Here is a 72089-nt window from a genome sequence, read left to right on the forward strand (position 1 = left end):
CAGGGAACGATCAAAGCGTAGACGGTTTGAGACATTACTCCCATGGGGGAAAATGCGCATGGTGGCTGTTGTATTCAATCCCTATGCAATTTTGGTGTCATCAACAGTCTGATAGTCCGCAGATTACAGAATACCTCCAGATGTGAATCGGAAACTACTACTGGTCTTCCAGGGAACAATCAAAGCGTAACCTGTTTGAGACATTACTCCCAGGGGGGTAAGTGCGCATGGTGACAGCTGTATTCAATCCCGATGCGATTTCTGTGTTTCATCAAAACTCTGATAGTCCACAGATTACAGAATGCCTCCATATGTGCATAGGAAACTACTACTGGTCTTCCAGGGAACGATCAAAGCGTAAACTGTGTGAGACATTACTCTCATGGAGGTAAGTGCGCATGGTGACTGTTGTATTCAATCCCGATGCAATTTCTGTGTTTCATCAACACTATGATAGTCCACAGATTACAGAATGCCTCCAGATGTGCATCGGATACTACTACTGGTCTTCCAGGAAACGATCAAAGCGTAAACTGTTTGAGACATTACTCCCATGGAGGTAAGAGCACATGGTGACTGTTGTATTCAATCCCGATGCCATTTCTGTGTTTCATCAACACTCTGATAGTCCACAGATTACAGATTGCCTCTAGATGTGCATCGGAAACTACTACTGGTCTTCCAGGGAACGATCAAAGCGTAGACGGTTTGAGAAATTACTCCCATGGAGTAAAGTGAGCATGGTGACTGTTGTATTCAATCCCGATGCAATTTTGGTTTCATCAACAGTCTGATAATCCGCAGATTACAGAATGCCTCCAGATGTGCATCGGAAACTACTACTGGTCTTCCAGGAAACGATCAAAGCGTAGACTGTTTGAGACATTACTCCTATGGAGGTAAGTGCGCATCGTGACTGTTTTATTATATCCCGATGCAATTTCTGTGTTTCATCAACACTCTGATAGTCCACAGATTACAGAATGCTTCCAGATGTGCATCGGAAACTTATACTGGTCTTCCAGGGAACGATCAAAGCGTAGGCGGTTTGAGACATTACTCCCATGGAGGAAAGTGCTCATGGTGGCTGTTGTATTCAATCCCGATGCAATTTTGGTTTTATCAACAGTCTGATAGTCCGCAGATTACAGAGTACCTCCAGATGTGAATCGGAAACTACTACTGGTCTTCCAGGGAACGATCAAAGCGTAGACTGTTTGAGTTATTACTCCCATGGAGTTAAGTGCGCATGGTGACTGTTGTATTCAATCCCGATGCAATTTCTGTGTTTCATCAACACTCTGATAGTCCACAGATTACAGAATGCCTCCAGATGTGCATCGGATACTACTACTGGTCTTCCAGGAAACGATCAAAGCGTAAACTGTTTGAGACATTACTCCCATGGATGAAAGTGCGCATGGTGACTGTTGTATTCAATCCCGATGCAATTTCTGTGTTTCATCAACACTCTGATAGTCTACAGATTACAGAATGCCTCCAGATGTGCAACGGAAACTCCTACTGGTCTAGCAGGAAACGATCAAAGCGTAGACAGTTTGAGACATAACTCCCATGGAGGAAAGTGCGCATGGTGACTGTTGTATTCAATCCCGATGCAATTTCTGTGTTTCATCAACACTCTGGTAGTCCACAGATTACAGAATGCCTCTAGATGTGCATCGGAAACTACTACTGGTTTCCAGGTAATGATCAAAGCGTAGACTGTTTGAGACATTACTCCTATGGAGGAAAGTGCGCATGGTGACTGTTGTATTCAATCCCGATGCAATTTCTGTGTTTCTTCGACACTATGATAGTCCACAGATTACAGAATGCCTCCAGATGTGCATCGGAAACTACTACTGGTCTTCCAGGGAACGATCAAAGCGTAAACTGTTTGAGACATTACTCCCATGGAGGTAAGTGCACATGGTGACTGTTGTATTCAATCCCGATGCAATTTCTGTGTTTCATCTAAACTCTGATAGTCCACAGATTACAGAATGCCTCCATATGTGCATAGGAAACTACTACTGGTCTTCCATGGTACGATCAAAGCGTAAACTGTGTGAGACATTACTCTCATGGAGGTAAGTGCGTATGGTGACTGTTGTATTAAATCCCGATGCAATTTCTGCGTTTCATCAACACTCTGATAGTCCACAGATTACAGAATGCCTCCATATGTGCATCGGATACTACTACTGGTCTTACAGGAAACGATCAAAGCGTATACTGTTTGAGACATTACTCCCATGGAGGTAAGTGCACATGGTGACTGTTGTATTCAATCCCGATGCCATTTCTGTGTTTCATCAACAATCTGATAGTCCACAGATTACAGAATGCCTCTAGATGTGCATCGGAAACTACTACTGGTCTTCCAGGGAACGATCAAAGCGTAAACTGTTTGAGACATTACTCCCATGGGGTATAGTGCGCATGGTGACTGTTATATTCAATCCCGATACACTTTTTGGTTCCATCAACACTCTGATAGTCCACAGATAACAGAATGCTTCCAGTTGTGCATCGGAAACTACTACTGGTCTTCCAGGGAACGATCAAAGCGTAAACTGTTTGAGACATTACTCCCATGGAGGTAAGTGCACATGGTGACTGTTGTATTCAATCCCGATGCCATTTCTGTGTTTCATCAACACTCCGATAGTCCACAGATTACAGAATGCCTCCATATGTGCATAGGAAACTACTACTGGCCTTCCAGGGAACGATCAAAGCGTAAACTGTTTGTGACATTACTCCCATGGAGGTAAGTGCCCATGGTGACTGTTGTATCCAATCCCGAGGCAATTTCTGTGTTTCGGAACACTCTGATAGTCAAAAGATTACAGAATGGCTCCAGATGTGCATCGGAAACTACTACTGGTCTTCCTGGGAACAATCAAAGCGTACACTGTTGAGACGTTACTCCCATGGAGGAAAGTGCGCATGGTGACTGTTGTATTCAATCCCGATACTATTTTGGTTCCATCAACACTCTGATAGTCCACAGATTACAGAATGCTTCCAGATGTGCATCGGAAACTACTACTGGTCTTCCAGGGAACGATCAAAGCGTAAAAAGTTTGAGGCGTTACACCCATGGTGGAAAGTGCACATGCTGACAGTTGTATTCAATCCCCATGCAATTTCTTTGTTTCATCAACACTTTGAAGGTCCACAGATTACAGAATGCCTCCAGATGTGCATCGGAAACTACTACTGATCTTCCAGGGAACGATCAAAGCGTAGACTGTTTGAGACATTACTCCCATGGAGGAAAGAGCTCTTGGTGACTGCTGTATTCAATCCCGATGCAATTTCTGTGTTTTATCAACACTCTGATAGTCCACAGATTACAGAATGCCTCAAGATGTGCATCGGAAACTACTACTGATCTTCCAGGGAACGATCAAAGCGTAGACTGTTTGAGACATTACTCCCATGGAGGAAAGTGCGCATGGTGACTGTTGTATTCAATCCCGATGCAATTTCTGTGTTTCATCAACACTCTAATAGTCCACAGATTACAGAATGCCTCCAGACGTGCATCGGAAACTACTACTGGTCTTCCAGGAAACGATCAAAGCGTAGACTGTTTGAGACATTACTCCCATGGAGGAAAGTGCGCATGGTGACTGTTGTATCCAATCCCGAAGCAATTTCTGTGTTTCATCAACACTCTGATAGTCCACAGATTACAGAATGGCTCCAGATGTGCATCGGATACTACTACTGGTCTTCCAGGGAACGATCAAAGCGTAGACGGTTTGAGACATTACTCCCATGGAGGAAAGTGCGCATGGTGACTGTTGTATTCAATCCCGATGCAATTTCTGTGTTTCATCAACACTATGATAGTCCACAGATTACAGAATGCTTCCAGATGTGCATCGGAAACTTATACTGGTCTTCCAGGGAACGATCAAAGCGTAGGCGGTTTGAGACATTACTCCCATGGAGGAAAGTGCGGATGGTGGCTGTTGTATTCAATCCCGATGCAATTTTGGTTTTATCAACAGTCTGATAGTCCGCAGATTACAGAGTACCTCCAGATGTGAATCGGAAACTACTACTGGTCTTCCAGGGAACGATCAAAGCGTAGACTGTTTGAGACATTACTCCCATGGAGGTAAGTGCGCATGGTGACTGTTGTATTCAATCCCGATGAAATTTCTGTGTTTTATCAACACTCTGATAGTCCACAGATTACAGAATGCCTCCAGATGTGCATCGGATACTACTACTGGTCTTTCAGGAAACGATCAAAACGTAGACTGTTTGAGACATTACTCCCATGGGGGAAAGAGCTCTTGGTGACTGTTGTATTCAATCCCGATGCAATTTCTGTGTTTCATCAACACTCTTGTAGTCCACAGATTACAGAATGTATCTAGATGTGCATCGGAAACTACTACTGGTCTTCCAGGGAATGATTAAAATCGTAGACTGTTTGAGACATTACTCCCATGGAGGAAAGTGCCCATGGTGACTGTTCTATTAATCCCGATGCAATTTCTGTGTTTCATCAACACTATGATAGTCCACAGATTACAGAATGCTTCCAGATGTGCATCGGAAACTTATACTGGTCTTCCAGGGAACGATCAAAGCGTAGGTGGTTTGAGACATTACTCCCATGGAGGAAAGTGCGCATGGTGGCTGTTGTATTCAATCGCAATGCAATTTTGGTTTTATCAACAGTCTGATAGTCCGCAGATTACAGATTACCTCCAGATGTGAATCGGAAACTACTACTGGTCTTCCAGGGAACGATCAAAGCGTAGACTGTTTGAGACATTACTCCCATGGAGGTAAGAGCGCATGGTGACTGTTGTATTCAATCCTGATGCAATTTCTGTGTTTCATCAACACTCTGATAGTCCACAGATTACAGAATGCCTCCAGATGTGCATCGGATACTACTACTGGTCTTCCAGGAAACGATCAAAGCGTAAACTGTTTGAGACATTACTCCAATGGAGGAAATTGCGCATGGTGACTGTTGTATTCAATCCCGATGCAATTTCTGTGTTTCATCAACACTCTGATAGTCCACAGATTACAGAATGCCTCCTGATGTGCAACGGAAACTCCTACTGGTCTAGCAGGAAACGATGAAAGCGTAGACTGTTTGAGACATAACTCCCATGGAGGAAAGTGCCCATGGTGACTGTTGTATTCAATCCCGATGCAATTTCTGTATTTCATCAACACTCTGGTAGTCCACAGATTACAGAATGCCTCTAGATGTGCATCGGAAACTACTACTGGTCTTCCAGGTAATGATCAAAGCGTAGACTGTTTGTGACATTACTCCCATGGAGGAAAGTGGGCATGGTGACTGTTGTATTCAATCCCGATGCAATTTCTGTGTTTCTTCAACACTATGATAGTCCACAGATTACAGAATGCCTCCTGATGTGCATCGGAAACTACTACTGGTCTTCCAGGAAACGATCAAAGCGTAGACTGTTTGAGATATTACTCCTATGGAGGTAAGTGCGCATCGTGACTGTTGTATTATATCCCGATGCAATTTCTGTGTTTCATCAACACTCTGATAGTACACAGATTACAGAATGCCTCCAGATGTGCATCGGAAACTACTACTGGCCTTCCAGGGAACGATCAAAGCGTAAACTGTTTGTGACATTACTCCCATGGAGGAAAGTGCCCATGGTTACTGTTGTATCCAATCCCGAGGCAATTTCTGTGTTTCGCAACACTCTGATAGTCAAAAGATTACAGAATGGCTCCAGATGTGCATCGGAAACTACTACTGGTCTTCCTGGGAACAATCAAAGCGTACACTGTTTGAAACATTACTCCCATGGAGGAAAGTGCGCATGGTGACTGTTGTATTCAATCCCGATGCAATTACTGTGTTTCATCAACACCCAGATAGTCAACAGGTTAAACAATGGCTCCAGATGTGGATCGGAAACTACTACTGGTCTACCAGGGATCGATCAAAGCGTAGACTGTTTGAGACATTACTCCCATGGAGGAAAGTGCGCATGGTGACTGTTGTATTCAATCCAGATGCAATTTTGGTTTCATCAACACTCTGATAGTACACAGATTATAGAATGCCTCCAGATGTGCATCGGAAACTACTACTGGACTTCTAGGGAACGATCAAAACGTAGACTGTTTGAGACATTACTCCCATGGAGGAAAGAGCTCTTGGTGACTGTTGTATTCAATCCCGATGCAATTTCTGTGTTTTATCAACACTCTGATAGTCCACAGATTACAGAATGCCTCAAGATGTGCATCGGAAACTACTACTGATCTTCCAGGGAACGATCAAAGCGTAGACTGTTTGAGACATAACTCCCATGGAGGAAATTGCCCATGGTGACTGTTGTATTCAATCCCGATGCAATTTCTGTATTTCATCAACACTCTGGTAGTCCACAGATTACAGAATGCCTCTAGATGTGCATCGGAAACTACTACTGGTCTTCCAGGTAATGATCAAAGCGTAGACTGTTTGTGACATTACTCCCATGGAGGAAAGTGCGCATGGTGACTGTTGTATTCAATCCCGATGCAATTTCTGTGTTTCTTCAACACTATGATAGTCCACAGATTACAGAACGCCTCCTGATGTGCATCGGAAACTACTACTGGTCTTCCAGGAAACGATCAAAGTGTAGACTGTTTGAGACATTACTCCTATGGAGGTAAGTGCGCATCGTGACTGTTGTATTATATCCCGATGCAATTTCTGTGTTTCATCAACACTCTGATAGTCCACAGATTACAGAATGCCTCAAGATGTGCATCGGAAACTACTACTGATCTTCCAGGGAACGATCAAAGCGTAGACTGTTTGAGACATAACTCCCATGGAGGAAAGTGCCCATGGTGACTGTTGTATTCAATCCCGATGCAATTTCTGTATTTCATCAACACTCTGGTAGTCCACAGATTACAGAATGCCTCTAGATGTGCATCGGAAACTACTACTGGTCTTCCAGGTAATGATCAAAGCGTAGACTGTTTGAGACATTACTCCCATGGAGGAAAGTGCGCATGGTGACTGTTGTATTCAATCCCGATGCAATTTCTGTGTTTCTTCAACACTATGATAGTCCACAGATTACAGAATGCCTCCTGATGTGCATCGGAAACTACTACTGGTCTTCCAGGAAACGATCAAAGCGTAGACTGTTTGAGACATTACTCCTATGGAGGTAAGTGCGCATCGTGACTGTTGTATTATATCCCGATGCAATTTCTGTGTTTCATCAACACTCTGATAGTCCACAGATTACAGAATGCCTCCAGATGTGCATCGGAAACTACTACTGGCCTTCCAGGGAACGATCAAAGCGTAAACTGTTTGTGACATTACTCCCATGGAGGAAAGTGCCCATGGTTACTGTTGTATCCAATCCCGAGGCAATTTCTGTGTTCCGCAACACTCTGATAGTCAAAAGATTACAGAATGGCTCCAGATGTGCATCGGAAACTACTACTGGTCTTCCTGGGAACAATCAAAGCGTACACTGTTTGAGACATTACTCCCATGGAGGAAAGTGCGCATGGTGACTGTTGTATTCAATCCCGATGCAATTACTGTGTTTCATCAACACCCAGATAGTCAACAGGTTAAACAATGGCTCCAGATGTGCATCGGAAACTACTACTGGTCTACCAGGGATCAATCAAAGCGTAGACTGTTTGAGACATTACTCCCATGGAGGAAAGTGCGCATGGTGACTGTTGTATTCAATCCAGATGCAATTTTGGTTTCATCAACACTCTGATAGTACACAGATTATAGAATGCCTCCAGATGTGCATCGGAAACTACTACTGGACTTCTAGGGAACGATCAAAACGTAGACTGTTTGAGACATTACTCCCATGGAGGAAAGAGCTCTTGGTGACTGTTGTATTCAATCCCGATGCAATTTCTGTGTTTTATCAACACTCTGATAGTCCACAGATTACAGAATGCCTCAAGATGTGCATCGGAAACTACTACTGATCTTCCAGGGAACGATCAAAGCGTAAACTGTGTGAGACATTACTCCCATGGAGGAAAGTGCGCATGGTGACTGTTGTATTCAATCCCGATGCAATTTCTGTGTTTCATCAACACTCTGATAGTCCACAGATTACAGAATGCCTCCAGACGTGCATCGGAAACTACTACTGGTCTTCCAGGAAACGATCAAAGCGTAGACTGTTTGAGACATTACTCCCATGGAGGAAAGTGAGCATGGTGACTGTTGTATCCAATCCCGAAGCAATTTCTGTGTTTCATCAACACTCTGATAGTCCACAGATTACAGAATGGCTCCAGATGTGCATCGGAAACTACTACTGGTCTTCCAGGAAACGATCAAAGAGTAGACTGTATGAGACATTACTGCCAAGGACGAATGTGCGCATGGTGCTGTTGTATTCAATCCCGATGCAATTTCTGTGTTTCATCAACACTGTGATAGTCCACAGATTACAGAATGCCTCCAGATGTGCATCGGATACTACTACTGGTCTTCCAGGTGTGGCGTCGCAACTAGTGCGAGCGCACAGTTTTCTATCAAATATTTACTGTGAAATGTAGACAGACTGTAAAGTAGCCATCAGATTAGCATATGTGCTGTAGCGGGCAGATTACCGGTGTCCGTTCGTCTGACGTCACGACCATATGGCATGTCTGTACCGTGAGAATGTAAGACCTGTGCGCTAACTAGCCGCGTGTATAACGTGGAACTAACTGAGGAACCTGAGGAAATTAAAAGTTAATATACTAGTTTCTGTTATGAATAAAAATAAGTCATCCAAATTTGAGCTTTGAAACCTGCATATTTTGGAAATTAGAAAAATCTTACAGAAAACGCAAATTTCTACAATTTTCGAGTCTAAATAAATACCATTATGTATAGATCACCTTCAGTGACCATCCAACTATGAAACAAAATCACCTTCCGTGCTTTTGTATTTATTTTGAGAATTTTACTTTTAGAAATTCACCTATAACTTTGTTAAAACCATAAATGTTTTGAATTTTTGTGAACAGTTATTTTATATGAGTAGGTGAGAGTGAATGAGTGTGCCTGAGTGAATGAAAGAGGGACATTCGCCATTTTTTGCAAGTGTATAAAATCTAGGTTGGAACTCGCAAGTGTTCAGACGATGTAACCGTGGGAACAGAGTCGCCAGTGGTTCCCCATCTTAGTGAATGTCGGATGTCCAAGAGTGTATGGTATTGTACAAGCAGCCAGAACGTTCGCGAGTATTTAAATAATTTCTGGAAATAAAGTAAAGTCTAGTTTTCCTTTCGGTTTGTTAAATTATACAGTAAATTTTGTGTAACAAGAAATCATGACGTAAATGATTCAGAAGTCATGACTGGTGCGTGCTAGATTTTGGCGCGAGGCGCACCCAAAGAGTTAATTCTGATTGGCTGTGTGATGTGTGAGCCAATGAGATGCGAGGACGGTTAGCAGACTAGGAGAGTGAGTCGCGAGTGGATGAGGAGTCGCGAAGGAACTGTGATCGAGAAGAGACATGCTTGATGTGTCCTCGCGAATAATGTGTAAAATGAAGTCATAAAACGGCTTCATCGGTTCGGTACTGTGCGATTTGAGACTGGAAGAGTCCAGTAACGCGTAGTGTGAGTTTGAGCGAGATGTGACTTTTCGTTCCGCGAAAGACGCGAGTAACTTTAATAATTAAAAGCGTGGCGGTACTTCGTAAACTTTTACTAAGTGCTTATGGCGAGCATTAACGTTAAAAAACGAACTATTATTGAACATCGACTGCAAACGTGTATGTTAGAAAATCGTCTGTGTTGCAGTTAAGTAAATTCCGTAACTTTGAAAGCTAATTCTGGCGGGGTTTGAGTGTGGATAGAATTGTGAACTGAACTTTCTTCAAACGTAGATTAGCGGGCTGATGATCAGGCTTAAAGACAATAAAGAGCTTAAATAGAATTACCAACTTCGCGTTCTCGTTTGAGTAAACAATTACTACCATTCCAATAACTCAATTTATTTAGGAAGATTGCTCATAGATTGTATTTCAGCAAACATGTATCGCGGCCTCCGGTGAGCGGCTATTAAATTGCAGTTTCTTCAACACTGCTTTTCTGCAATTTTTCCAGTAGCTGCTATCAGGAGAGGCGAGTGCAGCAACTACCTAAGAAACGAGGTAGGTGGATTTTCTTTCAGGGAAAGGAAACTGCGCGATAAGAGCTTGACCCGTCGCAAGTGGTGCATCGGCCGGGAAATAAAAATAGTAAATTCCAGTGAATTTCAAAAAAAGCAGTAGTGACAATTACCGGACAATACAGAAGTGCTCGCTATGTGTAGGAACTGTGTAGCGTACAAATTGATATCGCCACGTGAATAGGAAGGACAGTGAAAGTGTCCGTGAACTGTAATGTGTTGTACGGAACGGAAGAATTTTTCGGTGACTACGCGCCGATTGGAATAGCAGTCTACGACGGCGTCTGGCAGACGACGAGCTACGGAGACTACGCAGAGGCGACGACAGCAGTGGCAGTTGGCAGCGCTGATTCGAGCGGGGGCCCGGAAACTGGTACAGCATTGCAGTGTATGGTGAACGGACCCGCAGTTTCATCTAGCAGCAACGCAGCACGCCGAAGCACAAAGTTAAGTACAGTGCTTTTGAAAACTTTGTGTGTTTGTGGAGTCAAACTGAGAAAAATGGCTGAGTTTCAACCAAGTGACAAAAAGGCGGAACTAAGTTGTGATAGTGGGATGGAGACAGGGGAAAATGACCCCATGAATTTTAGTTTAGACGTGTCTCAACCCAATTTCAGTAGTAGTTTGACTGATTCATCCTATGTTAATTATAGTTTGGAGTCAGATCCAAATATGTCAGTGCCCAGTGAGTTACAGTTACCCATGCCGGTAGTTAATGTTAATAGGGACATTGTATCAGCAAATGAGGGGGCGAAGGATAATGTCGCCAGTATGCTGATGAATCTATTAACTAAGATGAACGTGTTGGATTCCAATATGTCAAGTAAGATGGATTCCAGTATGTCAAAAATGGATTCCAGTATATCAAAATTGGAAACTAATATGTCACAAATGGATTCAAAAATGTCTAAATTAGGATCTGATTTAAGTAATGAGATGACTAAAATGGGCGCTGATTTAGATTCCAAAATATCCGATCTCAGAGACTGTTGGAAGCAAGATTTAGCAGTGCTCAGTAGTAAAGTAAATGTTGAAATACAGCAGGTTAAACTAGAATGTACAGAAAATATTGTTCAAGTGCAAAGTGAATTGACGACACGAATCGAACAGGTTACTGAGGATCAACAGCAATTTAAATCCCATGTTGATGCAGAATTAGATAAAGTATGTGAGCACATAAAAGTGGTAGAGAATTCCAATGAAATTAATCATGCCGCCTTAGAATGTAAAGTAAATGATACCAAAATTCGGTGTGAGAAACTTGGAGAGCAAGTTGTAAATAAGGTCAATAATTTAGAGACTCACATAAGCCATTTCAGTGAAAGTGTGAATGAGCAACTTTGTGGGCATGAATGCAGACTAACCAAAGTAGAACAGTGTGTTTCTAACCATAGTGATAGTATAATTTCCAGTGGAATAATTGAATCTACCGAGGTTGCGTATGTTACCCACAGACAGTTTTTAAAATTTGACCCAAGTAAGAACATGCACCCCAGAGAATTTTGGAACGATTTTGAAGACGTTTTGCCGAAAGTATGGAGCGATAAACAAAAGATAGGCTTTATCACTTCAAATTTGATGGGAGAGGCCAGAGTATGGGGGAATTTAGCCTCTGAAAAATACGCGAAATTGTCAGAATTTAAATTAGCGTTCTTTGAGGAATACTGGGGAAAGAGAAAGCAGATGGATGTTCTTAATCGGTTCTGGTCGGGAGAGAAGTATGACCCCAAGAGAGAGGGCATCAAACGATTTGTTCAAAGGTGGGTAACAACTCTGTCCTACCTTAGTAATAAGTTAGAAACAGAACAGATCATATTAGGGGTAGAAAATAAGCTACCGTGGAACTGGAAAACTAAGATCATATCTGCGCCCCGAGATAACATTGACAAGTTCGTACAGTATTTAGAAAGGGTTGAATCCGTCCAAAAAGAAGAAGAAAACATGAGGAGGGAGCATCGCCCGCCTGCTAGGCAGAATGACAACCGCGCGGATGTAAACATTAATAGGATGGGTGTTCAGAGAGGCGGCGGATACCGTGGCAGTTCACGTGGTAGAGGAAGAACATATGTTAACAGGTTCAATGAACGCGAGCAGTATGACAGCGGCCGACAGATGTCAGGAGGTGAGGCGGTCAGCTGGAGGCATAGTGATGACGCACCGCGCTCGGAAAACCATTAATTGTCTACGAGTGTGCTGGCGATCGTAGGCAACAGCGTTTAAAGTTAAATCCGCTGGCAAAACCATTCATAAGAAAGCAGCCTGAACGACCACCTAACATAAATGTTGTTGCTACAAAATTTAGGGAGGATAACGTAAAACAGACAGAGATAGTAGCTTTAAGTCAAGTGGAGGTTAATGAACCAATTAACTGTAAGAATAATCATAAGAAGCCACTTATTGAAGAACTAAGTACTAGTTATAAGGGTAATAATCAGAAAGACATTATGCACAGTAAAACTAATGAAGAGCTGTCGGATAGGGGTGAGAACAGTAATAATGGCAGGGTTGTGACTGTGCTTGATAAGATAATTGATGTTGTAGATAGTTACGAAGAAGAGGATAGATTAGAGGAGGAGGTAGAGGTTAATGACGACGCCTTGGATAGGGTCGTAGAAAAGGAGGTTAATGAGAAAGAGGGGGAAACATTGGAAAAATGTTTTGACTTAGCAATAGTGGATAGGCTAATAGGAGCTGCCACTAGAATTGAGGGTGATAATAAGCATGAAATAAACCCTGTAAGTGTGAATGTGATTGCCACCCAAAAGACAGGCTTCGAAAGGAGAGAAATTGTGCAAGATTTATTGGAGGAAGCAGAACCCAAAATAAATAAAGAGTACTTAGGGCAACCGATAGTAGAGCTAAGAGTATTAAATGAACCAGTTAAATGTTTGATAGATACTGGATCGGAAGTCTGTGCAGTATCCCAGAACTTGGTAAATGAACTCCCTAACAGTAAACAGATTGTTAAGATGCCAGTAAGTGGCTTGAACATTGTAGTAGCAACCGGTAAGACTAAGAAGACAGTAAAACAGGAAGTGTTTCTACCCATAGCATTTAAGGAAGTAGAAATAAGACAGAACTTCTTAGTTATAAATGGACTGAGTGTAGACATATTGGTGGGGGCTGACTTTTTGAATAAATATGAAGGATGGGTGAATTTTTCTACCAATGATGTTATGGTAAAAATTAAGGGTAAACTAATTACTATACCTTTCATCGGTAAGCAGCTATGTGAGGATCCTGAGCAGAATGATTTTCCTATATGTATTTGTAAAACAGAGAAATTCTTGGAGGGCTATAATGAGTACGGTGGCAAAAAAGTAGAGGATCCGTCTGAGCTTGTGAGTGTCAGAAATAGGATCGAGGAGAAATTACTAGAATTAATTGATATTGATGAAACAAAGAAGTTTACCGATGAGTACGTGGGCCCATTTAGAATCGTAGAGAAGCCTCACCCAAATGCTTATAGACTGGAGTTTGTGAAATCACATAAGGTGTTAGGGCTTAGGAACATTGTGGATTTGAAAAGATATGTTCAAAAGAGAGACGTGGCCAGGAGTGAGTAGATACCTCAGAGAGCTTTGCACTCTTTGCAGAGCTAAGTGCGTGACGAGCACTAGGTCTCGAGTCGTTTGACAATATTTCTTCCACTTTCTTTTCCGTATTGTCAACCTACCTCTTCTTTCATTCAGAACTAAAATTCTATCGTCTTTCCTTCTTCTCTATCGTAGTTTTTAAGTGATAAAGTGTTTAAGTAATGAGTAGGAAAGAACCTCAGTGCAGTATAGGTTAAGCGTAAGGAATGAGTGTAAGAGAAAATCAAAAAGGATTAAGATACCTCAGATAAGTAATAAGTCTCAGTAAAGTAAATGTTTGGCCTAAGGTGTGAGTAATGCCCTTAGAAAGGTAAAATAACTAAGAAATGTAAGAGCCTTAGAAAATATGGTGACGAACATTGAAGCTGTTTGTTAAGTAACAGAACGATATGTTAAGACGTAGCATTAAGCTAATGTTTAGGAAAGGAAATGGAGCAGTACAGCAAAACTGTCTGTTCAATGAAGTCAGAGCCTCAGGAGGTGATTTAGTGGTAAAATGAGTAAAGGTACAGTGCAACAAGGTTGACTGTCAAAGGGGTAAAGGAAGTTAAGTTAAAGGGACAGTGCAGCAGGACTGACTGTCAAATGAAGAGAAATATGTGAGAAAAGGAGAAAGAATGAGCATAGTGTTTGGCTAGCTCGATATTAGGAAAAAGTGAGGCTACGAAGGTGAGTAAATAAAAAGCTTAATGTTGGTAACCAGAGGTGGCGTTTGTTGGTAAACAGAGGAGATGTTTGTAAACAAAAGGAAGTGAGGCTACGAATATAAACAGAGCTGAGGCGACGTTGGTAACTCAGGAGGTGGATGTATGTTAGAAAGTATGGGTAACGAGGTTTCGCAGATTAGTAGGAAACGCTTTAACAAATACTAACCTGAGTGTGTGAAGTATGAGTATGAGAGTTGTAAATTAAACCCGAATGTGACTAGAGAAAACCTGATGTTGACAAGAAATTGAAGTAACTCCAGATATGTGAGATGAGGAAAGTACCCATGACATCGATTCCATTTTTGACCAGAGACACACAAAGCTCCCCAAGTTTGTCGTAGAGATTAGTATAAGGATTGTAGTGTTGATAAATGAATAAGTAAATATGTATTTTTCAGTGTTTAATTTATGATACAGAACTACAGGAGATTGCCTGGAGACAGAATTGTAATATTGATAATTTTGTGTATATTTTATATTGTTGTGTATTGTACAGGAACTGGAGAGTCACCAGTGCTGGCGGAGATTTATTATGTATTTGTGAACTATTTGTAGGAATTGTTTTTCTTAGTATTTCTTATGTAACCATAACTTGTTTGATTATGAGATGAAGAAGTAATTAAAGAGTAAATGTGCCACTTCGGTACTGCATTAGGAAAGTCAATTCACTTTTCACTTAAAAAAAAAAAAAAAAAAAAAAAAATTTGAAAATTGTACATACTGTAAAGTAAATTTTATCAAAAATATGAGACTTTAGAGTCAAGCAGATAGCGCCATTTATCGCTGCTGTAGGTTAAGACGTAGCAGTTAGAAAGGGAACTGAGGCCAGCTGATGTTTCAGGTGCGCCGAAGTAAACAGAGGTGGTAGCACGAGACTTGAAATGGACCTCCCAAGCAGGACCCGGTCGAACTACGAGTGCTATCAAAATCTTAAGTGTAAGTGGTAAAAAAAGTGACGCTCACCATAGCGATAGTAGTGTTAGTGTGCGTGTGACGTACATCAAGATAGTATTTAGGTTTGTTTTCTCTTTCAGGAATTTGTAAATAGAATTTTGTAATCTGAAAAATTTTTTTTTGAATCATGATAAAAGTGCATGTTTAGATATAAGATGTTTTGTAGGTCGTCAGCCCTAGGTATAAGTGGATGATTGATGTACAGGAACTATAAATGTTAAATAGCTGTTTGAGTAAATCTTTAATAGAAATTTTTTTAGAAAACTAAAAGTTTGTCATGAATGAAAAAATTTAGTTTCCTCAGGAGGTGTGTGGCGTCGCAACTAGTGCGAGCGCACAGTTTTCTATCAAATATTTACTGTGAAATGTAGACAGACTGTAAAGTAGCCATCAGATTAGCATATGTGCTGTAGCGGGCAGATTACCGGTGTCCGTTCGTCTGACGTCACGACCATATGGCATGTCTGTACCGTGAGAATGTAAGACCTGTGCGCTAACTAGCCGCGTGTATAACGTGGAACTAACTGAGGAACCTGAGGAAATTAAAAGTTAATATACTAGTTTCTGTTATGAATAAAAATAAGTCATCCAAATTTGAGCTTTGAAACCTGCATATTTTGGAAATTAGAAAAATCTTACAGAAAACGCAAATTTCTACAATTTTCGAGTCTAAATAAATACCATTATGTATAGATCACCTTCAGTGACCATCCAACTATGAAACAAAATCACCTTCCGTGCTTTTGTATTTATTTTGAGAATTTTACTTTTAGAAATTCACCTATAACTTTGTTAAAACCATAAATGTTTTGAATTTTTGTGAACAGTTATTTTATATGAGTAGGTGAGAGTGAATGAGTGTGCCTGAGTGAATGAAAGAGGGACATTCGCCATTTTTTGCAAGTGTATAAAATCTAGGTTGGAACTCGCAAGTGTTCAGACGATGTAACCGTGGGAACAGAGTCGCCAGTGGTTCCCCATCTTAGTGAATGTCGGATGTCCAAGAGTGTATGGTATTGTACAAGCAGCCAGAACGTTCGCGAGTATTTAAATAATTTCTGGAAATAAAGTAAAGTCTAGTTTTCCTTTCGGTTTGTTAAATTATACAGTAAATTTTGTGTAACAAGAAATCATGACGTAAATGATTCAGAAGTCATGACTGGTGCGTGCTAGATTTTGGCGCGAGGCGCACCCAAAGAGTTAATTCTGATTGGCTGTGTGATGTGTGAGCCAATGAGATGCGAGGACGGTTAGCAGACTAGGAGAGTGAGTCGCGAGTGGATGAGGAGTCGCGAAGGAACTGTGATCGAGAAGAGACATGCTTGATGTGTCCTCGCGAATAATGTGTAAAATGAAGTCATAAAACGGCTTCATCGGTTCGGTACTGTGCGATTTGAGACTGGAAGAGTCCAGTAACGCGTAGTGTGAGTTTGAGCGAGATGTGACTTTTCGTTCCGCGAAAGACGCGAGTAACTTTAATAATTAAAAGCGTGGCGGTACTTCGTAAACTTTTACTAAGTGCTTATGGCGAGCATTAACGTTAAAAAACGAACTATTATTGAACATCGACTGCAAACGTGTATGTTAGAAAATCGTCTGTGTTGCAGTTAAGTAAATTCCGTAACTTTGAAAGCTAATTCTGGCGGGGTTTGAGTGTGGATAGAATTGTGAACTGAACTTTCTTCAAACGTAGATTAGCGGGCTGATGATCAGGCTTAAAGACAATAAAGAGCTTAAATAGAATTACCAACTTCGCGTTCTCGTTTGAGTAAACAATTACTACCATTCCAATAACTCAATTTATTTAGGAAGATTGCTCATAGATTGTATTTCAGCAAACATGTATCGCGGCCTCCGGTGAGCGGCTATTAAATTGCAGTTTCTTCAACACTGCTTTTCTGCAATTTTTCCAGTAGCTGCTATCAGGAGAGGCGAGTGCAGCAACTACCTAAGAAACGAGGTAGGTGGATTTTCTTTCAGGGAAAGGAAACTGCGCGATAAGAGCTTGACCCGTCGCACAGGGAACGATCAAAGCGTAGACTGTTTGAGACATTACTCTCATGGAGGAAAGTGCGCATGGTGACTTTTGTATTCAATCCCGATGCAATTTCTGTGTTTCATCAACACTCTGATAGTCCACAGATTACCATATGCGTCCAGATGTGCATCGGTAACTACTACTGGTCTTCCAATGAAAGATCAAAGCGTAAACTGTTTGAGACATTACACCCATGGAGGTAAGTGCGCATGGTGACTGTTGTATTCAATCAAGATGCAATCTCTGTGCTTCATCAACACTCTGATAGTCCACAGTTTGCAGAATGCCTCCAGATGTGCATCGGAAACTACTACTGGATATCCTGGGAACGATCAAATCGTAGGCTGTTTGAGACACTACTCCCATGGAGGAAAGTGCGCATGGTGACTGTTGTATCAATCCCGATGCAATTTCTGTGTTTCATCAACAATCTGATAGTCCACAGTTTACAGAATGCCTCCAGATGAGCATCGGAAACTACTACTGGTCTTCCAGGGAACGATCCAAGCGTAGACTATTTAAGACATTACTAACATGGAGGTAAGTGCGCATGGTGACTGTTGTATTCACTCCCGATGCAATTTCTGTGTTTCATCAACACTTTGAAGGTCTACAGATTACAGAATGCCTCCAGATGTGCATCGGAAGCTACTAGTGGTCTTCCAGGGAACGATCAAAGCGTAGACTGTTTGAGACATTACTCCCATGGAGGAAAGTGCGCATGGTGACTGTTGTATCCAATCCCGAAGCAATTTCTGTGTTTCATCAACACTCTGACAGTCCACAGATTTCAGAATGGCTCCAGATGTGCATCGGAAACTACTACTGGTCTTCCAGGGAACGATCAAAGCGTAGACTGTTTGAGACATTACTCCCATGGAGGAGAAAACGCATGGTGACTGTTGTATTCAATCCAGATGCAATTTTGGTTTCGTCAACACGCTGATAGTCCACAGATTACAGAATGCCTCCATATGTGCATCGGAAACTACTACTGGTCTTCTAGGGAACGATCAAAGCGTAGATTGTTTGAGACATTGCTCCCATGGAGGAAAGAGCGCATGGTGACTGTTGAATTCAATCTCGATACAATTTCTGTGGTTTATCAACACTCTGATAGTCCACAGATTACAGAATGCCTCAAGATGTGCATCGGAAACTACTACTGGTCTTCCAGGGAACGATCAAAACGTAGACTATTTGAGACATTACTTACATGGAGGTAAGTGCGCATGGTGACTGTTGTATTCAATCACGATGCAATTTCTGTGTTTCATCAACACTCTGATAGTCCACAGATTACCATATGCGTCCAGATGTGCTTCGGAAACTACTACTGGTCTTCCAGGGAACGATCAAAGCGTAACCTATTTGAGACTTTACACCCATGGAGGTAAGTGCGCATGGTGACGGTTGTATTCAATCCCGATGTAATTACTGTGTTTCATCAACACTCTGATAGTCCGCAGATTACAGAATGCCTTGAGATGTGCATCGGAAACTACTACTGGTCTTCGAGGGAACGATCAAAGCGTAGACTGTTTGAGACATTACTCCCATGGAGGAAAGTGCGCATGGTGACTGTTGTATTCAATCCCAATGCAATTTCTGTGTTTCATAAACACCCTGATTGACCACAGATTACAGAATGCCTCCAGATGTGCATCGGAAAGTACTACTGGTCTTCCAGGGAATGACCAAAGCGTAGACTTTTTGAGACATTACTCCCAATTTAGGAAAGTGCTCATGGTGACTGTTATATTCTATCTCGTTGCAATTTCTTTGTTTTATCAACACTCTGATAGTCCTCAGATTACAGAATGCCTCAAGATGTGCATCGGAAACTACTACTGGTCTTCCAGAGAACGATCAAAGCGTAGACTGTTTGAGACATTACTTCCATGGATGTAAGTGCGCATGGTGACTGTTGTATTCAATCCCGATGCAATTTCTGTGTTTCATAAACACTCTGATAGTCCACAGATTACCATATGCGTCCAGAAGTGCATCGGAAACTACTACTGGTCTTCCACGGAACGATCAAAGCGTAAACTGTGTGAGACATTACTCTCATGGAGGTAAGTGCGCATGGTGACTGTTGTATCCAATCCCGATGCAATTTCTGTGTTTCATCAACACTCTGATAGTCCACAGATTACAGAATGGCTCCAGATGCGTATCGGAAACTACTACTGGTCTTCCAGGAAACGATCAAAGCGTAGACTGTTTGAGACATTACTCCCATGGAGGAAAGTGCGCATGGGGACTGTTGTATTCAATCCCGATGCAATTTCTGTGTTTCATCAACACTCTGATAGTCCACAGATTACAGAATGCCTCCAGATGTGCATCGGAAACTACTACTGGTCATCCAGGAAACGATCAAAGCGTAGACTGTTTGAGACATTACTCCCATGGAGGAATGTGCGCATGGTGACTGTTGTATTCAATCCCGATGCAATTTCTGTGTTTCATCAACACTCAGATGGTCCACAGATTACAGAATTGCTCGAGATGTGCATCGGAAAGTACTACTGGTCTTCGAGGGAACGATCAAAGCGTAGACTGTTTGAGACATTACTCCCATGGAGAAAAGTGCGCATGGTGACTGTTGTATTCAATCCCGATGCAATTTCTGTGTTTCTTCAACACTCAGATAGTCCACAGATTACAGAATGCCTCCAGATGTACATCGGAAACTACTACTGGTCATCCAGGGAACGATCAAAGCGTAGACTGTTTGAGACAATACTCCCATGGCGGAAAGTGCGTATGGTGACTGTTGTATTCAATCCCGATGCAATTTCTGTGTTTCGTCAACACTCTGATAGTCCACAGATTACCATAAGCGTCCAGATGTGCATTGGTAACTACTACTGGTCTTCCAGGGAACGATCAAAGCGTAAACTGTTAGAGACATGACACCCATGGAGGTAAGTGCGCATGGTGACTGTTGTATTCAATCCCGATGCAATTTCTGTGTTTCATCAACACTGTGATAGTCCACAGATTACCATAAGCCTCCAGATGTGTATCGGTAACTACTACTGGTCTTCCGGGGAACGATCAAAGCGTAAACTGTTTCAGACATTACACCCATGGAGGTGAGTGCGCATGGTGACTGTTGTATTCAATCCCGATGCAATTTGTGTGTTTCATCAACACACTGACAGTCCACAGATTACAGAATGACTTCAGATGAGCATCGGAAACTACTACTGGTCTTCCAGGGAACGATCAAAGCGTAGACTGTTTGAGACATTACACCCATGGAGGTAAGTGCGCATGGTGACTGTTGTATTCAATCCAGATGCAATTTCTGTGTTTCATCAACATTATGACAGTCTACAGATTACAGAATGCCTCCAGATGTGCATCGGAAACTACTACTGGTCTTCCAGGAAACGATCAAAGCGTAGAATGTTTGAGACATTACTAACACGGAGGAAAGTGCGCATGGTGACTGTTATATTCACTCCCGATGCAATATCTGTGTTTCATCAACACTTTGGAGGTCTACAGATTACAGAATGCCTGCAGATCTGCATCGGAAACTACTACTGGTCTTCCAGGGAACGATCAAAGCGTAGAGTGTTGAGACACTACTCCCATGGAGGAAAGTGCGCATGGTGACTGTTGTATTCAATCCCGATGCAATTTCTGTGTTTCATCAACACTCTGATAGTCCACAGATTACAGAATGCCTCCAGACGTGCATCGGAAACTACTACTGGTCTTCCAGGAAACGATCAAAGCGTAGACTGTTTGAGACATTACTCCCATGGAGGAAAGTGAGCATGGTGACTGTTGTATCCAATCCCGAAGCAATTTCTGTGTTTCATCAACACTCTGATAGTCCACAGATTACAGAATGGCTCCAGATGTGCATCGGAAACTACTACTGGTCTTCCAGGAAACGATCAAAGAGTAGACTGTATGAGACATTACTGCCAAGGACCAATGTGCGCATGGTGCTGTTGTATTCAATCCCGATGCAATTTCTGTGTTTCATCAACACTGTGATAGTCCACAGATTACAGAATGCCTCCAGATGTGCATCGGATACTACTACTGGTCTTCCAGGGAACGATCAAAGCGTAGACTGTTTGAGACATTACTCTCATGGAGGAAAGTGCGCATGGTGACTTTTGTATTCAATCCCGATGCAATTTCTGTGTTTCATCAACACTCTGATAGTCCACAGATTACCATATGCGTCCAGATGTGCATCGGTAACTACTACTGGTCTTCCAATGAAAGATCAAAGCGTAAACTGTTTGAGACATTACACCCATGGAGGTAAGTGCGCATGGTGACTGTTGTATTCAATCAAGATGCAATCTCTGTGTTTCATCAACACTCTGATAGTCCACAGTTTGCAGAATGCCTCCAGATGTGCATCGGAAACTACTACTGGATATCCTGGGAACGATCAAAGCGTAGGCTGTTTGAGACACTACTCCCATGGAGGAAAGTGCGCATGGTGACTGTTGTATCAATCCCGATGCAATTTCTGTGTTTCATCAACAATCTGATAGTCCACAGTTTACAGAATGCCTCCAGATGAGCATCGGAAACTACTACTGGTCTTCCAGGGAACGATCCAAGCGTAGACTATTTAAGACATTACTAACATGGAGGAAAGTGCGCATGGTGACTGTTGTATTCACTCCCGATGCAATTTCTGTGTTTCATCAACACTTTGAAGGTCTACAGATTACAGAATGCCTCCAGATGTGCATCGGAAGCTACTAGTGGTCTTCCAGGGAACGATCAAAGCGTAGACTGTTTGAGACATTACTCCCATGGAGGAAAGTGCGCATGGTGACTGTTGTATCCAATCCCGAAGCAATTTCTGTGTTTCATCAACACTCTGACAGTCCACAGATTTCAGAATGGCTCCAGATGTGCATCGGAAACTACTACTGGTCTTCCAGGGAACGATCAAAGCGTAGACTGTTTGAGACATTACTCCCATGGAGGAGAAAACGCATGGTGACTGTTGTATTCAATCCAGATGCAATTTTGGTTTCGTCAACACGCTGATAGTCCACAGATTACAGAATGCCTCCATATGTGCATCGGAAACTACTACTGGTCTTCTAGGGAACGATCAAAGCGTAGATTGTTTGAGACATTGCTCCCATGGAGGAAAGAGCGCATGGTGACTGTTGAATTCAATCTCGATACAATTTCTGTGGTTTATCAACACTCTGATAGTCCACAGATTACAGAATGCCTCAAGATGTGCATCGGAAACTACTACTGGTCTTCCAGGGAACGATCAAAACGTAGACTATTTGAGACATTACTTACATGGAGGTAAGTGCGCATGGTGACTGTTGTATTCAATCCCGATGCAATTTCTGTGTTTCATCAACACTCTGATAGTCCACAGATTACCATATGCGTCCAGATGTGCTTCGGAAACTACTACTGGTCTTCCAGGGAACGATCAAAGCGTAACCTATTTGAGACTTTACACCCATGGAGGTAAGTGCGCATGGTGACGGTTGTATTCAATCCCGATGTAATTACTGTGTTTCATCAACACTCTGATAGTCCGCAGATTACAGAATGCCTCCAGATGTGCATCGGAAACTACTACTGGTCTTCGAGGGAACGATCAAAGCGTAGACTGTTTGAGACATTACTCCCATGGAGGAAAGTGCGCATGGTGACTGTTGTATTCAATCCCAATGCAATTTCTGTGTTTCATAAACACCCTGATTGACCACAGATTACAGAATGCCTCCAGATGTGCATCGGAAAGTACTACTGGTCTTCCAGGGAATGACCAAAGCGTAGACTTTTTGAGACATTACTCCCAATTTAGGAAAGTGCTCATGGTGACTGTTATATTCAATCTCGTTGCAATTTCTTTGTTTTATCAACACTCTGATAGTCCTCAGATTACAGAATGCCTCAAGATGTGCATCGGAAACTACTACTGGTCTTCCAGAGAACGATCAAAGCGTAGACTGTTTGAGACATTACTTCCATGGATGTAAGTGCGCATGGTGACTGTTGTATTCAATCCCGATGCAATTTCTGTGTTTCATAAACACTCTGATAGTCCACAGATTACCATATGCGTCCAGATGTGCATCGGAAACTACTACTGGTCTTCCACGGAACGATCAAAGCGTAAACTGTGTGAGACATTACTCTCATGGAGGTAAGTGCGCATGGTGACTGTTGTATCCAATCCCGATGCAATTTCTGTGTTTCATCAACACTCTGATAGTCCACAGATTACAGAATGGCTCCAGATGCGTATCGGAAACTACTACTGGTCTTCCAGGAAACGATCAAAGCGTAGACTGTTTGAGACATTACTCCCATGGAGGAAAGTGCGCATGGGGACTGTTGTATTCAATCCCGATGCAATTTCTGTGTTTCATCAACACTCTGATAGTCCACAGATTACAGAATGCCTCCAGATGTGCATCGGAAACTACTACTGGTCATCCAGGAAACGATCAAAGCGTAGACTGTTTGAGACATTACTCCCATGGAGGAATGTGCGCATGGTGACTGTTGTATTCAATCCCGATGCAATTTCTGTGTTTCATCAACACTCAGATGGTCCACAGATTACAGAATTGCTCGAGATGTGCATCGGAAAGTACTACTGGTCTTCGAGGGAACGATCAAAGCGTAGACTGTTTGAGACATTACTCCCATGGAGAAAAGTGCGCATGGTGACTGTTGTATTCAATCCCGATGCAATTTCTGTGTTTCATCAACACTCAGATAGTCCACAGATTACAGAATGCCTCCAGATGTACATCGGAAACTACTACTGGTCATCCAGGGAACGATCAAAGCGTAGACTGTTTGAGACAATACTCCCATGGCGGAAAGTGCGTATGGTGACTGTTGTATTCAATCCCGATGCAATTTCTGTGTTTCGTCAACACTCTGATAGTCCACAGATTACCATAAGCGTCCAGATGTTCATTGGTAACTACTACTGGTCTTCCAGGGAACGATCAAAGCGTAAACTGTTTGAGACATGACACCCATGGAGGTAAGTGCGCATGGTGACTGTTGTATTCAATCCCGATGCAATTTCTGTGTTTCATCAACACTGTGATAGTCCACAGATTACCATAAGCCTCCAGATGTGTATCGGTAACTACTACTGGTCTTCCGGGGAACGATCAAAGCGTAAACTGTTTCAGACATTACACCCATGGAGGTGAGTGCGCATGGTGACTGTTGTATTCAATCCCGATGCAATTTGTGTGTTTCATCAACACACTGACAGTCCACAGATTACAGAATGACTTCAGATGAGCATCGGAAACTACTACTGGTCTTCCAGGGAACGATCAAAGCGTAGACTGTTTGAGACATTACACCCATGGAGGTAAGTGCGCATGGTGACTGTTGTATTCAATCCAGATGCAATTTCTGTGTTTCATCAACATTATGACAGTCTACAGATTACAGAATGCCTCCAGATGTGCATCGGAAACTACTACTGGTCTTCCAGGAAACGATCAAAGCGTAGAATGTTTGAGACATTACTAACACGGAGGAAAGTGCGCATGGTGACTGTTGTATTCACTCCCGATGCAATATCTGTGTTTCATCAACACTTTGGAGGTCTACAGATTACAGAATGCCTGCAGATCTGCATCGGAAACTACTACTGGTCTTCCAGGGAACGATCAAAGCGTAGAGTGTTGAGACACTACTCCCATGGAGGAAAGTGCGCATGGTGACTGTTGTATTCAATCAAGATGCAATTTCTGTGTTTCATCAACACTCTGATAGTCCACAGTTTCCAGAATGCCTCCAGATGTGCATCGGAAACTACTACTGGATATCCTGGGAACGATCAAAGCGTAGGCTGTTTGAGACACTACTCCCATGGAGGAAAGTGCGCATGGTGACTGCTGTATTTAATCCCGATGCAATTTCTGTGTTTCATCAACACTCTGATAGTCCACAGATTACCATATGCGTCCAGATGTGCTTCGGAAACTACTACTGGTCTTCCAGGGAACGATCAAAGCGTAAACTGTGTGAGACATTACTCTCATGGAGGTAAGTGCGCATGGTGACTGTTGTATTCAACCCCGATGGAATTTCTGTGTTTCATCAACACTCTGATAGTCCACAGATTACAGAATGCCTCCAGATGTGCATCGGAAACTACTACTGGTCTTCCAGGAAACGATCAAAGCGTAGACTGTTTGAGACATTACTCCCATGGAGGAAAGTGCGCATGTTGAATGTTGTATTCAATCCCGATGCAATTTCTGTGTTTCATCAACACTCTGATAGTCAACAGATTACCGAATGCGTCCAGATGTGCATCGGTAACTACTACTGGTCTTCCAGGGAACGATCAGAGCGTAAACTATTTGAGACTTTACACCCATGGAGGTAAGTGCGCATGGTGACGGTTGTATTCAATCCCGATGCAATTACTGTGTTTCATCAACACTCTGATAGTCCGCAGATTACAGAATGCCTCCAGATGTGCATCGGAAACTACTACTGGTCTTCGAGGGAACGATCAAAGCGTAGACTGTTTGAGACATTACTCCCATGGAGGAAAGTGCGCATGGTGACTGTTGTATTCAATCCCAATGCAATTTCTGTGTTTCATAAACACCCTGATTGACCACAGATTACAGAATGCCTCCAGATGTGCATCGGAAAGTACTACTGGTCTTCCAGGGAATGACCAAAGCGTAGACTTTTTGAGACATTATTCCCAATTTAGGAAAGTGCTCATGGTGACTGTTATATTCAATCTCGTTGCAATTTCTTTGTTTTATCAACACTCTGATAGTCCTCAGATTACAGAATGCCTCAAGATGTGCATCGGAAACTACTACTGGTCTTCCAGAGAACGATCAAAGCGTAGACTGTTTGAGACATTACTTCCATGGATGTAAGTGCGCATGGTGACTGTTGTATTCAATCCCGATGCAATTTCTGTGTTTCATAAACACTCTGATAGTCCACAGATTACCATATGCGTCCAGATGTGCATCGGAAACTACTACTGGTCTTCCACGGAACGATCAAAGCGTAAACTGTGTGAGACATTACTCTCATGGAGGTAAGTGCGCATGGTGACTGTTGTATCCAATCCCGATGCAATTTCTGTGTTTCATCAACACTCTGATAGTCCACAGATTACAGAATGGCTCCAGATGCGTATCGGAAACTACTACTGGTCTTCCAGGAAACGATCAAAGCGTAGACTGTTTGAGACATTACTCCCATGGAGGAAAGTGCGCATGGGGACTGTTGTATTCAATCCCGATGCAATTTCTGTGTTTCATCAACACTCTGATAGTCCACAGATTACAGAATGCCTCCAGATGTGCATCGGAAACTACTACTGGTCATCCAGGAAACGATCAAAGCGTAGACTGTTTGAGACATTACTCCCATGGAGGAATGTGCGCATGGTGACTGTTGTATTCAATCCCGATGCAATTTCTGTGTTTCATCAACACTCAGATGGTCCACAGATTACAGAATTGCTCGAGATGTGCATCGGAAAGTACTACTGGTCTTCGAGGGAACGATCAAAGCGTAGACTGTTTGAGACATTACTCCCATGGAGAAAAGTGCGCATGGTGACTGTTGTATTCAATCCCGATGCAATTTCTGTGTTTCATCAACACTCAGATAGTCCACAGATTACAGAATGCCTCCAGATGTACATCGGAAACTACTACTGGTCATCCAGGGAACGATCAAAGCGTAGACTGTTTGAGACAATACTCCCATGGCGGAAAGTGCGTATGGTGACTGTTGTATTCAATCCCGATGCAATTTCTGTGTTTCGTCAACACTCTGATAGTCCACAGATTACCATAAGCGTCCAGATGTGCATTGGTAACTACTACTGGTCTTCCAGGGAACGATCAAAGCGTAAACTGTTTGAGACATGACACCCATGGAGGTAAGTGCGCATGGTGACTGTTGTATTCAATCCCGATGCAATTTCTGTGTTTCATCAACACTGTGATAGTCCACAGATTACCATAAGCCTCCAGATGTGTATCGGTAACTACTACTGGTCTTCCGGGGAACGATCAAAGCGTAAACTGTTTCAGACATTACACCCATGGAGGTGAGTGCGCATGGTGACTGTTGTATTCAATCCCGATGCAATTTGTGTGTTTCATCAACACACTGACAGTCCACAGATTACAGAATGACTTCAGATGAGCATCGGAAACTACTACTGGTCTTCCAGGGAACGATCAAAGCGTAGACTGTTTGAGACATTACACCCATGGAGGTAAGTGCGCATGGTGACTGTTGTATTCAATCCAGATGCAATTTCTGTGTTTCATCAACATTATGACAGTCTACAGATTACAGAATGCCTCCAGATGTGCATCGGAAACTACTACTGGTCTTCCAGGAAACGATCAAAGCGTAGAATGTTTGAGACATTACTAACACGGAGGAAAGTGCGCATGGTGACTGTTGTATTCACTCCCGATGCAATATCTGTGTTTCATCAACACTTTGGAGGTCTACAGATTACAGAATGCCTGCAGATCTGCATCGGAAACTACTACTGGTCTTCCAGGGAACGATCAAAGCGTAGAGTGTTGAGACACTACTCCCATGGAGGAAAGTGCGCATGGTGACTGTTGTATTCAATCAAGATGCAATTTCTGTGTTTCATCAACACTCTGATAGTCCACAGTTTCCAGAATGTCTCCAGATGTGCATCGGAAACTACTACTGGATATCCTGGGAACGATCAAAGCGTAGGCTGTTTGAGACACTACTCCCATGGAGGAAAGTGCGCATGGTGACTGCTGTATTTAATCCCGATGCAATTTCTGTGTTTCATCAACACTCTGATAGTCCACAGATTACCATATGCGTCCAGATGTGCTTCGGAAACTACTACTGGTCTTCCAGGGAACGATCAAAGCGTAAACTGTGTGAGACATTACTCTCATGGAGGCAAGTGCGCATGGTGACTGTTGTATTCAACCCCGATGCAATTTCTGTGTTTCATCAACACTCTGATAGTCCACAGATTACAGAATGCCTCCAGATGTGCATCGGAAACTACTACTGGTCTTCCAGGAAACGATCAAAGCGTAGACTGTTTGAGACATTACTCCCATGGAGGAAAGTGCGCATGTTGAATGTTGTATTCAATCCCGATGCAATTTCTGTGTTTCATCAACACTCTGATAGTCCACAGATTACCGAATGCGTCCAGATGTGCATCGGTAACTACTACTGGTCTTCCAGGGAACGATCAGAGCGTAAACTATTTGAGACTTTACACCCATGGAGGTAAGTGCGCATGGTGACGGTTGTATTCAATCCCGATGCAATTACTGTGTTTCATCAACACTCTGATAGTCCGCAGATTACAGAATGCATTGAGATGTGCATAGGAAACTACTACTGGTCTTCGAGGGAACGATCAAAGCGTAGACTGTTTGAGACATTACTCCCATGGAGGAGAGTGCGCATGGTGACTGTTGTATTCAATCCCGATGCAATTTCTGTGTTTCATAAACACTCTGATAGTCCACAGATTACCATATGCGTCCAGATGTGCATCGGAAACTACTACTGGTCTTCCACGGAACGATCAAAGCGTAAACTGTGTGAGACATTACTCTCATGGAGGTAAGTGCGCATGGTGACTGTTGTATCCAATCCCGATGCAATTTCTGTGTTTCATCAACACTCTGATAGTCCACAGATTACAGAATGGCTCCAGATGCGTATCGGAAACTACTACTGGTCATCCAGGAAACGATCAAAGCGTAGACTGTTTGAGACATTACTCCCATGGAGGTAAGTGCGCATGGTGACTGTTGTATCCAATCCCGATGCATTTTCTGTGTTTCATCAACACTCTGATAGTCACAGATTACAGAATTGCTCGAGATGTGCATCGGAAACTACTACTGGTCTTCGAGGGAACGATCAAAGCGTAGACTGTTTGAGACATTACTCCCATGGAGGAAAGTGCGCATGGTGACTGTTGTATTCAATCCCGATGCAATTTCTGTGTTTCATCAACACTCTGATAGTCCACAGATTACCATAAGCGTCCAGATGTGCATCGGTAACTACTAATGGTCTTCTAGGGAACGATCAAAGCGTAAACTGTTTGAGACATTACACCCATGGAGGTAAGTGCGCATGGTGACTGTTGTATTCAATCCTGATGCAATTTCTGTGTTTAATCAACACTCTGACAGTCCACAGTTTACAGAATGACTCCAGATGAGCATCGGAAACTACTACTGGTCTTCCAGGGAACGATCCAAGCGTAGACTGTTTGAGACATTACTAACATGGAGGTAACTGCGCATGGTGACTGTTGTATTCAACACTGATGCAATTTCTGTGTTTCATCAACACTGTGATAGTCCACAGATTACCATAAGCCTCCAGATGTGCATCGGTAACTACTACTGGTCTTCCAGGGAACGATCAAAGCGTAAACTCTTTGAGACATTACACCCATGGAGCTAAGTGCTCTTGGTGACTGTTGTATTAAATCCCGATGCAATTTCTGTGTTTCATCAACACTCTGATAGTCCACAGATTACAGAATGCCTCCACATGTGCATCGGAAACTACTACTGGTCTTCCAGGAAACGATCAAAGCGTAGAATGTTTGAGACATTACTAACATGGAGGAAAGTGCGCATGGTGACTGATGTATTCACTCCCGATGCAATTTCTGGGTTTCATCAACACTTTGGAGGTCTACAGATTATAGAATGCCTGCAGATGTGCATCGGAAACTACTACTGGTCTTCCAGGGAACGATCAAAGCGTAGACTGTTTGAGACATTACTCCCATGGAGGAAAGTGCGCATGGTGACTGTTGTATTCAATCAAGATGCAATTTCTGTGTTTCATCAACACTCTGATAGTCCAGAGTTTGCAGAATGCCTCCAGATGTGGATCGGAAACTATTACTGGATATCCTGGGAACGATCAAAGCGTAGGCTGTTTGAGACACTACTCCCATGGAGGAAAGTGCGCATGGTGACTGTTGTATTTAATCCCGATGCAATTTCTGTGTTTCATCAACACTCTGATAGTCCACAGATTACCATATGCGTCCAGATGTGCATCGATAACTACTACTGGTCTTCCAATGAAAGATCAAGGCGTAAACTGTTTGAGACATTACACCCATGGAGGTAAGTGCGCATGGTGACTGTTGTATTCAATCAAGATGCAATTTCTGTGTTTCATCAACACTCTGATAGTCCACAGTTTGCAGAATGCCTCCAGATGTGCATCGGAAACTAATACTGGATATCCTGGGAACGATCAAAGCGTAGGCTGTTTGAGACACTACTCCCATGGAGGAAAGTGCGCATGGTGACTGTTGTATTCAATCCCGTTAGAATTTCTGTGTTTCATCAACAATCTGATATTCCACAGTTTACAGAATGCCTCCAGATGTGCATCGGAAACTACTACTGGTCTTCCAGGGAACGATCAAAGAGTAGACTGTTTGAGACATTACTCCCATGGAGGAATGTTCGCATGGTGACTGTTGTATTCACTCCCGATGCAATTTATGTGTTTCATCAACACTTTGAAGGTCTACAGATTACAGAATGCCTCCAGATGTGCATCGGAAGCTACTAGTGGTCTTCCAGGGAACGATCAAAGCGTAGACTGTTTGAGACATTACTCCCATGGAGGAAAGTGCGCATGGTGACTGTTGTATCCAATTACGAAGCAATTTCTGTGTTTCATCAACACTCTGATAGTCCACAGATTACAGAATTGCTCCAGATGTGCATCGGAAACTACTACTGGTCTTCCGGGGAACGATCAAAGCGTAAACTGTTTGAGACATTACACCCATGGAGGTGAGTGCGCATGGTGACTGTTGTATTCTATCCCGATGCAATTTGTGTGTTTCATCAACACACTGACAGTCCACAGATTACAGAATGACTCCAGATGAGCATCGGAAACTACTACTGGTCTTCCAGGGAACGATCAAAGCGTAGACTGTTTGAGACATTACACCCATGGAGGTAAGTGCGCATGGTGACTGTTGTATTCAATCCAGGTGCAATTTCTGTGTTTCATCAACACTCTGATAGTCCACAGTTTGCAGAATGCCTCCAGATGTGCATCGGAAACTACTACTGGATAGCCTGGGAACGATCAAAGCGTAGGCTGTTTGAGACACTACTCCCATGGAGGAAAGTGCGCATGGTGACTGTTGTATTCAATCCCGATGCAATTTCTGTGTTTCAACAACACTCTGATAGTCCACAGATTACAGAATGGCTCCAGATGTGCATCGGAAACTACTACTGGTCTTCCTGGGAACGATCAAAGCGTAGACTGTTTGAGACATTACTCCCATGGAGGAAAAAGCGCATGGTGACTGTTGTATTCAATCCAGATGCAATTTTGGTTTCGTCAACACTCTGATAGTCCACAGATTACAGAATGCCTCCAGATGTGCATCGGATAATACTACTGGTCTTCTAGGGAACGATCAAACCGTAGATTGTTTGAGACATTGCTCCCATGGAGGAAAGAGCGCATGGTGACTGTTGTATTCAATCTCCGTACAATTTCTGTGGTTTATCACTACTCTGATAGTCCACAGATTACAGAATGCCTCAAGATGTGCATCGGAAATTACCACTGGTCTTCCAGGGAACGATCAAAGCGTAGACTATTTGAGACATTACTTACATGGAGGTAAGTGCGCATGGTGACTGTTGTATTCAATCCAGAATCAATTTCTGTGTTTCATCAACACTCTGATAGTCCACAGATTACCATATGCGTCCAGATGTGCATCGGAAACTACTACTGGTCTTCCAGGGAACGATCAAAGCGTAAACTGTGTGAGACATATCTCTCATGGAGGTAAGTGCGCATGGTGACTGTTGTATTCAACCCCGATGCAATTTCTGTGTTTCATCAACACTCTGATAGTCCACAGATTACAGAATGCCTCCAGATGTGCATCGGAAACTACTACTGGTCTTCCAGGAAACGATCAAAGCGTAGACTGTTTGAGACATTACTCCCATGGAGGAAAGTGCGCATGTTGAATGTTGTATTCAATCCCGATGCAATTTCTGTGTTTCATCAACACTCTGATAGTCCACAGATTACCGAATGCGTCCAGATGTGCATCGGTAACTACTACTGGTCTTCCAGGGAACGATCAGAGAGTAAACTATTTGAGACTTTACACCCATGGAGGTAAGTGCGCATGGTGACGGTTGTATTCAATCCCGATGCAATTACTGTGTTTCATCAACACTCTGATAGTCCGCAGATTACAGAATGCATTGAGATGTGCATCGGAAACTACTACTGGTCTTCGAGGGAACGATCAAAGCGTAGACTGTTTGAGACATTACCCCCATGGAGGAAAGTGCGGATGGTGACTGTTGTATTCAATCCTGATGCAATTTCTGTGTTTCATAAACACTCTGATTGTCCACAGATTACAGAATGCCTCCAGATGTGCATCGGAAACTACTACTGGTCTTCCAGAGAACGGTCAAAGCGTAGACTATTTACGACATTACTTCCATGGAGGTAAGTGCGCATGGTGACTGTTGTATTCAATCCCGATGCAATTTCTGTGTTTCATAAACACTCTGATAGTCCACAGATTACCATATGCGTCCAGATGTGCATCGGAAACTACTACTGGTCTTCCACGGAACGATCAAAACGTAAACTGTGTGAGACATTACTCTCATGGAGGTAAGTGCGCATGGTGACTGTTGTATCCAATCCCGATGCAATTTCTGTGTTTCATCAACACTCTGATAGTCCACAGATTACAGAATGGCTCCAGATGCGTATCGGAAACTACTACTGGTCATCCAGGAAACGATCAAAGCGTAGACTGTTTGAGACATTACTCCCATGGAGGAAAGTGCGCATGGTGACTGTTGTATTCAATCCCGATGCAATTTCTGTGTTTCATCAACACTCTGATAGTCCACAGATTACAGAATGCCTCCAGATGTGCATCGGAAACTACTACTGGTCATCCAGGAAACGATCAAAGCGTAGACTGTTTGAGACATTACTCCCATGGAGGAATGTGCGCATGGTGACTGTTGTATTCAATCCCGATGCAATTTCTGTGTTTCATCAACACTCAGATAGTCCACAGATTACAGAATTGCTCGAGATGTGCATCGGAAACTACTACTGGTCTTCGAGGGAACGATCAAAGCGTAGACTGTTTGAGACATTACTCCCATGGAGGAAAGTGCGCATGGTGACTGTTGTATTCAATCCCGATGCAATTTCTGTGTTTCATCAACACTCTGATAGTCCACAGATTACCATAAGCGTCCAGATGTGCATCGGTAACTACTAATGGTCTTCCAGGGAACGATCAAAGCGTAGACTGTTTGAGACATTACACCCATGGAGGTAAGTGCGCATGGTGACTGTTGTATTCAATCCAGATGCAATTTCTGTGTTTCATCAACATTCTGACAGTCTACAGATTACAGAATGCCTCCAGATGTGCATCGGAAACTACTACTGGTCTTCCAGGAAACGATCAAAGCGTAGAATGTTTGAGACATTACTAACATGGAGGAAAGTGCGCATGGTGACTGTTGTATTCACTCCCGATGCAATATCTGTGTTTCATCAACACTTTGGAGGCCTACAGATTACAGAATGCCTGCAGATCTGCATCGGAAACTAATACTGGTCTTCCAGGGAACGATCAAAGCGTAGACTGTTTGAGACACTACTCCCATGGAGGAAAGTGCGCATGGTGACTGTTGTATTCAATCAAGATGCAATTTCTGTGTTTCATCAACACCCTGATAGTCCACAGTTTCCAGAATGCCTCCAGATGTGCATCGGAAACTACTACTGGATATCCTGGGAACGATCAAAGCGTAGGCTGTTTGAGACACTACTCCCATGGAGGAAAGTGCGCATGGTGACTGTTGTATTTAATCCCGATGCAATTTCTGTGTTTCATCAACACTCTGATAGTCCACAGATTACCATATGCGTCCAGAAGTGCATCGATAACTACTACTGGTCTTCCAATGAAAGATCAAAGCGTAAACTGTTTGAGACATTACACCCATGGAGGTAAGTGCGCATGGTGACTGTTGTATTCAATCAAGATGCAATTTCTGTGTTTCATCAACACTCTGATAGTCCACAGTTTGCAGAATGCCTCCAGATGTGCATCGGAAACTACTACTGGATAGCCTGGGAACGATCAAAGCGTAGGCTGTTTGAGACACTACTCCCATGGAGGAAATTGCGCATGGTGACGGTTGTATTCAATCCCGATGCAATTTCTGTGTTTCAACAACACTCTGATAGTCCACAGATTACAGAATGGCTCCAGATGTGCATCGGAAACTACTACTGGTCTTCCTGGGAACGATCAAAGCGTAGACTGTTTGAGACATTACTCCCATGGAGGAAAAAGCGCATGGTGACTGTTGTATTCAATCCAGATGCAATTTTGGTTTCGTCAACACTCTGATAGTCCACAGATTACAGAATGCCTCCAGATGTGCATCGGATAATACTACTGGTCTTCTAGGGAACGATCAAACCGTAGATTGTTTGAGACATTGCTCCCATGGAGGAAAGAGCGCATGGTGACTGTTGTATTCAATCTCCGTACAATTTCTGTGGTTTATCACTACTCTGATAGTCCACAGATTACAGAATGCCTCAAGATGTGCATGGGAAACTACCACTGGTCTTCCAGGGAACGATCAAAGCGTAGACTATTTGAGACATTACTTACACGGAGGTAAGTGCGCATGGTGACTGTTGTATTCAATCCCGATGCAATTTCTGTGTTTCATCAACACTCTGATAGTCCACAGATTACCATATGCGTCCAGATGTGCTTCGGAAACTACTACTGGTCTTCCAGGGAACGATCAAAGCGTAAACTGTGTGAGACATTACTCTCATGGAGGTAAGTGCGCATGGTGACTGTTGTATTCAACCCCGATGCAATTTCTGTGTTTCATCAACACTCTGATAGTCCACAGATTACAGAATGCCTCCAGATGTGCATCGGAAACTACTACTGGTCTTCCAGGAAACGATCAAAGCGTAGACTGTTTGAGACATTACTCCCATGGAGGAAAGTGCGCATGTTGAATGTTGTATTCAATCCCGATGCAATTTCTGTGTTTCATCAACACTCTGATAGTCCACAGATTACCGAATGCGTCCAGATGTGCATCGGTAACTACTACTGGTCTTCCAGGGAACGATCAGAGCGTAAACTATTTGAGACTTTACACCCATGGAGGTAAGTGCGCATGGTGAAGGTTGTATTCAATCCCGATGCAATTACTGTGTTTCATCAACACTCCGATAGTCCGCAGATTACAGAATGCATTGAGATGTGCATCGCAAACTACTACTGGTCTTCGAGGGAACGATCAAAGCGTAGACTCTTTGAGACATTACTCCCATGGAGGAAAGTGCGGATGGTGACTGTTGTATTCAATCCTGATGCAATTTCTGTGTTTCATAAACACTCTGATTGTCCACAGATTACAGAATGCCTCCAGATGTGCATCGGAAACTACTACTGGTCTTCCAGAGAACGATCAAAGCGTAGACGACTTGAGACATTACTTCCATGGAGGTAAGTGCGCATGGTGACTGTTGTATTCAATCCCGATGCAATTTCTGTGTTTCATAAACACTCTGATAGTCCACAGATTACCATATGCGTCCAGATGTGCATCGGAAACTACTACTGGTCTTCCACGGAACGATCAAAGCGTAAACTGTGTGAGACATTACTCTCATGGAGGTAAGTGCGCATGGTGACTGTTGTATCCAATCCCGATGCAATTTCTGTGTTTCATCAACACTCTGATAGTCCACAGATTACAGAATGGCTCCAGATGCGTATCGGAAACTACTACTGGTCATCCAGGAAACGATCAAAGCGTAGACTGTTTGAGACATTACTCCCATGGAGGAAAGTGCGCATGGTGACTGTTGTATTCAATCCCGATGCAATTTCTGTGTCTCATCAACACTCTGATAGTCCACAGATTACAGAATGCCTCCAGATGTGCATCGGAAACTACTACTGGTCATCCAGGAAACGATCAAAGCGTAGACTGTTTGAGACATTACTCCCATGGAGGAATGTGCGCATGGTGACTGTTGTATTCAATCCCGATGCGATTTCTGTGTTTCATCAACACTCAGATAGTCCACAGATTACAGAATTGCTCGAGATGTGCATCGGAAACTACTACTGGTCTTCGAGGGAACGATCAAAGCGTAGACTGTTTGAGACATTACTCCCATGGAGGAAAGTGCGCATGGTGACTGTTGTATTCAATCCCGATGCAATTTCTGTGTTTCATCAACACTCTGATAGTCCACAGATTACCATAAGCATCCAGATGTGCATCGGTAACTACTAATGGTCTTCCAGGGAACGATCAAAGCGTAAACTGTTTTAGACATTACACCCATGGAGGTAAGTGCGCATGGTGACTGTTGTATTCAATCCCGATGCAATTTCTGTGTTTCATCAACACTCTGACAGTCCACAGTTTACAGAATGACTCCAGATGAGCATGGGAAACTACTACTGGTCTTCCAGGGAACGATCCAAGCGTAGACTGTTTGAGACATTACTAACATGGAGGTAACTGCGCATGGTGACTGTTGTATTCAATCCTGATGCAATTTCTGTGTTTCATCAACACTGTGATAGTCCACAGATTACCATAAGCCTCCAGATGTGCATCGGTAACTACTACTGGTCTTCCAGGGAACGATCAAAGCGTAAACTGTTTGAGACATTACACCCATATAGCTAAGTGCGCATGGTGACTGTTGTATTCAATCCCGATGCAATTTCTATGTTTCATCAACACACTGACAGTCCACAGATTACAGAATGACTCCAGATGAGCATCGGAAACTACTACTGGTCTTCCAGGGAACGATCAAAGCGTAGACTGTTTGAGACATTACACCCATGGTGGTAAGTGCGCATGGTGACTGTTGTATTCAATCCCGATGCAATTTCTGTGTTTCATCAACATTCTGACAGTCTACAGATTACAGAATGACTCCAGATGAGCATCGGAAACTACTACTGGTCTTCCAGGGAACGATCAAAGCGTAGACTGTTTGAGACATTACTAACATGGAGGTAACTGCGCATGGTGACTGTTGTATTCAATCCCGATGCAATTTCTGTGTTTCATCAACACTCTGATAGTCCACAGATTACAGAATGCCTCCAGATGTGCATCGGAAACTACTACTGGTCTTCCAGGAAACGATCAAAGCGTAGAATGTTTGAGACATTACTAACATGGCGGAAAGTGCGCATGGTGACTGTTGTATTCACTCCCGATGCAATTTCTGTGTTTCATCAACACTTTGGAGGTCTACAGATTACAGAATGCCTGCAGATGTGCATCGGAAACTACTACTGGTCTTCCAGGGAACGATCAAAGCGTAGACTGTTTGAGACATTACTCCCATGGAGGAAAGTGCGCATGGTGACTGTTGTATTCAATCAAGATGCAATTTCTGTGTTTCATCAACACTCTGATAGTCCAGAGTTTGCAGAATGCCTCCAGATGTGGATCGGAAACTACTACTGGATATCATGGGAACGATCAAAGCGTAGGCTGTCTGAGACACTACTCCCATGGAGGAAAGTGCGCATGGTGACTGTTGTATTTAATCCCGATGCAATTTCTGTGTTTCATCAACACTCTGATAGTCCACAGATTACCATATGCGTCCAGATGTGCATCGATAACTACTACTGGTCTTCCAATGAAAGATCAAAGCGTAAACTGTTTGAGACATTACACCCATGGAGGTAAGTGCGCATGGTGACTGTTGTATTCAATCAAGATGCAATTTCTGTGTTTCATCAAGACTCTGATAGTCCACAGTTTGCAGAATGCCTCCAGATGTGCATCGGAAACTAATACTGGATATCCTGGCAACGATCAAAGCGTAGGCTGTTTGAGACACTACTCCCATGGAGAAAAGTGCGCATGGTGACTGTTGTATTCAATCCCAATAGAATTTCTGTGTTTCATCAACAATCTGATAGTCCACAGTTTACAGAATGCCTCCAGATGTGCATCGGAAACTACTACTGGTCTTCCAGGGAACGATCAAAGAGTAGACTGTTTGAGACATTACTCCCATGGAGGAATGTGCGCATGCTGACTGTTGTATTCACTCCCGATGCAATTTCTGAGTTTCATCAACACCTTGAAGGTCTACAGATTACAGAATGCCTCCAGATGTGCATCGGAAGCTACTAGTGGTCTTCCAGGGAACGATCAAAGCGTAGACTGTTTGAGACATTACTCCCATGGAGGAAAGTGCGCATGGTGTCTGTTGTATCCAATCCCGAAGCAATTTCTGTGTTTCATCAACATTCTGATAGTCCACAGATTACAGAATGGCTCCAGATGTGCATCGGAATCTACTACTGGTCTTCCTGGGAACGATCAAAGCGTAGACTGTTTGAGACATTACTCCCATTGAGAAAAAAGCGCATGGTGACTGTTGTATTCAATCCAGATGCAATTTTTGTTTCGTCAACACTCTGATAGTCCACAGATTACAGAATGCCTCCAGATGTGCATCGGAAACTACTACTGGTCTTCTAGGGAACGATCAAAGCGTAGATTGTTTGAGACATTACTCCCATGGAGGAAAGAGCGCATGGTGACTGTTGTATTCAATCTCGATACAATTTCTGTGGTTTATCAACACTCTGATAGTCCACAGATTACAGAATGCCTCAAGATGTGCATCGGAAACTACTACTGGTCTTCCTGGGAACGATCAAAGCGTAGACTATTTGAGACATTACTTACATGGAGGTAAGTGCGCATGGTGACTGTTGTATTCAATCCCGATGCAATTTCTGTGTTTCATCAACACTCTGATAGTCCACAGATTACCATATGCGTCCAGATGTGCTTCGGAAACTACTACTGGTCTTCCAGGGAACGATCAAAGCGTAAACTGTGTGAGACATTACTCTCATGGAGGTAAGTGCGCATGGTGACTGTTGTATTCAACCCCGATGCAATTTCTGTGTTTCATCAACACTCTGATAGTCCACAGATTACAGAATGCCTCCAGATGTGCATCGGAAACTACTACTGGTCTTCCAGGAAACGATCAAAGCGTAGACTGTTTGAGACATTACTCCCATGGAGGAAAGTGCGCATGTTGAATGTTGTATTCAATCCCGATGCAATTTCTGTGTTTCATCAACACTCTGATAGTCCACAGATTACCGAATGCGTCCAGATGTGCATCGGTAACTACTACTGGTCTTCCAGGGAACGATCAGAGCGTAAACTATTTGAGACTTTACACCCATGGAGGTAAGTGCGCATGGTGACGGTTGTATTCAATCCCGATGCAATTACTGTGTTTCATCAACACTCCGATAGTCCGCAGATTACAGAATGCATTGAGATGTGCATCGGAAACTACTACTGGTCTTCGAGGGAACGATCAAAGCGTAGACTCTTTGAGACATTACTCCCATGGAGGAAAGTGCGGATGGTGACTGTTGTATTCAATCCTGATGCAATTTCTGTGTTTCATAAACACTCTGATTGTCCACAGATTACAGAATGCCTCCAGATGTGCATCGGAAACTACTACTGGTCTTCCAGAGAACGATCAAAGCGTAGACTACTTGAGACATTACTTCCATGGAGGTAAGTGCGCATGGTGACTGTTGTATTCAATCCCGATGCAATTTCTGTGTTTCATAAACACTCTGATAGTCCACAGATTACCATATGCGTCCAGATGTGCATCGGAAACTACTACTGGTCTTCCACGGAACGATCAAAGCGTAAACTGTGTGAGACATTACTCTCATGGAGGTAAGTGCGCATGGTGACTGTTGTATCCAATCCCGATGCAATTTCTGTGTTTCATCAACACTCTGATAGTCCACAGATTACAGAATGGCTCCAGATGCGTATCGGAAACTACTACTGGTCATCCAGGAAACGATCAAAGCGTAGACTGTTTGAGACATTACTCCCATGGAGGAAAGTGCGCATGGTGACTGTCGTATTCAATCCCGATGCAATTTCTGTGTCTCATCAACACTCTGATAGTCCACAGATTACAGAATGCCTCCAGATGTGCATCGGAAACTACTACTGGTCATCCAGGAAACGATCAAAGCGTAGACTGTTTGAGACATTACTCCCATGGAGGAATGTGCGCATGGTGACTGTTGTATTCAATCCCGATGCGATTTCTGTGTTTCATCAACACTCAGATAGTCCACAGATTACAGAATTGCTCGAGATGTGCATCGGAAACTACTACTGGTCTTCGAGGGAACGATCAAAGCGTAGACTGTTTGAGACATTACTCCCATGGAGGAAAGTGCGCATGGTGACTGTTGTATTCAATCCCGATGCAATTTCTGTGTTTCATCAACACTCTGATAGTCCACAGATTACCATAAGCGTCCAGATGTGCATCGGTAACTACTAATGGTCTTCCAGGGAACGATCAAAGCGTAAACTGTTTTAGACATTACACCCATGGAGGTAAGTGCGCATGGTGACTGTTGTATTCAATCCCGATGCAATTTCTGTGTTTCATCAACACTCTGACAGTCCACAGTTTACAGAATGACTCCAGATGAGCATGGGAAACTACTACTGGTCTTCCAGGGAACGATCCAAGCGTAGACTGTTTGAGACATTACTAACATGGAGGTAACTGCGCATGGTGACTGTTGTATTCAATCCTGATGCAATTTCTGTGTTTCATCAACACTGTGATAGTCCACAGATTACCATAAGCCTCCAGATGTGCATCGGTAACTACTACTGGTCTTCCAGGGAACGATCAAAGCGTAAACTGTTTGAGACATTACACCCATATAGCTAAGTGCGCATGGTGACTGTTGTATTCAATCCCGATGCAATTTCTATGTTTCATCAACACACTGACAGTCCACAGATTACAGAATGACTCCAGATGAGCATCGGAAACTACTACTGGTCTTCCAGGGAACGATCAAAGCGTAGACTGTTTGAGACATTACACCCATGGTGGTAAGTGCGCATGGTGACTGTTGTATTCAATCCCGATGCAATTTCTGTGTTTCATCAACATTCTGACAGTCTACAGATTACAGAATGACTCCAGATGAGCATCGGAAACTACTACTGGTCTTCCAGGGAACGATCAAAGCGTAGACTGTTTGAGACATTACTAACATGGAGGTAACTGCGCATGGTGACTGTTGTATTCAATCCCGATGCAATTTCTGTGTTTCATCAACACTCTGATAGTCCACAGATTACAGAATGCCTCCAGATGTGCATCGGAAACTACTACTGGTCTTCCAGGAAACGATCAAAGCGTAGAATGTTTGAGACATTACTAACATGGCGGAAAGTGCGCATGGTGACTGTTGTATTCACTCCCGATGCAATTTCTGTGTTTCATCAACACTTTGGAGGTCTACAGATTACAGAATGCCTGCAGATGTGCATCGGAAACTACTACTGGTCTTCCAGGGAACGATCAAAGCGTAGACTGTTTGAGACATTACTCCCATGGAGGAAAGTGCGCATGGTGACTGTTGTATTCAATCAAGATGCAATTTCTGTGTTTCATCAACACTCTGATAGTCCAGAGTTTGCAGAATGCCTCCAGATGTGGATCGGAAACTACTACTGGATATCATGGGAACGATCAAAGCGTAGGCTGTCTGAGACACTACTCCCATGGAGGAAAGTGCGCATGGTGACTGTTGTATTTAATCCCGATGCAATTTCTGTGTTTCATCAACACTCTGATAGTCCACAGATTACCATATGCGTCCAGATGTGCATCGATAACTACTACTGGTCTTCCAATGAAAGATCAAAGCGTAAACTGTTTGAGACATTACACCCATGGAGGTAAGTGCGCATGGTGACTGTTGTATTCAATCAAGATGCAATTTCTGTGTTTCATCAAGACTCTGATAGTCCACAGTTTGCAGAATGCCTCCAGATGTGCATCGGAAACTAATACTGGATATCCTGGCAACGATCAAAGCGTAGGCTGTTTGAGACACTACTCCCATGGAGGAAAGTGCGCATGGTGACTGTTGTATTCAATCCCGATAGAATTTCTGTGTTTCATCAACAATCTGATAGTCCACAGTTTACAGAATGCCTCCAGATGTGCATCGGAAACTACTACTGGTCTTCCAGGGAACGATCAAAGAGTAGACTGTTTGAGACATTACTCCCATGGAGGAATGTTCGCATGGTGACTGTTGTATTCACTCCCGATGCAATTTCTGTGTTTCATCAACACTTTGAAGGTCTACAGATTACAGAATGCCTCCAGATGTGCATCGGAAGCTACTAGTGGTCTTCCAGGGAACGATCAAAGCGTAGACTGTTTGAGACATTACTCCCATGGAGGAAAGTGCGCATGGTGACTGTTGTATCCAATTACGAAGCAATTTCTGTGTTTCATCAACACTCTGATAGTCCACAGATTACAGAATTGCTCCAGATGTGCATCGGAAACTACTACTGGTCTTCCAGGGAACGATCAAAGAGTAGACTGTTTGAGACATTACTCCCATGGAGGAATGTGCGCATGCTGACTGTTGTATTCACTCCCGATGCAATTTCTGTGTTTCATCAACACCTTGAAGGTCTACAGATTACAGAATGCCTCCAGATGTGCATCGGAAGCTACTAGTGGTCTTCCAGGGAACGATCAAAGCGTAGACTGTTTGAGACATTACTCCCATGGAGGAAAGTGCGCATGGTGTCTGTTGTATCCAATCCCGAAGCAATTTCTGTGTTTCATCAACATTCTGATAGTCCACAGATTACAGAATGGCTCCAGATGTGCATCGGAATCTACTACTGGTCTTCCTGGGAACGATCAAAGCGTAGACTGTTTGAGACATTACTCCCATTGAGAAAAAAGCGCATGGTGACTGTTGTATTCAATCCAGATGCAATTTTTGTTTCGTCAACACACTGATAGTCCACAGATTACAGAATGCCTCCAGATGTGCATCGGAAACTACTACTGGTCTTCTAGGGAACGATCAAAGCGTAGATTGTTTGAGACATTACTCCCATGGAGGAAAGAGCGCATGGTGACTGTTGTATTCAATCTCGATACAATTTCTGTGGTTTATCAACACTCTGATAGTCCACAGATTACAGAATGCCTCAAGATGTGCATCGGAAACTACTACTGGTATTCCAGGGAACGATCAAAGCGTAGACTATTTGAGACATTACTTACATGGAGGTAAGTGCGCATGGTGACTGTTGTATTCAATCCCGATGCAATTTCTGTGTTTCATCAACACTCTGATAGTCCACAGATTACCATATGCGTCCAGATGTGCTTCGGAAACTACTACTGGTCTTCCAGGGAACGATCAAAGCGTAAACTGTGTGAGACATTACTCTCATGGAGGTAAGTGCGCATGGTGACTGTTGTATTCAACCCCGATGCAATTTCTGTGTTTCATCAACACTCTGATAGTCCACAGATTACAGAATGCCTCCAGATGTGCATCGGAAACTACTACTGGTCTTCCAGGAAACGATCAAAGCGTAGACTGTTTGAGACATTACTCCCATGGAGGAAAGTGCGCATGTTGAATGTTGTATTCAATCCCGATGCAATTTCTGTGTTTCATCAACACTCTGATAGTCCACAGATTACCGAATGCGTCCAGATGTGCATCGGTAACTACTACTGGTCTTCCACGGAACGATCAGAGCGTAAACTATTTGAGACTTTACACCCATGGAGGTAAGTGCGCATGGTGACGGTTGTATTCAATCCCGATGCAATTACTGTGTTTCATCAACACTCCGATAGTCCGCAGATTACAGAATGCATTGAGATGTGCATCGGAAACTACTACTGGTCTTCGAGGGAACGATCAAAGCGTAGACTCTTTGAGACATTACTCCCATGGAGGAAAGTGCGGATGGTGACTGTTGTATTCAATCCTGATGCAATTTCTGTGTTTCATAAACACTCTGATTGTCCACAGATTACAGAATGCCTCCAGATGTGCATCGGAAACTACTACTGGTCTTCCAGAGAACGATCAAAGCGTAGACTACTTGAGACATTACTTCCATGGAGGTAAGTGCGCATGGTGACTGTTGTATTCAATCCCGATGCAATTTCTGTGTTTCATAAACACTCTGATAGTCCACAGATTACCATATGCGTCCAGATGTGCATCGGAAACTACTACTGGTCTTCCACGGAACGATCAAAGCGTAAACTGTGTGAGACATTACTCTCATGGAGGTAAGTGCGCATGGTGACTGTTGTATCCAATCCCGATGCAATTTCTGTGTTTCATCAACACTCTGATAGTCCACAGATTACAGAATGGCTCCAGATGCGTATCGGAAACTACTACTGGTCATCCAGGAAACGATCAAAGCGTAGACTGTTTGAGACATTACTCCCATGGAGGAAAGTGCGCATGGTGACTGTTGTATTCAATCCCGATGCAATTTCTGTGTCTCATCAACACTCTGATAGTCCACAGATTACAGAATGCCTCCAGATGTGCATCGGAAACTACTACTGGTCATCCAGGAAACGATCAAAGCGTAGACTGTTTGAGACATTACTCCCATGGAGGAATGTGCGCATGGTGACTGTTGTATTCAATCCCGATGCGATTTCTGTGTTTCATCAACACTCAGATAGTCCACAGATTACAGAATTGCTCGAGATGTGCATCGGAAACTACTACTGGTCTTCGAGGGAACGATCAAAGCGTAGACTGTTTGAGACATTACTCCCATGGAGGAAAGTGCGCATGGTGACTGTTGTATTCAATCCCGATGCAATTTCTGTGTTTCATCAACACTCTGATAGTCCACAGATTACCATAAGCGTCCAGATGTGCATCGGTAACTACTAATGGTCTTCCAGGGAACGATCAAAGCGTAAACTGTTTTAGACATTACACCCATGGAGGTAAGTGCGCATGGTGACTGTTGTATTCAATCCCGATGCAATTTCTGTGTTTCATCAACACTCTGACAGTCCACAGTTTACAGAATGACTCCTGATGAGCATGGGAAACTACTACTGGTCTTCCAGGGAACGATCCAAGCGTAGACTGTTTGAGACATTACTAACATGGAGGTAACTGCGCATGGTGACTGTTGTATTCAATCCTGATGCAATTTCTGTGTTTCATCAACACTGTGATAGTCCACAGATTACCATAAGCCTCCAGATGTGCATCGGTAACTACTACTGGTCTTCCAGGGAACGATCAAAGCGTAAACTGTTTGAGACATTACACCCATATAGCTAAGTGCGCATGGTGACTGTTGTATTCAATCCCGATGCAATTTCTATGTTTCATCAACACACTGACAGTCCACAGATTACAGAATGACTCCAGATGAGCATCGGAAACTACTACTGGTCTTCCAGGGAACGATCAAAGCGTAGACTGTTTGAGACATTACACCCATGGTGGTAAGTGCGCATGGTGACTGTTGTATTCAATCCCGATGCAATTTCTGTGTTTCATCAACATTCTGACAGTCTACAGATTACAGAATGACTCCAGATGAGCATCGGAAACTTCTACTGGTCTTCCAGGGAACGATCAAAGCGTAGACTGTTTGAGACATTACTAACATGGAGGTAACTGCGCATGGTGACTGTTGTATTCAATCCCGATGCAATTTCTGTGTTTCATCAACACTCTGATAGTCCACAGATTACAGAATGCCTCCAGATGTGCATCGGAAACTACTACTGGTCTTCCAGGAAACGATCAAAGCGTAGAATGTTTGAGACATTACTAACATGGCGGAAAGTGCGCATGGTGACTGTTGTATTCACTCCCGATGCAATTTCTGTGTTTCATCAACACTTTGGAGGTCTACAGATTACAGAATGCCTGCAGATGTGCATCGGAAACTACTACTGGTCTTCCAGGGAACGATCAAAGCGTAGACTGTTTGAGACATTACTCCCATGGAGGAAAGTGCGCATGGTGACTGTTGTATTCAATCAAGATGCAATTTCTGTGTTTCATCAACACTCTGATAGTCCAGAGTTTGCAGAATGCCTCCAGATGTGGATCGGAAACTACTACTGGATATCATGGGAACGATCAAAGCGTAGGCTGTCTGAGACACTACTCCCATGGAGGAAAGTGCGCATGGTGACTGTTGTATTTAATCCCGATGCAATTTCTGTGTTTCATCAACACTCTGATAGTCCACAGATTACCATATGCGTCCAGATGTGCATCGATAACTACTACTGGTCTTCCAATGAAAGATCAAAGCGTAAACTGTTTGAGACATTACACCCATGGAGGTAAGTGCGCATGGTGACTGTTGTATTCAATCAAGATGCAATTTCTGTGTTTCTTCAAGACTCTGATAGTCCACAGTTTGCAGAATGCCTCCAGATGTGCATCGGAAACTAATACTGGATATCCTGGCAACGATCAAAGCGTAGGCTGTTTGAGACACTACTCCCATGGAGGAAAGTGCGCATGGTGGTGTTGTATTCAATCCCGATAGAATTTCTGTGTTTCATCAACAATCTGATAGTCCACAGTTTACAGAATGCCTCCAGATGTGCATCGGAAACTACTACTGGTCTTCCAGGGAACGATCAAAGAGTAGACTGTTTGAGACATTACTCCCATGGAGGAATGTTCGCATGGTGACTGTTGTATTCACTCCCGATGCAATTTCTGTGTTTCATCAACACTTTGAAGGTCTACAGATTACAGAATGCCTCCAGATGTGCATCGGAAGCTACTAGTGGTCTTCCAGGGAACGATCAAAGCGTAGACTGTTTGAGACATTACTCCCATGGAGGAAAGTGCGCATGGTGACTGTTGTATCCAATTACGAAGCAATTTCTGTGTTTCATCAACACTCTGATAGTCCACAGATTACAGAATTGCTCCAGATGTGCATCGGAAACTACTACTGGTCTTCCAGGGAACGATCAAAGAGTAGACTGTTTGAGACATTACTCCCATGGAGGAATGTGCGCATGCTGACTGTTGTATTCACTCCCGATGCAATTTCTGTGTTTCATCAACACCTTGAAGGTCTACAGATTACAGAATGCCTCCAGATGTGCATCGGAAGCTACTAGTGGTCTTCCAGGGAACGATCAAAGCGTAGACTGTTTGAGACATTACTCCCATGGAGGAAAGTGCGCATGGTGTCTGTTGTATCCAATCCCGAAGCAATTTCTGTGTTTCATCAACATTCTGATAGTCCACAGATTACAGAATGGCTCCAGATGTGCATCGGAATCTACTACTGGTCTTCCTGGGAACGATCAAAGCGTAGACTGTTTGAGACATTACTGCCATTGAGAAAAAAGCGCATGGTGACTGTTGTATTCAATCCAGATGCAATTTTTGTTTCGTCAACACTCTGATAGTCCACAGATTACAGAATGCCTCCAGATGTGCATCGGAAACTACTACTGGTCTTCTAGGGAACGATCAAAGCGTAGATTGTTTGAGACATTACTCCCATGGAGGAAAGAGCGCATGGTGACTGTTGTATTCAATCTCGATACAATTTCTGTGGTTTATCAACACTCTGATAGTCCACAGATTACAGAATGCCTCAAGATGTGCATCGGAAACTACTACTGGTCTTCCAGGGAACGATCAAAGCGTAGACTATTTGAGACATTACTTACATGGAGGTAAGTGCGCATGGTGACTGTTGTATTCAATCCCGATGCAATTTCTGTGTTTCATCAACACTCTGATAGTCCACAGATTACCATATGCGTCCAGATGTGCTTCGGAAACTACTACTGGTCTTCCAGGGAACGATCAAAGCGTAAACTGTGTGAGACATTACTCTCATGGAGGTAAGTGCGCATGGTGACTGTTGTATTCAACCCCGATGCAATTTCTGTCTTTCATCAACACTCTGATAGTCCACAGATTACAGAATGCCTCCAGATGTGCATCGGAAACTACTACTGGTCTTCCAGGAAACGATCAAAGCGTAGACTGTTTGAGACATTACTCCCATGGAGGAAAGTGCGCATGTTGAATGTTGTATTCAATCCCGATGCAATTTCTGTGTTTCATCAACACTCTGATAGTCCACAGATTACCGAATGCGTCCAGATGTGCATCGGTAACTACTACTGGTCTTCCAGGGAACGATCAGAGCGTAAACTATTTGAGACTTTACACCCATGGAGGTAAGTGCGCATGGTGACGGTTGTATTCAATCCCGATGCAATTACTGTGTTTCATCAACACTCCGATAGTCCGCAGATTACAGAATGCATTGAGATGTGCATCGGAAACTACTACTGGTCTTCGAGGGAACGATCAAAGCGTAGACTCTTTGAGACATTACTCCCATGGAGGAAAGTGCGGATGGTGACTGTTGTATTCAATCCTGATGCAATTTCTGTGTTTCATAAACACTCTGATTGTCCACAGATTACAGAATGCCTCCAGATGTGCATCGGAAACTACTACTGGTCTTCCAGAGAACGATCAAAGCGTAGACTACTTGAGACATTACTTCCATGGAGGTAAGTGCGCATGGTGACTGTTGTATTCAATCCCGATGCAATTTCTGTGTTTCATAAACACTCTGATAGTCCACAGATTACCATATGCGTCCAGATGTGCATCGGAAACTACTACTGGTCTTCCACGGAACGATCAAAGCGTAAACTGTGTGAGACATTACTCTCATGGAGGTAAGTGCGCATGGTGACTGTTGTATCCAATCCCGATGCAATTTCTGTGTTTCATCAACACTCTGATAGTCCACAGATTACAGAATGGCTCCAGATGCGTATCGGAAACTACTACTGGTCATCCAGGAAACGATCAAAGCGTAGACTGTTTGAGACATTACTCCCATGGAGGAAAGTGCGCATGGTGACTGTTGTATTCAATCCCGATGCAATTTCTGTGTCTCATCAACACTCTGATAGTCCACAGATTACAGAATGCCTCCAGATGTGCATCGGAAACTACTACTGGTCATCCAGGAAACGATCAAAGCGTAGACTGTTTGAGACATTACTCCCATGGAGGAATGTGCGCATGGTGACTGTTGTATTCAATCCCGATGCGATTTCTGTGTTTCATCAACACTCACATAGTCCACAGATTACAGAATTGCTCGAGATGTGCATCGGAAACTACTACTGGTCTTCGAGGGAACGATCAAAGCGTAGACTGTTTGAGACATTACTCCCATGGAGGAAAGTGCGCATGGTGACTGTTGTATTCAATCCCGATGCAATTTCTGTGTTTCATCAACACTCTGATAGTCCACAGATTACCATAAGCGTCCAGATGTGCATCGGTAACTACTAATGGTCTTCCAGGGAACGATCAAAGCGTAAACTGTTTTAGACATTACTCCCATGGAGGAAAGTGCGCATGGTGTCTGTTGTATCCAATCCCGAAGCAATTTCTGTGTTTCATCAACATTCTGATAGTCCACAGATTACAGAATGGCTCCAGATGTGCATCGGAATCTACTACTGGTCTTCCTGGGTACGATCAAAGCGTAGACTGTTTGAGACATTACTCCCATTCAGAAAAAAGCGCATGGTGACTGTTGTATTCAATCCAGATGCAATTTTTGTTTCGTCAACACTCTGATAGTCCACAGATTACAGAATGCCTCCAGATGTGCATCGGAAACTACTACTGGTCTTCTAGGGAACGATCAAAGCGTAGATTGTTTGAGACATTACTCCCATGGAGGAAAGAGCGCATGGTGACTGTTGTATTCAATCTCGATACAATTTCTGTGGTTTATCAACACTCTGATAGTCCACAGATTACAGAATGCCTCAAGATGTGCATCGGAAACTACTACTGGTCTTCCAGGGAACGATCAAAGCGTAGACTATTTGAGACATTACTTACATGGAGGTAAGTGCGCATGGTGACTGTTGTATCTAATCCCGATGCAATTTCTGTGTTTCATCAACACTCTGATAGTCCACAGATTACCATATGCGTCCAGATGTGCTTCGGAAACTACTACTGGTCTTCCAGGGAACGATCAAAGCGTAAACTGTGTGAGACATTACTCTCATGGAGGTAAGTGCGCATGGTGACTGTTGTATTCAACCCCGATGCAATTTCTGTCTTTCATCAACACTCTGATAGTCCACAGATTACAGAATGCCTCCAGATGTGCATCGGAAACTACTACTGGTCTTCCAGGAAACGATCAAAGCGTAGACTGTTTGAGACATTACTCCCATGGAGGAAAGTGCGCATGTTGAATGTTGTATTCAATCCCGATGCAATTTCTGTGTTTCATCAACACTCTGATAGTCCACAGATTACCGAATGCGTCCAGATGTGCATCGGTAACTACTACTGGTCTTCCAGGGAACGATCAGAGCGTAAACTATTTGAGACTTTACACCCATGGAGGTAAGTGCGCATGGTGACGGTTGTATTCAATCCCGATGCAATTACTGTGTTTCATCAACACTCCGATAGTCCGCAGATTACAGAATGCATTGAGATGTGCATCGGAAACTACTACTGGTCTTCGAGGGAACGATCAAAGCGTAGACTCTTTGAGACATTACTCCCATGGAGGAAAGTGCGGATGGTGACTGTTGTATTCAATCCTGATGCAATTTCTGTGTTTCATAAACACTCTGATTGTCCACAGATTACAGAATGCCTCCAGATGTGCATCGGAAACTACTACTGGTCTTCCAGAGAACGATCAAAGCGTAGACTACTTGAGACATTACTTCCATGGAGGTAAGTGCGCATGGTGACTGTTGTATTCAATCCCGATGCAATTTCTGTGTTTCATAAACACTCTGATAGTCCACAGATTACCATATGCGTCCAGATGTGCATCGGAAACTACTACTGGTCTTCCACGGAACGATCAAAGCGTAAACTGTGTGAGACATTACTCTCATGGAGGTAAGTGCGCATGGTGACTGTTGTATCCAATCCCGATGCAATTTCTGTGTTTCATCAACACTCTGATAGTCCACAGATTACAGAATGGCTCCAGATGCGTATCGGAAACTACTACTGGTCATCCAGGAAACGATCAAAGCGTAGACTGTTTGAGACATTACTCCCATGGAGGAAAGTGCGCATGGTGACTGTTGTATTCAATCCCGATGCAATTTCTGTGTCTCATCAACACTCTGATAGTCCACAGATTACAGAATGCCTCCAGATGTGCATCGGAAACTACTACTGGTCATCCAGGAAACGATCAAAGCGTAGACTGTTTGAGACATTACTCCCATGGAGGAATGTGCGCATGGTGACTGTTGTATTCAATCCCGATGCGATTTCTGTGTTTCATCAACACTCACATAGTCCACAGATTACAGAATTGCTCGAGATGTGCATCGGAAACTACTACTGGTCTTCGAGGGAACGATCAAAGCGTAGACTGTTTGAGACATTACTCCCATGGAGGAAAGTGCGCATGGTGACTGTTGTATTCAATCCCGATGCAATTTCTGTGTTTCATCAACACTCTGATAGTCCACAGATTACCATAAGCGTCCAGATGTGCATCGGTAACTACTAATGGTCTTCCAGGGAACGATCAAAGCGTAAACTGTTTTAGACATTACACCCATGGAGGTAAGTGCGCATGGTGACTGTTGTATTCAATCCCGATGCAATTTCTGTGTTTCATCAACACTCTGACAGTCCACAGTTTACAGAATGACTCCAGATGAGCATGGGAAACTACTACTGGTCTTCCAGGGAACGATCCAAGCGTAGACTGTTTGAGACATTACTAACATGGAGGTAACTGCGCATGGTGACTGTTGTATTCAATCCTGATGCAATTTCTGTGTTTCATCAACACTGTGATAGTCCACAGATTACCATAAGCCTCCAGATGTGCATCGGTAACTACTACTGGTCTTCCAGGGAACGATCAAAGCGTAAACTGTTTGAGACATTACACCCATATAGCTAAGTGCGCATGGTGACTGTTGTATTCAATCCCGATGCAATTTCTATGTTTCATCAACACACTGACAGTCCACAGATTACAGAATGACTCCAGATGAGCATCGGAAACTACTACTGGTCTTCCAGGGAACGATCAAAGCGTAGACTGTTTGAGACATTACACCCATGGTGGTAAGTGCGCATGGTGACTGTTGTATTCAATCCCGATGCAATTTCTGTGTTTCATCAACATTCTGACAGTCTACAGATTACAGAATGACTCCAGATGAGCATCGGAAACTACTACTGGTCTTCCAGGGAACGATCAAAGCGTAGAGTGTTTGAGACATTACACCCATGGGGTTAAGTGCGCATGGTGACAGTTGTATTCAATCCCGATGCAATTTCTGTGTTTCATCAACACTCTGATAGTCCACAGATTACAGAATGCCTCCAGATGTGCATCGGAAACTACTACTGGTCTTCCAGGAAACGATCAAAGCGTAGAATGTTTGAGACATTACTAACATGGCGGAAAGTGCGCATGGTGACTGTTGTATTCACTCCCGATGCAATTTCTGTGTTTCATCAACACTTTGGAGGTCTACAGATTACAGAATGCCTGCAGATGTGCATCGGAAACTACTACTGGTCTTCCAGGGAACGATCAAAGCGTAGACTGTTTGAGACATTACTCCCATGGAGGAAAGTGCGCATGGTGACTGTTGTATTCAATCAAGATGCAATTTCTGTGTTTCATCAACACTCTGATAGTCCAGAGTTTGCTGAATGCCTCCAGATGTGGATCGGAAACTACTACTGGATATCATGGGAACGATCAAAGCGTAGGCTGTCTGAGACACTACTCCCATGGAGGAAAGTGCGCATGGTGACTGTTGTATTTAATCCCGATGCAATTTCTGTGTTTCATCAACACTCTGATAGTCCACAGATTACCATATGCGTCCAGATGTGCATCGATAACTACTACTGGTCTTCCAATGAAAGATCAAAGCGTAAACTGTTTGAGACATTACACCCATGGAGGTAAGTGCGCATGGTGACTGTTGTATTCAATCAAGATGCAATTTCTGTGTTTCATCAAGACTCTGATAGTCCACAGTTTGCAGAATGCCTCCAGATGTGCATCGGAAACTAATACTGGATATCCTGGCAACGATCAAAGCGTAGGCTGTTTGAGACACTACTCCCATGGAGGAAAGTGCGCATGGTGACTGTTGTATTCAATCCCGATAGAATTTCTGTGTTTCATCAACAATCTGATAGTCCACAGTTTACAGAATGCCTCCAGATGTGCATCGGAAACTACTACTGGTCTTCCAGGGAACGATCAAAGAGTAGACTGTTTGAGACATTACTCCCATGGAGGAATGTTCGCATGGTGACTGTTGTATTCACTCCCGATGCAATTTCTGTGTTTCATCAACACTTTGAAGATCTACAGATTACAGAATGCCTCCAGATGTGCATCGGAAGCTACTAGTGGTCTTCCAGGGAACGATCAAAGCGTAGACTGTTTGAGACATTACTCCCATGGAGGAAAGTGCGCATGGTGACTGTTGTATCCAATTACGAAGCAATTTCTGTGTTTCATCAACACTCTGATAGTCCACAGATTACAGAATTGCTCCAGATGTGCATCGGAAACTACTACTGGTCTTCCAGGGAACGATCAAAGAGTAGACTGTTTGAGACATTACTCCCATGGAGGAATGTGCGCATGCTGACTGTTGTATTCACTCCCGATGCAATTTCTGTGTTTCATCAACACCTTGAAGGTCTACAGATTACAGAATGCCTCCAGATGTGCATCGGAAGCTACTAGTGGTCTTCCAGGGAACGATCAAAGCGTAGACTGTTTGAGACATTACTCCCATGGAGGATAGTGCGCATGGTGTCTGTTGTATCCAATCCCGAAGCAATTTCTGTGTTTCATCAACATTCTGATAGTCCACAGATTACAGAATGGCTCCAGATGTGCATCGGAATCTACTACTGGTCTTCCTGGGAACGATCAAAGCGTAGACTGTTTGAGACATTACTCCCATTGAGAAAAAAGCGCATGGTGACTGTTGTATTCAATCCAGATGCAATTTTTGTTTCGTCAACACTCTGATAGTCCACAGATTACAGAATGCCTCCAGATGTGCATCGGAAACTACTACTGGTCTTCTAGGGAACGATCAAAGCGTAGATTGTTTGAGACATTACTCCCATGGAGGAAAGAGCGCATGGTGACTGTTGTATTCAATCTCGATACAATTTCTGTGGTTTATCAACACTCTGATAGTCCACAGATTACAGAATGCCTCAAGATGTGCATCGGAAACTACTACTGGTCTTCCAGGGAACGATCAAAGCGTAGACTATTTGAGACATTACTTACATGGAGGTAAGTGCGCATGGTGACTGTTGTATTCAATCCCGATGCAATTTCTGTGTTTCATCAACACTCTGATAGTCCACAGATTACCATATGCGTCCAGATGTGCTTCGGAAACTACTACTGGCCTTCCAGGGAACGATCAAAGCGTAAACTGTGTGAGACATTACTCTTATGGAGATAAGTGCGCATGGTGACTGTTGTATTCAATCCCGATGCAATTTCTTTGTTTCATCAACACTCTGATAGTCCACAGATTACAGAATGCCTCCAGATGTGCATCGGAAACTACTACTGGTCTTCCAGGAAACGATCAAAGCGTAGACTGTTTGAGACATTACTGCCATGGAGGAAAGTGCGCATGGTGAATGTTGTATTCAATCCCGATGCAATTTCTGTGTTTCATCAACACTCTGATAGTCCACAGATTACTGAATGCGTCCAGATGTGCATCGGTAACTACTACTGGTCTTCCAGGGAACGATCAAAGCGTAAACTATTTGAGACTTTACACCCATGGAGGTAAGTGCGCATGGTGACGGTTGTATTCAATCCCGATGCAATTTCTGTGTTTCATCAACACTCTGATAGTCCACAGATTACAGAATGCCTCCAGATGTGCATCGGAACCTACTACTGGCCTTCCAGGAAACGATCAAAGCGTAGACTGTTTGAGACATTACTCCCATGGAGGAGAGTGCGCATGGTGACTGTTGTATTCAATCCCGATGCAATTTCTGTGTTTCATCAACACTCTGATAGTCCACAGATTACAGAATGCCTCCAGATGTGCATCGGAAACTACTACTGGTCTTCCAGGAAACGATCAAAGCGTAGACTGTTTGAGACATTACTCCCATGGAGGAAAGTGCGCATGGTGACTGTTGTATTCAATCCCGATGCAATTTCTGTGTTTCATCAACACTCTGAGAGTCCACAGATTACCATAAGCGTCCAGATGTGCATTGGTAACTACTACTGGTCTTCCAGGGAACGATCAAAGCGTAAACTGTTTGAGACATTACACCCATGGAGGTAAGTGCGCATGGTGACTGTTGTATTCAATCCCGATGCAATATCTGTGTTTCATCAACACTCTGATAGTCCACAGATTACAGAATGCCTCCAGATGTGCATCGGAACCTACTACTGGCCTTCCAGGAAACGATCAAAGCGTAGACTGTTTGAGACATTACTCCCATGGAGGAGAGTGCGCATGGTGACTGTTGTATTCAATCCCGATGCAATTTCTGTGTTTCATCAACACTCTGATAGTCCACAGATTACAGAATGCCTCCAGATGTGCATCGGAAACTACTACTGGTCTTCCTGGAAAGGATCAAAGCGTATACTGTTTGAGACATTATTCCCATGGAGGAAAGTGCGCATGGTGACTGTTGTATTCAATCCCGATGCAATTTCTGTGTTTCATCAACACTCTGATAGTCCACAGATTACCATAAGCGTCCAGATGTGCATTGGTAACTACTACTGGTCTTCCAGGGAACGATCAAAGCGTAAACTGTTTGAGACATTACACCCATGGAGGTAAGTGCGCATGGTGACTGTTGTATTCAATCCCGATGCAATTTCTGTGTTTCATCAACACTCTGATAGTCCACAGATTACCATAAGGGTCCAGATGTGCATCGGTAAGTACTACTGGTCTTCCAGGGAACGATCAAAGCGTAAACTGTTTGAGACATTACACCTATGGAGGTAAGTGCGCATGGTGACTGTTGTATTCAATCCCGATGCAATTTCTGTGTTTCATCAACACTCTGACTGTCCACAGATTACAGAATGACTCCAGATGAGCATCGGAAACTACTACTGGTCTTCAAGGGAACGATCCAAACGTAGACTGTTTGAGACATTACTAATATGGAGGTAACTGCGCATGGTGACTGTTGTATTCAATCCCTATGCACTTTCTGTGTTCCATCAACACTCTGATAGTCCACAGATTTCAGAATGCCTCCAGATGTGCATCGGAAACTACTACTGTTCTTCGAGGGAACGATCAAAACGTACACTGTTTGAGACATTACTCCCATGGAGGAAAGTGCGCATGGTGACTGTTGTATTCAATCCCGATGCAATTTCTGTGTTTCATCAACACTCAGATAGTCCACAGATTACAGAATCCCTCCAGATGTACATCGGAAACTACTACTGGTCCTCCAGGGAATGATCAAGCGTAGACTGTTTGAGACATTACTCCCATGGCGGAAAGTGCGCATGGTGACTGTTGTATTCAATCCCGATGCAATTTCTGTGTTTCATCAACACTGATAGTCCACAGATTACAGAATTGCTCGAGATGTGCATCGGAAACTACTACTGGTCTTCGAGGGAACGATCAAAGAGTAGACTGTTTGAGACATTACTCCCATGGAGGAATGTGCGCATGCTGACTGTTGTATTCACTCCCGATGCAATTTCTGTGTTTCATCAACACTTTGAAGGTCTACAGATTACAGAATGCCTCCAGATGTGCATCGGAAGCTACTAGTGGTCTTCCAGGGAACGATCAAAGAGTAGACTGTTTGAGACATTATTCCCATGGAGGAAAGTGCGCATGGTGTCTGTTGTATCCAATCCCGAAGCAATTTCTGTGTTTCATCAACATTCTGATAGTCCACAGATTACAGAATGGCTCCAGATGTGCATCGGAAACTACTACTGGTCTTCCTGGGAACGATCAAAGCGTAGACTGTTTGAGACATTACTCCCATTGAGGAAAAAGCGCATGGTGACTGTTGTATTCAATCCAGATGCAATTTTTGTTTCGTCAACACTCTGATAGTCCACAGATTACAGAATGCCTCCAGATGTGCATCGGAAACTACTACTGGTCTTCTAGGGAACGATCAAAGCGTAGATTGTTTGAGACATTACTCCCATGGAGGAAAGAGCGCATGGTGACTGTTGTATTCAATCTCGATACAATTTCTGTGGTTTATCAACACTCTGATAGTCCACAGATTACAGAATGCCTCAAGATGTGCATCGGAAACTACTACTGGTCTTCCAGGGAACGATCAAAGCGTAGACTATTTGAGACATTACTTACATGGAGGTAAGTGCGCATGGTGAATGTTGTATTCAATCCCGATGCAATTTCTGTGTTTCATCAACACTCTGATAGTCCACAGATTACAGAATGCCTCCAGATGTGCATCGGAAACTACTACTGGTCTTCCAGGAAACGATCAAAGCGTAGACTGTTTGAGACATTACTGCCATGGAGGAAAGTGCGCATGGTGAATGTTGTATTCAATCCCGATGCAATTTCTGTGTTTCATCAACACTCTGATAGTCCACAGATTACCGAATGCGTCCAGATGTGCATCGGTAACTACTACTGGTCTTCCAGGGAACGATCAAAGCGTAAACTATTTGAGACTTTACACCCATGGAGGTAAGTGCGCATGCTGACGGTTGTATTCAATCCCGATGCAATTTCTGTGTTTCATCAACACTCTGATAGTCCACAGATTACAGAATGCCTCCAGATGTGCATCGGAACCTACTACTGGCCTTCCAGGAAACGATCAAAGCGTAGAGTGTTTGAGACATTACTCCCATGGAGGAGAGTGCGCATGGTGACTGTTGTATTCAATCCCGATGCAATTTCTGTGTTTCATCAACACTCTGATAGTCCACAGATTACAGAATGCCTCCAGATGTGCATCGGAACCTACTACTGGCCTTCCAGGAAACGATCAAAGCGTAGACTGTTTGAGACATTACTCCCATGGAGGAGAGTGCGCATGGTGACTGTTGTATTCAATCCCGATGCAATTTCTGTGTTTCATCAACACTCTGATAGTCCACATATTACAGAATGCCTCCAGATGTGCATCGGAAACTACTACTGGTCTTCGAGGGAACGATCAAAGCGTAGACTGTTTGAGACATTACTCCCATTGAGGAAAGTGCGCATGGTGACTGTTGTATTTAATCCCGATGCAATTTCTGTGTTTCATCATCACTCAGATAGTCCACAGATTACAGAATGCCTCCAGATGTACATCGGAAACTACTACTGGTCTTCCAGGGAACGATCAAAGCGTAGCCTGTTTGAGACATTACTCCCATGGCGGAAAGTGCGCATGGTGACTGTTATATTCAATCCCGATGCAATTTCTGTGTTTCATCAACACTCTGATAGTCCACAGATTACCATAAGCGTCCAGATGTGCATCGGTAACTACTACTGGTCTCCCAGGGAACGATCAAAGCGTAAACTTTTTGAGACATTACACCCATGGAGGTAAGTGCGCATGGTGACTGATGTATTCAATCCCGATGCAATTTCTGTGTTTCATCAACACTCTGACAGTCCACAGACTACAGAATGACTCCAGATGAGCATCGGAAACTACTACTGGTCTTCCAGGGAACGATCCAAGGGTAGACTGTTTGAGACATTACTAACATGGAGGTAACTGCGCATGGTGACTGTTGTATTCAATCCCGATGCAATTTCTGTGTTTCATCAACACTCTGATAGTCCACAGATTACCATAAGCGTCCAGATGTGCATCGGTAACTACTACTGGTCTTCCAGGGAACGATCAAAGCGTAAACTGTTTGAGACATTACACCCATGGAGGTAAGTGCGCTTGGTGACTGTTGTATTCAATCCCGATGCAATTTCTGTGTTTCATCAACACACTGACAGTCCACAGATTACAGAATGACTCCAGATGAGCATCGGAAACTACTACTGGTCTTCCAGGGAACGATCAAAGCGTAGAGTGTTTGAGACATTACACCCATGGGGTTAAGTGCGCATGGTGACTGTTGTATTCAATCCCGATGCAATTTCTGTGTTTCATCAACATTCTGACACTCCACAGATTACAGAATGACTCCAGATGAGCATCGGAAACTACTACTGGTCTTCCAGGGAACGATCAAAGCGTATACTGTTTGAGACATTACTCCCATGGAGGTAAGAGCGCCTGGTGACTGTTGTATTCAATCCCTATGCAATTTCTGTGTTCCATCAACACTCTGATAGTCCACAGATTACAGAATGCCTCCAGATGTGCATCGGAAACTACTACTGGTCTTCCAGGGAACGATCAAAACGTACACTGTTTGAGACATTACTCCCATGGAGGAAAGTGCGCATGGTGACTGTTGTATTCAATCCCGATGCAATTTCTGTGTTTCATCAACACTCAGATAGTCCACAGATTACAGAATGCCTCCAGATGTGCATCGGAAACTACTACTGGTCTTCCAGGGGACGATCAAAGCGTGGACCTTTTGAGACATTACCCCCATGGAGGAAAGTGCGCATGGTGACTGTTGTATTCAATCCCGATGCAATTACTGTGTTTCATCAACACTCTGATAGTCCACAGATTACAGAATGCCTCCAGATATGCATCGGAAACTACTACTGGTCTTCGAGGGAACGATCAAAGCGTAGACTGTTTGAGACATTATTCCCATGGAGGAAAGTGCGCATGGTGACTGTTGTATTCAATCGTGATGCAATTTCTGTGTTTAATAAACACTCTGGTAGTCCACAGATTACAGAATGATTCCAGATGTGCGTCGGAAACTACTACTGGTCTTCCAGGGAATGATCAAATCGTAGACTGTTTGAAACATTACTCCCATGGAGGAAAGTGCGCATGGTGACTGTTGTATTCAATCCCGATGCAATTTCTGTGTTTCATCAACACTCTGGTAGTACACAGGTTACAGAATGCCTCCAGATGTGCATCGGAAAGTACTACTGGTCCTCCAGGGAAAGATCAAAGCGTAGACTTTTTGAGACATTACTCCCAATATAGGAAATTGCTCATGGTGACTGTTGTATTCAATCTCGATGCAATTTCTGTGTTTTATCAACACTCTGATAGTCCACAGATTACAGAATGCCTCAAGATGTGCATCGGAAACTACTACTGGTCTTCCAGGGAACGATCAAAGCGTAGACTATTTGAGACATTACTTCCATGGAGGTAAGTGCGCATGGTGACTGTTGTATTCAATCCCGATACAATTTCTGTGTTTCATAAACACTCTGATAGTCCACAGATTACCATATGCGTCCATATGTGCATCGGAAACTACTACTGGTCTTCCACGGAACGATCAAAGCGTAAACTGTGTGAGACATTACTGTCATGGAGGTAAGTGCGCATGGTGACTGTTGTATTCAATCCCGATGCAATTTCTGTGTTTCATCAACACTCTGATAGTCCACAGATTACAGAATGCCTCCAGATGTGCATCGGAAACTACTACTGGTCATCCAGGAAACGATCAAAGCGTAGACTGTTTGAGACATTACTCCCATGGAGGAATGTGAGCATGGTGACTGTTGTATTCAATCCCGATGCAATTTCTGTATTTCATCAACACTCAGATAGTCCACAGATTACAGAAATGCTCGAGATGTGCATCGGAAACTACTACTGGTCTTCCATCGAACGATCAAAGCGTTGACTGTTTGAGACATTACTCCCATGGATGAAAGTGCGCATGGTGACTGTTGTATTCAATCCCGATGCAATTTCTGTGTTTCATCAACACTCAGATAGTCCACAGATTACAGAATGCCTCCAGATGTACATCGGAAACTACTACTGGTCTTCCAGGGAACGATCAAAGCGTAGACTGTTTGAGACATTTCTCCCATGGCGGAAAGTGCGCATGGTGACTGTTGTATTCAATCCCGATGCAATTTCTGTGTTTCATCAACACTCAGGTAGTCCACAGGTTACAGAATGCCTCCAGATGTGCATCGGAAAGTACTACTGGTCTTCCAGGGAAGGATCAAATCGTAGACTGTTTGAGACATTACTCCCATGGAGGAAAGTGCTCATGGTGACTGTTGTAGTCAATCTCGATGCAATTTCTGTGTTTTATCAACACTCTGATACTCCACAGATTACAGAATGCCTCAAGATGTGCATCCGAAACTACTACTGGTCTAAGAGGGAACGATCAAAGCGTAGACTGTTTGAGACATTACTCCCATGGAGGAAAGTGCGCATGGTGACTGCTGTATTAAATCCCGATGCAATATCTGTGTTTCTTCAACACTCTGATAGTAAACAGATTACATAATGCCTCCAGATGTGCATCGGAAACTACTACTAGTCTTCCAGGGAATGATCAAAGCGTATACTGTTTGAAACATTACTCCCATGGAGGAAAGTGCGCATGGTGACTGTTGTATTCAATCCCGATGCAATTTCTGTGTTTCATCAACACTCTGGTAGTCCACAGGTCACAGAATGCCTCCAGATGTGCATCGGAAATTACTACTGGTCTTCCAGGGAAAGATCAAAGCGTAGACTTTTTGAGACATTACACCCATGGAGGTAAGTGCGCATGGTGACTGATGTATTCAATCCCGATGCAATTTCTGTGTTTCATCAACACTCTGACAGTCCACAGACTACAGAATGACTCCAGATGAGCATCGGAAACTACTACTGGTCTTCCAGGGAACGATCCAAGGGTAGACTGTTTGAGACATTACTAACATGGAGGTAACTGCGCATGGTGACTGTTGTATTCAATCCCGATGCAATTTCTGTGTTTCATCAACACTCTGATAGTCCACAGATTACCATAAGCGTCCAGATGTGCATCGGTAACTACTACTGGTCTTCCAGGGAACGATCAAAGCGTAAACTGTTTGAGACATTACACCCATGGAGGTAAGTGCGCTTGGTGACTGTTGTATTCAATCCCGATGCAATTTCTGTGTTTCATCAACACACTGACAGTCCACAGATTACAGAATGACTCCAGATGAGCATCGGAAACTACTACATGTCTTCCAGGGAACGATCAAAGCGTAGAGTGTTTGAGACATTACTCCCATGGAGGTAAGAGCGCCTGGTGACTGTTGTATTCAATCCCTATGCAATTTCTGTGTTCCATCAACACTCTGATAGTCCACAGATTACAGAATGCCTCCAGATGTGCATCGGAAACTACTACTGGTCTTCCAGGGAACGATCAAAACGTACACTGTTTGAGACATTACTCCCATGGAGGAAAGTGCGCATGGTGACTGTTGTATTCAATCCCGATGCAATTTCTGTGTTTCATCAACACTCAGATAGTCCACAGATTACAGAATGCCTCCAGATGTGCATCGGAAACTACTACTGGTCTTCCAGGGGACGATCAAAGCGTAGACCTTTTGAGACATTACCCCCATGGAGGAAAGTGCGCATGGTGACTGTTGTATTCAATCCCGATGCAATTACTGTGTTTCATCAACACTCTGATAGTCCACAGATTACAGAATGCCTCCAGATATGCATCGGAAACTACTACTGGTCTTCGAGGGAACGATCAAAGCGTAGACTGTTTGAGACATTACTCCCATGGAGGAAAGTGCGCATGGTGACTGTTGTATTCAATCGTGATGCAATTTCTGTGTTTAATAAACACTCTGGTAGTCCACAGATTACAGAATGATTCCAGATGTGCATCGGAAACTACTACTGGTCTTCCAGGGAATGATCAAATCGTAGACTGTTTGAAACATTACTCCCATGGAGGAAAGTGCGCATGGTGACTGTTGTATTCAATCCCGATGCAATTTCTGTGTTTCATCAACACTCTGGTAGTACACAGGTTACAGAATGCCTCCAGATGTGCATCGGAAAGTACTACTGGTCCTCCAGGGAAAGATCAAAGCGTAGACTTTTTGAGACATTACTCCCAATATAGGAAATTGCTCATGGTGACTGTTGTATTCAATCTCGATGCAATTTCTGTGTTTTATCAACACTCTGATAGTCCACAGATTACAGAATGCCTCAAGATGTGCATCGGAAACTACTACTGGTCTTCCAGGGAACGATCAAAGCGTAGACTATTTGAGACATTACTTCCATGGAGGTAAGTGCGCATGGTGACTGTTGTATTCAATCCCGATACAATTTCTGTGTTTCATAAACACTCTGATAGTCCACAGATTACCATATGCGTCCATATGTGCATCGGAAACTACTACTGGTCTTCCACGGAACGATCAAAGTGAAAACTGTGTGAGACATTACTGTCATGGAGGTAAGTGCGCATGGTGACTGTTGTATTCAATCCCGATGCAATTTCTGTGTTTCATCAACACTCTGATAGTCCACAGATTACAGAATGCCTCCAGATGTGCATCGGAAACTACTACTGGTCATCCAGGAAACGATCAAAGCGTAGACTGTTTGAGACATTACTCCCATGGAGGAATGTGAGCATGGTGACTGTTGTATTCAATCCCGATGCAATTTCTGTATTTCATCAACACTCAGATAGTCCACAGATTACAGAAATGCTCGAGATGTGCATCGGAAACTACTACTGGTCTTCCATCGAACGATCAAAGCGTTGACTGTTTGAGACATTACTCCCATGGAGGAAAGTGCGCATGGTGACTGCTGTATTAAATCCCGATGCAATATCTGTGTTTCTTCAACACTCTGATAGTAAACAGATTACATAATGCCTCCAGATGTGCATCGGAAACTACTACTAGTCTTCCAGGGAATGATCAAAGCGTATACTGTTTGAAACATTACTCCCATGGAGGAAAGTGCGCATGGTGACTGTTGTATTCAATCCCGATGCAATTTCTGTGTTTCATCAACACTCTGGTAGTCCACAGGTCACAGAATGCCTCCAGATGTGCATCGGAAATTACTACTGGTCTTCCAGGGAAAGATCAAAGCGTAGACTTTTTGAGACATTACTCCCATGGAGGAAAGTGCGCATGGTGACTGTTGTATTCAATCCCGATGCAATTTCTGTGTTTCATCAACACTCTGATAGTCCACAGATTACAGAATGTCTCCAGATGTGCATCGGAAACTACTACTGGTCTTCCAGGGAACGATCAAAGCGTAAACTCTTTGAGACATTACTCCCATGGAGGAAAGTGCGCATGGTGACTGTTGTATTCAATCCCGATGCAATTTCTGTGTTTCATCAACACTCAGATAGTCCACAGATTACAGAATCCCTCCAGATGTACATCGAAAACTACTACTGGTCCTCCAGGGAATGATCAAGCGTAGACTGTTTGAGACATTACTCCCATGGCGGAAAGTGCGCATGGTGACTGTTGTATTCAATCCCGATGCAATTTCTGTGTTTCATCAACACTGATAGTCCACAGATTACAGAATTGCTCGAGATGTGCATCGGAAACTACTACTGGTCTTCGAGGGAACGATCAAAGAGTAGACTGTTTGAGACATTACTCCCATGGAGGAATGTGCCAATGCTGACTGTTGTATTCACTCCCGATGCAATTTCTGTGTTTCATCAACACTTTGAAGGTCTACAGATTACAGAATGCCTCCAGATGTGCATCGGAAGCTACTAGTGGTCTTCCAGGGAACGATCAAAGAGTAGACTGTTTGAGACATTATTCCCATGGAGGAAAGTGCGCATGGTGTCTGTTGTATCCAATCCCGAAGCAATTTCTGTGTTTCATCAACATTCTGATAGTCCACAGATTACAGAATGGCTCCAGATGTGCATCGGAAACTACTACTGGTCTTCCTGGGAACGATCAAAGCGTAGACTGTTTGAGACTTTACTCCCATTGAGGAAAAAGCGCATGGTGACTGTTGTATTCAATCCAGATGCAATTTTTGTTTCGTCAACACTCTGATAGTCCACAGATTACAGAATGCCTCCAGATGTGCATCGGAAACTACTACTGGTCTTCTAGGGAACGATCAAAGCGTAGATTGTTTGAGACATTACTCCCATGGAGGAAAGAGCGCATGGTGACTGTTGTATTCAATCTCGATACAATTTCTGTGGTTTATCAACACTCTGATAGTCCACAGATTACAGAATGCCTCAAGATGTGCATCGGAAACTACTACTGGTCTTCCAGGGAACGATCAAAGCGTAGACTATTTGAGACATTACTTACATGGAGGTAAGTGGCATGGTGACTGTTGTATTCAATCCCGATGCAATTTCTGTGTTTCATCAACACTCTGATAGTCCACAGATTACCATATGCGTCCAGATGTGCTTCGGAAACTACTACTGGCCTTCCAGGGAACGATCAAAGCGTAAACTGTGTGAGACATTACTCTTATGGACATAAGTGCGCATGGTGACTGTTGTATTCAATCCCGATGCAATTTCTGTGTTTCATCAACACTCTGATAGTCCACAGATTACAGAATGCCTCCAGATGTGCATCGGAAACTACTACTGGTCTTCCAGGAAACGATCAAAGCGTAGACTGTTTGAGACATTACTGCCATGGAGGAAAGTGCGCATGGTGAATGTTGTATTCAATCCCGATGCAATTTCTGTGTTTCATCAACACTCTGATAGTCCACAGATTACCGAATGCGTCCAGATGTGCATCGGTAACTACTACTGGTCTTCCAGGGAACGATCAAAGCGTAAACTATTTGAGACTTTACACCCATGGAGGTAAGTGCGCATGCTGACGGTTGTATTCAATCCCGATGCAATTTCTGTGTTTCATCAACACTCTGATAGTCCACAGATTACAGAATGCCTCCAGATGTGCATCGGAACCTACTACTGGCCTTCCAGGAAACGATCAAAACGTAGACTGTTTGAGACATTACTCCCATGGAGGAGAGTGCGCATGGTGACTGTTGTATTCAATCCCGATGCAATTTCTGTGTTTCATCAACACTCTGATAGTCCACAGATTACAGAATGCCTCCAGATGTGCATCGGAACCTACTACTGGCCTTCCAGGAAACGATCAAAGCGTAGACTGTTTGAGACATTACTCCCATGGAGGAGAGTGCGCATGGTGACTGTTGTATTCAATCCCGATGCAATTTCTGTGTTTCATCAACACTCTGATAGTCCACATATTACAGAATGCCTCCAGATGTGCATCGGAAACTACTACTGGTCTTCGAGGGAACGATCAAAGCGTAGACTGTTTGAGACATTACTAATATGGAGGTAACTGCGCATGGTGACTGTTGTATTCAATCCCTATGCACTTTCTGTGTTTCATCAACACTCTGATAGTCCACAGATTTCAGAATGCCTCCAGATGTGCATCGGAAACTACTACTGTTCTTCGAGGGAACGATCAAAACGTACACTGTTTGAGACATTACTCCCATGGAGGAAAGTGCGCATGGTGAACGTTGTATTCAATCCCGATGCAATTTCTGTGTTTCATCAACACTCAGATAGTCCACAGATTACAGAATCTCTCCAGATGTACATCGGAAACTACTACTGGTCCTCCAGGGAATGATCAAGCGTAGACTGTTTGAGACATTACTCCCATGGCGGAAAGTGCGCATGGTGACTGTTGTATTCAATCCCGATGCAATTTCTGTGTTTCATCAACACTGATAGTCCACAGATTACAGAATTGCTCGAGATGTGCATCGGAAACTACTACTGGTCTTCGAGGGAACGATCAAAGAGTAGACTGTTTGAGACATTACTCCCATGGAGGAATGTGCGCATGCTGACTGTTGTATTCACTCCCGATGCAATTTCTGTGTTTCATCAACACTTTGAAGGTCTACAGATTACAGAATGCCTCCAGATGTGCATCGGAAGCTACTAGTGGTCTTCCAGGGAACGATCAAAGAGTAGACTGTTTGAGACATTATTCCCATGGAGGAAAGTGCGCATGGTGTCTGTTGTATCCAATCCCGAAGCAATTTCTGTGTTTCATCAACATTCTGATAGTCCACAGATTACAGAATGGCTCCAGATGTGCATCGGAAACTACTACTGGTCTTCCTGGGAACGATCAAAGCGTAGACTGTTTGAGACATTACTCCCATTGAGGAAAAAGCGCATGGTGACTGTTGTATTCAATCCAGATGCAATTTTTGTTTCGTCAACACTCTGATAGTCCACAGATTACAGAATGCCTCCAGATGTGCATCGGAAACTACTACTGGTCTTCTAGGGAACGATCAAAGCGTAGATTGTTTGAGACATTACTCCCATGGAGGAAAGAGCGCATGGTGACTGTTGTATTCAATCTCGATACAATTTCTGTGGTTTATCAACACTCTGATAGTCCACAGATTACAGAATGCCTCAAGATGTGCATCGGAAACTACTACTGGTCTTCCAGGGAACGATCAAAGCGTAGACTATTTGAGACATTACTTACATGGAGGTAAGTGGCATGGTGACTGTTGTATTCAATCCCGATGCAATTTCTGTGTTTCATCAACACTCTGATAGTCCACAGATTACCATATGCGTCCAGATGTGCTTCGGAAACTACTACTGGCCTTCCAGGGAACGATCAAAGCGTAAACTGTGTGAGACATTACTCTTATGGACATAAGTGCGCATGGTGACTGTTGTATTCAATCCCGATGCAATTTCTGTGTTTCATCAACACTCTGATAGTCCACAGATTACAGAATGCCTCCAGATGTGCATCGGAAACTACTACTGGTCTTCCAGGAAACGATCAAAGCGTAGACTGTTTGAGACATTACTGCCATGGAGGAAAGTGCGCATGGTGAATGTTGTATTCAATCCCGATGCAATTTCTGTGTTTCATCAACACTCTGATAGTCCACAGATTACCGAATGCGTCCAGATGTGCATCGGTAACTACTACTGGTCTTCCAGGGAACGATCAAAGCGTAAACTATTTGAGACTTTACACCCATGGAGGTAAGTGCGCATGCTGACGGTTGTATTCAATCCCGATGCAATTTCTGTGTTTCATCAACACTCTGATAGTCCACAGATTACAGAATGCCTCCAGATGTGCATCGGAACCTACTACTGGCCTTCCAGGAAACGATCAAAGCGTAGACTGTTTGAGACATTACTCCCATGGAGGAGAGTGCGCATGGTGACTGTTGTATTCAATCCCGATGCAATTTCTGTGTTTCATCAACACTCTGATAGTCCACAGATTACAGAATGCCTCCAGATGTGCATCGGAACCTACTACTGGCCTTCCAGGAAACGATCAAAGCGTAGACTGTTTGAGACATTACTCCCATGGAGGAGAGTGCGCATGGTGACTGTTGTATTCAATCCCGATGCAATTTCTGTGTTTCATCAACACTCTGATAGTCCACATATTACAGAATGCCTCCAGATGTGCATCGGAAACTACTACTGGTCTTCGAGGGAACGATCAAAGCGTAGACTGTTTAAGACATTACTCCCATGGAGGAAAGTGCGCATGGTGACTGTTGTATTCAATCCCGATGCAATTTCTGTGTTTCATCATCACTCAGATAGTCCACAGATTACAGAATGCCTCCAGATGTACATCGGAAACTACTACTGGTCTTCCAGGGAACGATCAAAGCGTAGCCTGTTTGAGACATTACTCCCATGGCGGAAAGTGCGCATGGTGACTGTTATATTCAATCCCGATGCAATTTCTGTGTTTCATCAACACTCTGATAGTCCACAGATTACCATAAGCGTCCAGATGTGCATCGGTAACTACTACTGGTCTCCCAGGGAACGATCAAAGCGTAAACTTTTTGAGACATTACACCCATGGAGGTAAGTGCGCATGGTGACTGATGTATTCAATCCCGATGCAATTTCTGTGTTTCATCAACACTCTGACAGTCCACAGACTACAGAATGACTCCAGATGAGCATCGGAAACTACTACTGGTCTTCCAGGGAACGATCCAAGGGTAGACTGTTTGAGACATTACTAACATGGAGGTAACTGCGCATGGTGACTGTTGTATTCAATCCCGATGCAATTTCTGTGTTTCATCAACACTCTGATAGTCCACAGATTACCATAAGCGTCCAGATGTGCATCGGTAACTACTACTGGTCTTCCAGGGAACGATCAAAGCGTAAACTGTTTGAGACATTACACCCATGGAGGTAAGTGCGCTTGGTGACTGTTGTATTCAATCCCGATGCAATTTCTGTGTTTCATCAACACACTGACAGTCCACAGATTACAGAATGACTCCAGATGAGCATCGGAAACTACTACTGGTCTTCCAGGGAACGATCAAAGCGTAGAGTGTTTGAGACATTACACCCATGGGGTTAAGTGCGCATGGTGACTGTTGTATTCAATCCCGATGCAATTTCTGTGTTTCATCAACATTCTGACACTCCACAGATTACAGAATGACTCCAGATGAGCATCGGAAACTACTACTGGTCTTCCAGGGAACGATCAAAGCGTATACTGTTTGAGACATTACTCCCATGGAGGTAAGAGCGCCTGGTGACTGTTGTATTCAATCCCTATGCAAATTCTGTGTTCCATCAACACTCTGATAGTCCACAGATTACAGAATGCCTCCAGATGTGCATCGGAAACTACTACTGGTCTTCCAGGGAACGATCAAAACGTACACTGTTTGAGACATTACTCCCATGGAGGAAAGTGCGCATGGTGACTGTTGTATTCAATCCCGATGCAATTTCTGTGTTTCATCAACACTCTGGTAGTACACAGGTTACAGAATGCCTCCAGATGTGCATCGGAAAGTACTACTGGTCCTCCAGGGAAAGATCAAAGCGTAGACTGTTTGAGACATTACTCCCATGGAGGAATGTGAGCATTGTGACTGTTGTATTCAATCCCGATGCAATTTCTGTATTTCATCAACACTCAGATAGTCCACAGATTACAGAAATGCTCGAGATGTGCATCGGAAACTACTACTGGTCTTCCATCGAACGATCAAAGCGTTGACTGTTTGAGACATTACTCCCATGGATGAAAGTGCGCATGGTGACTGTTGTATTCAATCCCGATGCAATTTCTGTGTTTCATCAACACTCAGATAGTCCACAGATTACAGAATGCCTCCAGATGTACATCGGAAACTACTACTGGTCTTCCAGGGAACGATCAAAGCGTAGACTGTTTGAGACATTTCTCCCATGGCGGAAAGTGCGCATGGTGACTGTTGTATTCAATCCCGATGCAATTTCTGTGTTTCATCAACACTCAGGTAGTCCACAGGTTACAGAATGCCTCCAGATGTGCATCGGAAAGTACTACTGGTCTTCCAGGGAAGGATCAAATCGTAGACTGTTTGAGACATTACTCCCATGGAGGAAAGTGCTCATGGTGACTGTTGTAGTCAATCTCGATGCAATTTCTGTGTTTTATCAACACTCTGATAGTCCACAGATTACAGAATGCCTCAAGATGTGCATCCGAAACTACTACTGGTCTAAGAGGGAACGATCAAAGCGTAGACTGTTTGAGATATTACTCCCATGGAGGAAAGTGCGCATGGTGACTGCTGTATTAAATCCCGATGCAATATCTGTGTTTCTTCAACACTCTGATAGTCCACAGATTACATAATGCCTCCAGATGTGCATCGGAAACTACTACTAGTCTTCCAGGGAATGATCAAAGCGTATACTGTTTGAAACATTACTCCCATGGAGGAAAGTGCGCATGGTGACTGTTGTATTCAATCCCGATGCAATTTCTGTGTTTCATCAACACTCTGGTAGTCCACAGGTCACAGAATGCCTCCAGATGTGCATCGGAAATTACTACTGGTCTTCCAGGGAAAGATCAAAGCGTAGACTTTTTGAGACATTACTACCATGGAGGAAAGTGCGCATGGTGACTGTTGTATTCAATCCCGATGCAATTTCTGTGTTTCATCAACACTCTGATAGTCCACAGATTACAGAATGTCTCCAGATGTGCATCGGAAACTACTACTGGTCTTCCAGGGAACGATCAAAGCGTAAACTCTTTGAGACATTACTCCCATGGAGGAAAGTGCGCATGGTGACTGTTGTATTCAATCCCGATGCAATTTCTGTGTTTCATCAACACTCAGATAGTCCACAGATTACAGAATGCCTCCAGATGTGCATCGGAAACTACTACTGGTCTTCCAGGGGACGATCAAAGCGTAGACCTTTTGAGACATTACCCCCATGGAGGAAAGTGCGCATGGTGACTGTTGTATTCAATCCCGATGCAATTACTGTGTTTCATCAACACTCTGATAGTCCACAGATTACAGAATGCCTCCAGATATGCATCGGAAACTACTACTGGTCTTCGAGGGAACGATCAAAGCGTAGACTGTTTGAGACATTACTCCCATGGAGGAAAGTGCGCATGGTGACTGTTGTATTCAATCGTGATGCAATTTCTGTGTTTAATAA

This window comes from Schistocerca gregaria, chromosome 3 (genome assembly GCF_023897955.1).
Source record: "Schistocerca gregaria isolate iqSchGreg1 chromosome 3, iqSchGreg1.2, whole genome shotgun sequence".
NCBI lineage: Eukaryota > Metazoa > Arthropoda > Insecta > Orthoptera > Acrididae > Schistocerca > Schistocerca gregaria.